Source organism: Nicotiana tomentosiformis, chromosome 5 (assembly GCF_000390325.3).
Source record: "Nicotiana tomentosiformis chromosome 5, ASM39032v3, whole genome shotgun sequence".
NCBI lineage: Eukaryota > Viridiplantae > Streptophyta > Magnoliopsida > Solanales > Solanaceae > Nicotiana > Nicotiana tomentosiformis.
The window spans coordinates 112,260,937-112,333,025 of NC_090816.1; the positions used below are offsets into that span (position 1 = coordinate 112,260,937).

Consider the following 72,089-nt stretch of genomic DNA (forward strand, 5'->3'; position numbering starts at 1 on the left):
ATAATATTCAAAATGATTGGTCGGGTCGTTACATAGTGCATTTCATTTCATCTTTCATTGCCTCACGTCATTTATCAACATATGGAGAGGAAATAGCTTGAGCATATGATAAAGGACCAGTCGGCTCTCCAGTATCACTAAGATTTTCAGTCACACATATGATAAAATCATTAGAGATGGCAAATCTTCTTTCTCTTAGTGACATACAAAGTGGTTCTTTGTGTTCATTTTGATCAGGGACCATGGGATTTCCGTCATTGTTCCCTTGATTCTCCCCCTCATGAATAAGTTGGTTTACCGCCTTTTCATGTACAACAGGTACATGGATAGTGATTTCCTTCTCTCTCACCATAATTTCTTTTTTACATGAACAATCGCAATAGCAAACATCATGCTCAAGAAATTTTGCATTAATGGACTCAACGATTTCAGTGTCACTCCCAGGACAGAATAACCTAAAACCTTTAGAGTGGTCAGGATAGCCTATAAAGAAACAACTGTAGTTTTAGGATCAGCTTTCTTTTATGTGGGTGAATAAATACGAACTTCAGCTGGACATCCCCAAATGTGAAAATGGTTCAAGCTAGGATTTCGAATTGTCCATAGTTCAAAGGGAGTTTTCAAGATAAATTTTATAGGAACTCTATTCAAGAAATAGGCAGATGTTTTAAAGGCTTCACCCCAAAGAGACTAAGACATGTTGGTCCTTGACATCATACTTATCACCATTTCCATGATAGTAAGATTTCGTCTCTCAGCCATACCATTTTGCTCAGGAGTACCTGGCATGGTGTATAGTGTTGGTATCCCACGTTCTTGCAAAAATAAAGCAAAAGGCCCCATATATTGACCAGACTCATCATATTTTCCATAGTACTCACTATCAAATTCAGACCTCACTATCTTAATTGACTTCCCAAACTGTTTTTCAACTTCAGTCTTGTAAATTTAAACTTATCAAGTGGTTCAGCCTTTTCTTTTAAAAGGTGTATATAACAATATCTTGAAAAGTCATCAATAAAGGTAATGAAATACTTATGATTGGCCAAATTAGATATATAAGGTCCACTAATATCAGCATAAATAATTTCTAAGAGTTCAGAGCTCCTAGTAGAACCCTTTATCTTATCCTTGTTCATTTTACCTTTAACACAATTCACACATGTTTCAAATTCTATTGGATTAAGAATAAGTAAAAGATTTTGCTTTACCAATCGTTCAATTCTTTCTTTAGAAATATGACAAAGAAGCCTATGCCATAACATGTAAGACGTTTTACTCATAAAAGATCTTTTGTAGGCTATATTTTCAACATGCATTGCAGAAATATTTTCATTCAACACATTCAAGTGATACATACGATCACTTAAAAAAATCAGCAACAATACATGAATCATAAGAAATCTTAATAATACTATTATTTTATTGAAATGAATAACTAGATTTGTCTAAAAGTGAAACTGAAACTAATTTCCGTCTTATAGATGGTACAAAAACAAATTTTTTCAAGCGAATACTAAAATTATTTTTAAAAGGTAAAAAGCAGTCCCTATAAAATCTACTTTTGCTTTGAGTCCATTGCCCACAACAACATCGACTTCCTCCTTTTTGGCTTATGTCTGCTTACTAAATCATGCAAGTCATTCGTCACATGAACAGTTGCACCACTATCCAACCACCAGGAATTTAAATGAATATGAACAAGACTAGTTTCAAAGCAGATAAAAGCTATAAGATTACCTGATTTAATTTTCAGAGGACAGTCAGCTTTCTCATGACCTACTTTTTTTATAATCCCAACACTTGATTTCTTTCTTAATTACAGCTTGAGGACCAATAGGATTATGAGATTGACCTTGGTTACCATCAGGATTATTAGCATGACCACTATGACCACCTGGATTATGAGACTAGCCGTGTTTCTTTTTATAAAATTTGGGTCCACCTTTTTTATATAAGAGGGATAGTCATTTGATCTAGACGAACTAACAAAGTTCAATACACCCTCAACTTTCTCCTTCTAGATCCTCTCTTTCTCTACCACACAAATAGTGATAAGCTCATCAACACTCCACTTATCCTTTTGTGCATTATAGGTTGTTTTAAACTGGTCAAACTGCTCAAGGAGAGACCTTAGGGATTGATGAACAAGAAAATCATCGGTAATGGATACACCTAAATTATTCAATTTGGTAGCAACATTAACCAATTTCATAATATGATCATGTCACGACCCCAATTTCCCTCTGTAGGATGTCGTGATGGTACCTAGTCTCTAATACTAGGTAAGCCTAATATCTAATATTAACTTGACAGAGATAATTAACAAAAATATTAAAGCAAGACAAATAAACTCGTATAATATCCCGAAATAGAATCTCATTAATATATTTCCCAAAACCGGTGGAACTAAGTCATAAGATCTACAGAGTAAGCTAAAATATCTACTACATCATTGTCTGAATGAAAAATACAACAGTAGTAAAAGTAAAGGAGGTGAATCTGAGGCCTGCGGACACCGAGCAGGCATACCTTGGAGTCTCCGTAAGCAGCTAACAGTCAATCACTAATGTTCGGCCCGAGCAGACGTACCTGAATATACACAAAAAGATGTGTAGAAGCATAGTATGAATACACCACAATGGTTCCCAGTAAGCATCAAGACTAACCTCAGTGGAGTAGTAACGAGAAACAGTCAAAACACCTACTAAACATAATAACCTATACAAGTATGAACGTGAAACTAATAGGGAATAATATCAATATAAAGTTAAACATGTAGAAACGACAAACAATACTTGCAATAGAAAACTAGAAGCAACAAATAGCAACAAGGAACAAACAAGTAATAACATCGTAGAGTAAGCTGAATACAGTTAACATCCGGTGTAACCAAGTAAGGAAAAACAAGTAACAACCTAATAAACAACCGCTTCCACACAAGATTTATACAAGAATGTTTTCGAGGTGCAACACCTCATATTCACAATTTATGGGTCACACGTCACGAACCCTAATCACTTGGCATCTTGTGCCCACATTAAAATCTACGACCACACGGATAACTCACATGCTATATGGATAACTCATGTGTCGATACCATTAGTACATTATATATGCACGGACAACTCACGTACTAAGAGAGTGACAATATCTCATATCCGCACGGATAACTCACGTGCCAATAGTACAACTCTCACATTGAAGGCAAGTATACAAGAATACATGTAAATGACAATAAACATCAGGGTTCATCTTCTTAAATCGATATGAGTGATTAATTACGTGTATGTTGGTGCAAATATTATATCACAACTCGAGTCAACAAGTAAGAGCAGAGACAGCAAATGACACATAGGAAACAACACAACAAAACGTAAAATGCATGACTCACACAAGGTAGGCACACCACTACACAAATATCCGCACGGACAACTCACGTGCCAATAGTACAACTCTCACATTGAAGGCAAGTATACAGGAATACATGTAGATGATCAATAAACATCAGGGTTCATCTTCTTAAACTGATATGAGTGATTAATTACATGTATGTTGGTGCAAATATTCTATTACAACTCAAGTCAACAAGTAAGAGCAGAGACAATGAATGACACATAGGAAACAACACAACAAAACGTAAAATGCATGACTCACACAAGATAGGCACACCACTATACAAATATCATCAATAAAAATGCCCTATGACACGACCCAAAATCCAAAAAGGTTGTGATGGCGTCGGACACCACTGTCAGGCAAGCCAACCATAATCAATTAACTTAATTACCCATTTAGTATTTTTGAAATAAAAATTTCTTTAATAAAATTATAAAGATAAAATTCATAGAGTAAATGATAAATATTTTTAGCAACTAAATTTCTAAACATTACAACCATTCCCAAACCCCGGTATCACAAGTGCATGAGCATTTACTAGGAATTAAAAATAAAATATGGCATCTATCTAGAATACAAATTAGACAGGAAAATATAATAACCCCGAATGAGACTCTGTTGGCTGCGGATCGTAATACATAATGTATCTCACATACGACCCCATAAATTATTAACCACACCTCTGCGCCTACAAGTCCACTAGACATACATGTACATGCACAATAAAATGTGCAGCAAGTGCAGTATGAGTACGAAAATAACGTGTACACAGTAAGTATCAAGTATAATCTCGAAGTGGTAGAGACGAGATAACCGACTTTGACACTCACTATGGGTCAATAATAATAATTGAAATAAAACTAGAATATCTAAACCAGCATGATTCACATGATTTACAATAATTTATTTAACCAGCAGAAATAATCAAATTCCTTCAATTCAAATAATTTCCAATTTATCAATTAATCTCATTTACAGGAATAATAATTAATTCCTTAACAAGTAAGAATAATAATTCATTAAATTCCAAGGATTCTCCAATTTATCAATTAGCTTCGCAAGCTGAAATAAACTATTAAGGTATCGTGTAATTATTATTATTAAGCACGATTTTTGCCGAGGACGTACGGCCCGATCCAGAGTGTCGTGTACACTGTCGAGGGACATGCAGCACGATCCATAGATGCATATATCTTGCCGAGGCATTCGGCCCGCTCCACAAGAAAGGAGGACATTTTCTTATGTACCTCCGGGAGGAGAGTATATTTATTATACGATAAATTCGGGAGGAAGAATAATTTCTTTTAATAATTAATTAATTTAAACAGAAAATCAAGCATATGAGATTCCCATCCTTAAATATCTTTATCTGACAATTCACAATATAATCATATATATCAATTAATATTTAAACAAAGAATACAATGTACACAAGTAATTCATGCTTTGAGTCCTAAACTACTCGGACTTTAGCATTAATAGTAGCTACGCACGCACTCTCGTCACCTCGTGCGTACGTATCCCCAGCAGTTAGCAACAATTATTCAATTAAATCCCTAGGGGGTAATTTTCCCCTCACGAGATTAGACAAGAGACTTACCTCATCTCAAAGTCCACTTTCTGATTACCACGTCACGTCGAATTCTTGATTCGACGCCGAAAGATCCGAAACTATCCAAATATTATACACAATAATTAATATATGCTAAATGATTCGAAATTTATCTATTAAATAAATTACCTTATCCAAAATGGTAAAATTCCTAAAATTCACCCCGGGACCACGTTCTCGGATTCTGTAAATTTTCGGATGAAAATATTACCCATAATCTCAAGAACTTAAATATATAATTTCTACCCAATTACATAACTATTTTCGTGGATAAAATATCATTTTTATAAAAATCTAGGTTTTTCATCTAAATCTTTGATTTATAAGATTTACTAGTTATAATCTACCTATAATCTATGTATTTAACTCAATGGGTGTGGAATTAACTTACCTTTCAATTGCTAGTTGAAACCCCCTTCTCAAAACTCTGAAATCGCCCAACAATGGATGAAAAATAAAAAGAAATGGACTAAGTTTTCGTCCGTTTTAAGGTTCTGCTCAGACAGGTTTTTCGCACCTGCGGAAGGAGTACCGCACATGCAGCTTTCGCACCTGCGGAAATTCCTTGCAGGTGCGCATTTTCCCTCTTTTCTTGGTTCCGCACCTGCGGAAGAAGAACTCGCACCTGCGCATCCCTCCGCTTCTGCGCACAAGACCTTCGCACTTGCGCATTCGCAGGTGCGCCAAATTACTTCGCATCTGCGATGGCTGGGCAAGCTCCTCTCTTTCGCACCTGCGGCTGTCCAAGCGCATGTGCGATTATGATAGTAGCTAGGAGCTTCAGTCCTTGCTCAATTTCCCAAAATTGGTCCGAGCCTAGTCCGATTAACACTCGGGACCCCCGGAGCCCCGCCTGAACATACCAACAGGTTTGAAATCATAAAATGGACTCGCTCTAACTCTCGAAATATGTAAAACAACATCAAATCTAAGAATCATACCCTAAACCAAATTGATTCAAACTTAAGAATTTCAAGTTCTTCAATTTACTTCCAATGCGCCGAAATATACTTAAACTACTTGGAATGACACGAAAATTTGCGTGCAAGTATTAAATCACTATACGAAACTATTCCCAAACTTGGAATTCCAAACGGACTTCAATTACTCAAAACCCTACTCCAAACCAAATTTAAAGAATTTTAAACCTTCAAATAGTTGATTTTTCACTATTAAGCACCAAAATGCTCCCGGGTTATCCAAAACCCTATTCGAATATACGCCTAAGTCCGAAATCATCATACGAACCTATTGGAACCGTCAAATCCCGATTCCGATGTCATTTTCTTAAAATGTTGAGTGAAGTCAAATTTGGCCTTTTAAAGCTAACTTAAGGAACCAAGTGTTCCGATTTCAACCCGAACAATTCCAACTCCCGAACCAACCATCCCCGCAAGTCATAAATCATTAAAAACACATACGGGAAATTTTATTTAGGGGAACGGGGTTCTAACAATCAAAACGACCGGTTGGGTCGTTACACCCTAGGCCATCACAAATGATCCCCGACATAGCCCCATTGTCTCGCCACGTGCGCAATAATAACGTAAATATCTGCCTTGTCTCGCCGCATGCACATAATGATATTCCCACATGGTCTCGCCACATGCACAAACCCACACACATATATATAGCCCGCCTTATCACATCGCATGTGCAAATATCTATAATAACAATAGCACGGACAACTCAAGTGCGAACACCCCGACAATCCTCTCAATAATATCACGTGTGCCAAAAACATAACAACACAATATAACAACTCGAAACACATGTGCCCATATGCCACAATATTTACTCAAAACAATTCCAATACCACAACCATACATAGCCCTCGACTCAAAATCACTGAGTAAAATAACAACAACAATAACACGGGAGTGCGGAAAGTAAATCAACACAAGAATTACGAACACAATGAACAGAAGAACGAGCTTACAATGAAAGACATAACAAGTAATAAAGGTTTCAAATAAGCATAACCCAACAATGAGAGAAATAATGTGTAACAACGATATTGAATAAGAGTAACTCAATAATATGAGAGATATTTGTAATAATGTTTTCAAATAAGAATAACTCAACAATAAAAGAGATAGTGTGTAAGAACGATATCAAATAAGAGTAACTCAACAATAGGATATATAACATGTAACATTGGTTTCAAATAAGAATAACTCAATAGTGAGAGAGGTAATGTGTAACAACGATATCAAATAAGATTAAATCAACAATTGGATATATAACATGTAACAATGATTCCAAATAAGAATAAGTCAACAATGGGAGAGATAACAATTACTTCAATTAAGGATAATCAATTACGGGAGAGATAACATGGTAATAAAATAGGCAACAACTTCAGTTAAGGCATACAAAAGTATATTTGGCATTAAAGGGTAGAACACGAATCCATCGACGTCAATAAGACATGTAAAGGCAAATTTAGAAATTAAGGATATAACATGATAAGACAATTTCATTTTAATATACATAAGAACCTAAGAGTCTAAATCTATCAATTTTCCACGTATAAGCCATGTACACACTCGTCACCTTGTGTACACGTCTTTCACATAGTTCAAATATTACAAACAAATCAATCTCTACAGGGTAATTCCCTCACACAATGTTAGGCAAGATACTTACCTCAAAAACCTTCAATCAATACTCAAAAATAGCTTTCTCTTTACAATTCACCTCCGCCCGGCACAAATCTAACCAAAATCGACTTAATAACGCTAAATAGTGCAAGAGAAATCAATTTCAATAAATAAAGCTATGATAGTTACATAATTCCTCAAAAGTCAATAAAAGTCAACTCGGGGCTCGCCCGATCAAAACTTGGGTCCAATGGTAGATTCCGACTACCCATGACCCACGAGTTCATATATATGATTAGTTTCAAAATTCGAGTCCAAATCGACTCTCAAAACTCAAATTCTTATTTTTCAAAAACTTGACAAAGTTTTCACAAATTTTCACTTTGATTCACATGATTTTGATGTTAAAACTGAGATATATTGATGGAATACGATTAGAAATAGATTAGAATCACTTGCCCAAAGTTTGTAGATGAAAATATCTCTTCAAAATCGCCCCTACTGAGTTTAGGGTTCCAAAATATGAAAATGAGACTAAAACTCCTGTCCCACAGCTTTTTGTCCAGTCGCAAGTGTTGCAAATGCGACCCAGGGGTCGCAAATGCAAACCCTGCAAATGCTACAAATCAATCACAAAAGCGAAGAACCTCACATCCTTGATGTCATAGCAAATGCAATGACTTGCTTGCAAATGCGAACTTGGACACCTCGCAAATGCGACCCTTAAGATCACAAATGCGAACAAGTTCACCCAGGCCCCCTATCGCAAATGCGAATTTCTAGTTTCGCAAATGTGAACCTGGCAGACTTAGCCTTGTATCGCAAATGCGACATATATCCAGCAAATGCGAGACCTGCAACACCTAATCACACCAGTAATTTCCAAACTCTTCCAAACATTCCAAAACGCGTTTAAGACTCACCCGAGCCCTCGGGGCTCCAAACCAAACATCAACACAAGTCTAAAAATATAACACGAATTCGCTCGCATGATCAAATCATCAAAACTAACATCCAAAATCATGGATCGGACCTCCAAAACACATGAAAATAGCCTGAAACTCAAAAGATTCTAAAAACACAATCGCGCGTCTGATTCCCATCAAATCAACTCGGAATTATGCCGAACTTTGTGGAAAAGTTCCAAATGACAAAACAGATATATTCCAAGTCCCGAAACCGAAATTCAAACACGATATCTATGATGTAAACCTACGGTCAAACTTGTAAAAATTCTAAGCCTTTAAATTGTCGACTTTCGACAAAACAACACAAATCAACCTACGGGCCTCCGAAATCGATTTCGAGCATACGCCCAAGTTCAAAATCAAAATACGAACCTAACGGATCCATCAAAACACCGTTCTGGGTCGTTTTCTCAAAAGTCAAGCCTCGGTCAACATTTTTAACTTAAGCATCTAAAGTAAGAATCACTCATTCGAATTCATTCCGAATCATCCGAAAATCATATCCGAGCATGCGTCCAAGTCATAATACACTATATGAAGTTACTTAAGACCTCGAACCACTAAACTGAACCTTAAAGCTCAAAACGATCGACCCGATCATTACATTCTCCCCCTCTTAAACATACATTCATCCTCGAACGTGCCAAGAGTCTTTCCCAACCCATCAAACCACCGTATAAACTCTCCATGCATATACACGGGGGGGTGATCCCATGTCGTCCCAAACCATATAAAAACCGACAACATCATATCAATCGAAGATTAATCCTTTTACTTAGGGGTGTTCATAAAAATCCGAAAAACCGAACCAAACCGACCAAAAAACCAATATATTTTAGGTTTGGTTTGGTTTTGGTTTTGAATTTTAAAAACCGATCAAATTGGTTTGGTTTTGGTTTTAATAAAAAAATAACCGAAAATAACTGAACCAAACTGACTATAGAAGTAGCTATTTAAATTTATTATTACACATATATATGTATATTTTTATAGAAAGTTTATAAAATTTTATGGTACATATTAGTCGTTTGTATTTTTAATCTAGTCCTTTGCTATCATAATAATCTAATTTATTGCCTTTATATTCTACTTTGATTGGTAGTTTTTTTTTTGCTATGTAAAATAATTTGTTTCATGTTAAAAATAATCGATTTTTAATTGAGTACTTAAAGTATTCATCACTATTTGATTCAATTATCATCAATATATCTTGGTAAATGATAGATTTCTCAAAGAGCAATTGGTTTGATAGTGTTACGTTGAAAATGTAGTCGCCGTAATATGTGTTTGGTAGTGTATGTCTCATATTTAAGAAAAAAACGATAAATAACCGAAACAACCGAAAAACCGACAAAAAATGACAAAAACTAAATCGATAAAAACCCGACTTAATTGGTTTGGTTTGGTTCAAATATTTTAAGAACCGACTTACTTTGTTTGGTTTCTTTTTAGGGAAAAACTGATCCAAACCGAACCATGAATACCCCTACTTCTACTCATGCCGATAAGTCTTAGAATCAAATTTCCACATCTACCAAGGGCCCTATTATCACACAAACACCCTGTAAAATCTTCAACTAGCTACAACAACTCATGCATACACTCACAAAGGTATAACCACACGACATAACACATAATCCATATGCCCATAGCAATAACTTTGACCACAATAGTTGCCTATTACCAAGTCTGGTACCGACAAATAGACTCATATCGACTAGAACCTTGTTCCAAACCTTCACAATGCTAAAAATAATGCAAGAAACATGCTAAGCTCATAACTACTCATCCGATCAACAAGCTACCTCAAACGCCACCCGGGCACATACATTGCAATCCAAATCCAACAAGCACAACTCGAATATGAAAAAAAGGAACACATGAGAGAACCGTCAAGCAAGCCCAGACATGCACAACTCCCACACTGATACCATACAACAGATCCAATCCACAAGGAAGAAGTAAGACACACGCAACAACCACAACAAATCTTACTTAAATATGACCTCACTGCGGCGCATAGCCCGGTACCAACACACATATTCACAAAGAACACCAGACCCCTATCCTCCACTCGGAATCACGAGTAAGGTAAACATCTCATCAACTAGACCATTTTACTAACTCGACCTCGTAGAACCAAAACCACAACACGTAACAACTTCCCATACCTGTAGAGCACCCAAACCACAAGTCAGGCCAAACCATCCCGAGATCACGTCAAATCCTACCGTATTTAACTAACAGAAAGTCTACCCATGTCTCATGACCTACAATAGCAACCAAACCAGAACGATAGACACGGGTTATCACAATAAAATTCTCAACTAGCGTGAACACATGAACAGAGTACAAGAATCATAAAACACAACCATATCTGCAGCAAGGTAGGATGAATCTTACCAATAAATGGGACCGGATCGAAGTAACACAAATGCATCTCTATACTCGACTGAAACTATACCTGTAAGGACATCATTTGTTGCATCGGTATCCGCCTAACTAGGAAGAGCGTAATAATGGGCCCGGCCTTCCCCTCTAAGGTGACCTCTACTGTCACGACCCAAAATCCCACCACAAGCGTCGTGATGGCACCTACTCTAAGACTAGGTCAGCCGATTTCAATTACATTTTTGTAGCCATTTTTTTTAAAACTAACAACGAAAATAATTACAATATACAACCTCCCAAGACTGGTAGTACTGAGTCACGAACTCTAACTGAATACATGGAATGATCACGAGGACCAAATATACAATATTGTTTGATTAAAATTAACAGTACAATGAAATGAAAAGACTCCAAGGGCCTGCGACGACCAAGCAGCTCTACCTTGAATCCTTACGATCCCGCTTTAACTCTTCTCAAGTCCGATGTCTCCAATACCTGGCTCTGCACAAAAATGTGCAGAAGTGTAGTATGAGTACACCACGGTCGGTACCCAGTAAGTATCAAGACTAACCTCAATGGAGTAGAGACGAGGTACAGTCAAGACACTCACTAGTCTAATAACTTGTGCAATATAATATATAAAATAATAAAAAATAAATAATAATAATAATAATAATAATAATAATAATAATAATAATAATAATAATAATAATAATAATAATAATAATAATAATAATAATAATAATAATAATAATAATAATAATAATAATAATAATAATAATAATAATAATAATAATAATAATAATAATAATAATAATAATAATAATAATAATAATAATAATAATAATAATAATAATAATAATAATAATAATAATAATAATAATAATAATAATAATAATAATAATAATAATAATAATAATAATAATAATAATAATAATAATAATAATAATAATAATAATAATAATAATAATAATAATAATAATAATAATAATAATAATAATAATAATAATAATAATAATAATAATAATAATAATAATAATAATAATAATAATAATAATAATAATAATAATAATAATAATAATAATAATAATAATAATAATAATAATAATAATAATAATAATAATAATAATAATAATAATAATAATAATAATAATAATAATAATAATAATAATAATAAGGGCAGGATAAAACAACCAGTGATATGCATAACATACAACAAGAATACCATTAATATCACTCAACAATTAATAAACACAATTACACCCAATTAAATCAAGTCCTTCAAATAAATGCATTTCACATATAATTCTTCCAGATAACTCTCTTTCAAATATATTTTTTTCATATAATACTTTCTAAGTAAAAATTCTTCCAAATAAAAATTCTGAATATAATTCTTTCAATTAAAAAATTACCATGTGACACCTCATTTCATAATCATAAAAATACGGGTCTCGGGCCTTTTTCATATTTTCACGGCACCTCGTGCCCATAATTAAATCATCATATTTTCCCGGTACCCTGTGCCCTCATTTTATATCACAATTGCAGGGACAATTCACGTGCCAATTATCATTATCATTTCTTCATAGCACCTCGTGCCCACATTTCATATCACAACTGCACGGACAATTCACGTGCCAAATATTCTCATTATTTACTCACGGCACCTCGTGCCCACATTTCATTTTATAAATCGCCTGACGATAACCACAGGCTCTCAATTTCAACATAAATCAGATTGTTATCAATTTACCAACAACAAGACAAATTGCACAAGGTATAAAAGTAAAACACAAGAAAATCACAACATCACATGAAAATTATCAACACCACAACCCCACATCATCACATATCATCCCTGACAATAGCCACGGTTATCTCTCCTATTGCCACCCTTATCACTCCTATAGCCACCCTTATCGCTCCGCCCAGACAATACTAATAGCCACCCTTATCGCTCTTATTGCCACTCTTATCGCTCATATAGCCACCCTTATCGCTCTGCCCAGACAATATTCCAACAAACACAACAGTGAAATGCCACCCTTATAACCACATAATATCAACGGTGAAATGTCACCCTTATCTCCCCAAAATAACAACTCACACAACACAACAATTTATACGGGAAATTATCACTACAACATAAAAAATCAATTCATATCACAATTTGCCCAATGGACACAACCAAATTCCAAAGCTACAACCAAGTCAATTAATTTCACAACAAATAGCCAAAAGCTCCACACAATGTGTACAACACCCAAAACCAATCAATAGAGATAGAAATTAGTCAACATAAAGCAAAGTCTTCATTAAATTCAAATTTTCAATAATTATATAAACACCTCTTCTTAAGCTCATTTAATTAATTATTTGCAGAGGGAAAATTCATAAAGAAATTAAATTCCAATAATTATCAAACCAACAAATTCACGGAATTACATAAATAATCAAGTAACAATCACATTAAATTGTGATATAACAACATATTCAACGACAACAAGGATTTAGGCACGACAATTAGATGATTAAATATATACCAACAATTACCCAATTTACCATACAATATGCTCAAGACTTTAACTCAATAAACTTTACACATATAAGCCGGGTACGTACTCGTCACTTTGCGTACACGGATTTTCACATTTCACAAATGGCACATAAGACTCGATGCCTAAGGGGTAATTCCCCCACTCGAGGTTAAGCAAGACACTTACCTTTTTGAAGTTAGGTCAGTATTCAAAAATAGCCTTCTTGCTTGAATTAACCTCCGGACAGCTCAAATCTATCCAAATTAATTGTATAACTTCATTCAAATTCATCGGAAACAATTTCGGATAATAATACGTCGACTTAAAATTTTATTCGAAAAAGTCAACAAAAGTCAATGCGGGACCCGCCTCTCGGAACCCGACATAATTTTTTATGAAATCCGAATACCCATTCCGATACGAGTTCAACCATACCGATTTTATCGAATTCCAATAACAAATCGACCTCCAAATCTTAAATTTAAACCAAGAGGGTTTTCTAAACTTTTTAACCAAATTCACTAATTTGGTGATAAAAATAACAATAGATTCATGTAATTTAACCAAAATCAAGTTAGGAATTCTAACCCCAATGTTTTCCTTGAAACACTCTCAGAAAATCGCCTCACCCGAGCTTCCTTGGTCCAAAAATGGAAGAATAACACGAATTTGGACTTTATTCTGTTGCCCAGGGATTTGTTCTTCGCGTTCGCGATGAACAAATTCTTCAAAAGTCATTTTCAAACTCTTCTCAGACAACCTTTAGTATAATGGTCATAACTTTTTGTATAAAACTCCAAATGATGAATGGTTTGACTTTCTGAAAACTAGACTCCAAGGAATATAACCTTCATTTGTTTCTCATCTCCCAATTTTTTATAGATTACGAGATATAAGCTTCCAAAGTCATCTATGTGCAACAGAGATTTCCAAACTCTTCCCGAATAGCCTATAGTGTATCCATCATAACCTTTTGTACTCAACTCCAAATGACAAACGGTTTACCTTTCTGAAAACTAGACAAAAAGGTCTACAATTTTCATATTTGGTTCATCTCCAAATTCCTTATACATTGCGAGATATGAGCCTCCAAAGTCAGAAAATGAATAGCAACATTTCCTTCTTCGTGAACGCGAGAGGCTCCTCGCGAACGCGAAGAACAACACCAGAACCAGCAACCAGTAACATCAAAACACCCAAACTTGGTTCTAAACCACCCCGAAACACACCCGAACCCCTCGGGACCCCGTCCAATCACACCATCCAGTCCCATAACATAACACGGACCTGCTCGAGGCCTCAATCACATCGAACAACATCAAAATGACGAATCACACCTCAAATCAAAATCTATGAACTTTGAACTTTCAAATTCTATATCTTGTGCCGAAACACATCAAATCAATCCGGAATGACTTCAAATTTTACACACAGGTCATAATTGACATAACAAAACTATTCAAATTTCCAGAATCAGATTCGGACCCCGATATCAAAAAGTCAACCCCCCGATCAAACTTTCCAAAAATTCAACTTTCGCCATTTCAAGCTTAAATTGGCTACTAACCTCAGATTCACAGTCCGGACACGCTCCTAAGTCCAACATCACCCAACGGAGCTAACGGAACCGACAGAACCCCATTCTGAAGTCGTCTTCACATAGTTTCAATTACAGTCAAAATCCTAACACTAGCTTCCGTTTTAGGGACTAAGTGTCCCAAATCACTCTGAATCATCCGGTAACTGAATTCAACCACACACGCAAGTCAATACACATAATACGAAGCTGCTCAGGGCCTTATGCCACTGAACGAGACTTAAATTCTTAGAACAACAAGTCGGGTGGTTACATCTACTCGCCTGACCTCTACCTTTAACTCTTGGTGTAGGTATAATAGCAATTGGAGTGGAACTCATAGCATGAGTACCTCGTTGTGACACATATCTCCGGAGTCTAGGACAATCTCTCACCATGTAACTGGTATCTCTACACTCAAAGAAACCTTTCCACTGACGTAGTTGTGGAAGCTATCCGGTACGGGTACTCTGGGACCCATGGATATCTGAAACACAGCATGACGCATGGAATGAAAATTGAACTGGTTGACCCACAAAACCTCCACCATGATGTACCCTGCTTCCAAAATAGGGATCAGTAGATCCTCCCGGTTTACAATGCCTTTTAGCCTCCTTGTCCACTCTCTCTTGACCCCCATACCATCTAATCTATGAGCGATCTCTATCACCTGTTAAAACGGAATATCCATCTTCAACTCCCGAGCCATGCTGAATCAGATACCATAATTGAGGCTCTCAATGAACCTGCAGACTCGCTCTCTAACTATAGAAACCAAAGCAGGTGCATGCATGGACAAATCACTGAATCTAACATCATACTCTAACACTGACATAGTACCCAAACACAACTGCTCGAACTCTCTCAAGAACATCTCCGAAAACTGAGTCCATGAAAGTGAAGATGCATCGGTTGGGATACCCTCCTCGTAAGCCCTCCACCACTGATACGTTGCTCCCGGCAAGTGATATGTAGTAAAAGCAACCTCGCTCATCTTCACAATACCCTTGGTACGGAGAACACGATGGCACTTCTCTAGAAAACCGTGTGCATCCTTTGAAGCTAAGCCATTAAAAGTAGGAGGACGATACTTCATGAATCTATCAAGTCTCACCTGCTCCTCTTAAGATGCCCCTGGACTGACCTCAGGCTGAACTGGAATAATAGTTTGTGTTGGCATGACACCCAGAACCTGACGAATGTGGACCCACTGCTCTGGAGTATGGGCGACGGTAGTCTGAGCTCCTCTCCCGGTCTATGAAGTAGCTGGTGCAACTGGAATCAATCCCGCCTAAGACAATGTACCAAACATGCTTAGGAACTGCACTAAAGTCTCTTGAAGTCTCGGGGTAGCAACAGGCGCCTCCGGTGCCCGTCCCCCAATCGGAGCTACTGGTGGTTCCTCAGCTACTACTCTGGTAGGTGCTCTATCGGTAGCACGTGCCCCTCCTTGGCCTCTGCCTCTTCCCCTAGCAACACCGGCTCTGGGGGTAGCATCATCAGTAACTGCAGCTCGTATTCTCACCATCTGTGAGAGAATAGAATGACAAAGGCTCAAACTACGAGATCAATAAACATGTACGATATGAATGAAAGAAGTAAAGTTTTCTAATAGCTATGTAGCCTCTCGAAGATAAGTAAAGACGTCTCTGTACCGATCCGCTTGACTCTCCTAAACTTTCTTATGACTCGTAGCACCTATGAACCTAGAGCTCTGATACCAACTTGTCACGACCTCAATTTTCCTCTGTGGAATGTCGTGATGGCACCTAATATCTAAGACTAGGTAAGCCTAACATTTAATATTAACTTGATAGAGATAATTAACAAAAATATTAAAGCAAGACAAATAAACTCGTATAGTCTCCGGAAATAGAATCTCAGAAATACACTTCCCAAAATCGGTGGAACCGAGTCATAAGCACTACAGAGTAAGCTAAAATGTCTACTACATCGTTGTCTAAATGAAAAATACAACATTAGTAAAATAAAAGGAATGTGACCCCAAGGCTTACGGACGCCGAGCAGTCATACCTTGAAGTCTCTGTAAGCAGCTAACAGTCAATCACTAACGTTTGGCCCGAACAGACGTACTTGGATCTACACAAAAAAGATGTGCAGAAACGTAGTGTGAGTATACCACAACGGTACCCAGTAAGTATCAAGACTAACCTCAGTGAAGTAGTAACGAGGAACAGTCAAGACACCTACTAGACATAATAATTGTAGTAGTATGAACGTCAAACTAACAGAGAACAATATCAACATAAAGCTAAGCATGGTAGAAACGATAAACAATACTTGCAATAGAAAACTAGAAGCAACAAATAGCTACAAGGAACAAACAGGTAATAAGGCCGTAGAGTAAGCTGAATACAGTTAACGTCCGGTGAAACCAAGTAAGGAAAAAAAGGTAACAACCTAATAAACAACCACTTTCACACAAGATTTATACAAGAACTTTCCCAATGTGCTACACCTCATAACCATAATTCGCGGGTCCCAAGTCACGAACCCCAATAACTTGATATCTTATGCCCATACTAAAATCCACGAGCGCACAGACAACTCTCGTGCTACATGGACAACTCGCGTCCATTAGTACATCATATCTGCATGGACAACTCACGTACTAAGAGAGTGACAATATCTCAGATCCGCATGGACAACTCAAGTGCTAGCAATAACAATACCTCATAACCGTACGGACAACTCACGTGCCAATAGTACAACTCTCACATTGAAGGCAAGTATATAAGAATATATGTAAATGATCAATAAACATCAGGGTTCATCTTCTTAAACCGATAATAATATTCCCACCTTATCTCGCCACATGCGCAAACCCCCACACATATATATTGCCCAATTTATCACACTGCATGTGTAAATATCAATAATAACAATAGCACGAACAACTCACGTGCGAATACCCCAACAATCCTCTCAATAATATCACGTGTGCCAAAAACATAACAGTACAATATAACAACTTGCACCACATGTGCCCATGTACCACAACATTTCCTCAAAATAATTCTAATACCACAACCACACATAGCCATCGGATCAACAACATTGAGAAAAACAACAACAACAACAATGACACGGGAGTGCGGCAAGTAAATCAACACAAGAATTACGAACACAATGAATAGAAGAACGAGTCCACAATGAAAGACATAACAAGTAATAAAGGTTTCAAATAAGGATAACCCAAAAATGAGAGAGATAATGTGTAACAACGATATTGAATAAGAGTAACTCAACAATAGGAGAGATACATGTAACAATGTTTTCAAATAAGAATAACTCAACAATAAGAGAGATAGTGTGTAACAACGATATCAAATAAGAGTAATTCAACAATAGGATAGATAGCATGTAATATTAGTTTCAAATAAGAATAACTCAATAATGAGAAAGGTAGTGTGTAACAACAATATCAAATAAGATTAAATAAATAATTGGAGAGATAACATGTAACAATAATTCCAAATAAGAATAAGTCAACATTGGGAGAGATAACAATAACTTAAATTAAGGATAATCAATTACGGGAGAGAAAACATGACAATAAAAAAGGCAACAACTTTAATTAAGGCATACAAGAGTATATTTGGCATTAAATGGTAGAACATGAATCGATTTACTTCAATAAGACATGTAAAGGCAAATTTAACAATGGAGGATATAACATGATAAACTAACTTCATTTTAATGTATACAAGAACCTAAGAGTCTAAATCGGTTAATTTTTCACGTATAATCCATGTACACACTAATCACTTTGTGTACACATCTTTCACGTAGTTCAAATAGTACAAACAAATCAATCCATGCGAGGTAGTTCCCCCACACAACGTTAGGCAAGATACTTACCGTAAAAGCTCTCAATCAATACTCAAAAATAGCTTTTCCTTTACAATTCACCTCCGCTCGGCACAAATCTAATCAAAATCGACTTAATAACATCAAATAATGCAAGAGAAATCAATTCCAATAAATAAAACTATAATCTTTACACAATTCCTCAAAAGTCAACAAAAGTGAATCCGGAGGCCGCCCGGTCAAAACTCGGGTCCAATGGTAGATTCCGACTACCCATGACTCCATAAGTTCATATATGTGATTAGTTTCAAAATCCGAGTCCAAATCGACTCTCAAAACTCAAATTCTTATTGTTCAAAAACTTGACAAAGATTTCACAAATTTTTACTTTGATTCACATGATTTTGATGTTAAAATCTAAGATATATTGATGAAATATGATTAAAAATAGATTATAATCACTTATCCAAAGTTTGTAGATGAAAATCCCACTTCTAAGCCTTAAATTGCCGACTTTCGGTAAAACAACACAAATCAACCTACAGACTTCCGAAATCGATTCCGAGCACACGCCAAAGTCCAAAATCATGATACGAACCTATTTAAGCCACCAAAACACCGTTCTGTGATCATTTTTTCAAAAGTCAAACCTCGGTCAACGTTTTCAATTTAAGCTTCTAAAGTGAGAATCACTCATACGAATTCATTCTGAATCATCCGAGAGCATGCACGCAAGTCATTATATACAATATGAAGCTACTCAAGACCTCAAACCACTGAACGAAACCTTAAAGCTCAAAACAACCGGCCGAGTTATTACAGATCACATACACTACCTATACGATCATACTTTATGGTATACAAGGAATCAATCAGGCTACCTATATGAGCTTTATCATATTCTAGGAATTTCTGTCCAATGGCACTCAAGAAATCCTTTGTATTTCTATTATCCTTAATTGCACCTTTTATGTGATCAAAAATTGATCTCTTCATGACCATAAGGCTCAATTTATTAGCCTTCATCCATTCCCCATACTTGCCTTTTTATCAGCAGTGCTAGTAGTTATAGGTTCATCAGGTTTATATTCAGTCAATGCAAAGTCTAGGTCCATCTGACCTAACATTATTTCAATATCTTGTTTTCACTTCTTGTAGTTGTTATTGCTACTAGTGAGAGTTTCAATGGAATTCAACTAAGTAGTCATGTTGTTAACGATGTTTAAGCAAACAACATAAAAGTTAGAAAAAAAATTGTGGGCATGAATATATAAATTAAAAGAGTCAAAGACATCCATTACACCCCTCCTTTGGGTGGGAGATGTAACTGTCTCCCCTTTTAAAAATTAAGGAGTCCAAGGCATTCATTGCATCCTCACCTTTAGGCAAGAGATACAAAACCTCCTTCCCCTATTATCCAAGAGTACAAGGCATACATTTTGTCCTTCCCTTAGGCAAAAGACACAAAACCTCCTCTTATAACAAATTGTCCTTGTCTTTTTTTATATATACATGAGAATCCAAGATATTAAGCTCCATCCTTTGGGTTGAAATATAATATATTATCTCATAAATTAATTTAGTCACTAGTATCATAAGGTAAATAAACTCCAGCAACTAATGTAATATTTCAATGACAATTTAGACACGGTATAATGAGAATATTTCAATGACTCACACAAATAGATTACTTTGGTGAAAACTATTTATTAATCATATCTCTGAATCCATGTATTATATTATTTCACATGTATAAAATTATTAAGAATTTTCAATGACTTCAACTAAATAGACTACTTTAGTAAAACTATTTATTAATCATAAATTCTTATTTAAGTAGTACCATATACATGTGAATAAGCCCATATACTATTAAATCGTTCAGTATTATATTTGAATTTAATTTCGTACTTTGTATACAAATAATACACCAAACACAGACTTCAATACAATTGTTATATCGGACATGAAACAAAACAATCTTTTGATAAGACAAAAAAATAAAATTGATTAGAAATTATATTCAACATATCCAAGTTGTAGCTTTCCATGTAAACTTGAAAAAGATCTAACTTTTTCGTAAAAGGAATTTTTATTATTCCAATATCACGTCCAATTCAATACAAATCACATGAAACAAAATTCAGTAAAGGAATCTTTCTATTCCTTTACAAAATAGGAATGGTTTAATTGACTAAGCCACTCAGGGCTTCTTATCGCTACCAACAACTTTTCGTTATCAACTTTTCTTCCTTTTTTTAATCTAATCACAAGGCCACATAAGAGATTAAACAATGTTTCAGTAAAAACAATGACGAACTACCATCCGAAACTTACAACAATTATTTTTCGTTTAAATTGAAGATTAATTCTTGATCTTAATTTCTAACTATGGTGGCTCTTATACCAATAGTAAGATAATTAAGTTGTAGCCATAGTAAAAATTAAGAGACAATTATACAATCAATCTAGAGTTAGAGTTTAAGAAAGCGTACCATTCAACTATATCGATTCAACGATGACAACAAACGACGATTAAGCCTGAGACCAACTTCCACAATCCACTAACTACCCGCTCTCACAGTCTGGCGAACTTGACTGATGGACGTCTACTATTACCACGTATTCCAAAGACAGACTACACTAGGGTTTTTAATAGCTAGGGAAAGGGGGGTTGGCCTCTATTTATAAAGAGTGTCTATCCATCACAAGCCAATTATATTTGGGCCTCACTTATCCACACACATAGTATTTAATATTATGCCTTTTATATATCCACCATTTGGGTCACGTCACTATCCTTTCAGGCTATAACCAATTAACGTTAGTCCAAATTTCAAGTATATGCAATCAACAAGTAATAAAGTGATAAGAAAATATTGTTCCCACGAGTACTTATGATTAACTACTGACTAAACTACACTAATTACAAATTAATTGTTTAAGTAATTTTCCTAAAGATGATTGTGTTTTGACATAACTAAAATCCGAAAAATAACAATTACGCAAAGAGACAATGATGCAAGTAGAGCACACGAATAACTTAGGAGCAAACTCAATTAGATGGGATATTTCGGGGTTATGGATTAGTACATATTCCGTTGTGTTTTTCGGTTGATTTAAATGCTTAATCTATCTGATGGGATATTTCGGGGTTATGGATTAGTACCTATTCCGTTGTGTTTTTCGGTTGATTTAAATGCTTAATCTATCTGATATGTTGATTAATAGACTTAATTTTGCTCACAGCGTTCTTTGGACACCTCGTTTGCATATTCAAGCAAATATAATATTTTATGTCTATATAATCAAATTAATTAACTAGAACGCATGAGTAACTCCCGCAAAAATAACCAAGTAATACAATTATCATATGCCTATCCTAATTGCGAATGTGCTCTCTCATGACCAGATTCAAAATCTTACTTTATTCAATCATATATGCAATTTATAGCTTCCGCCTTAGAGTTCAATTATAAATTCGTGTATAGTATTCTATTGTTAGTTATGCAATTAAGTAATTAAGAACAATATTGTATAAACAAATCATTATGATATAATCAAGTAATCTCATCAACCATTAAATATCAACAATCAAGAACTACTAATAACCCCAGAACAAGAGGGGTTTTAGCCACTCATAATTGTATGGACAATCACTAAAGTATTTTGAGTCATAAAACTACAAATACTAGAGAAATGGGTGAAGGATGTGATGATTTCGGGCTCCAATTGTATTTTGCAGTCCTTCTTGCCTCTAAAATATTTTCAACCCATCCAAAATGAGTTTAGAGGGTATTTATAGATAAAAATCGGCGTGTCCGAGTCCAAAATCAATAAGGAAACTAATTTTTATCGGGCATGGAGTGTCAATGTGAAGCGGCATTTAGGGCGTTGCCTTTTCCTCGCTAGGCATCTTTCCGCGCCTCGCGAAGCGCCATGGAGCACGATAGGGTTGGCGCCCTGGAGTGTGTATGGGGCGTCGTCCTTTCCGTGCTTGGTGTCGATTTTTCATTCGTGCTTTACTTTCACGTCTCAATGCCATTTTGTCCAATTTTCTTTCCACTTCACGTTCAAATGTTCTTACATATAAAACCAACTCAATTAAGCTCAAACACCACGCAATCTATCGTTAAATCCTCAAAATATAAGACAAGTAGTGTCATAAAATATTGAATTATAATCAAACATCAGCAAGCATGAAAATCTTTATTTTTCTTGGTTTACCACAAGATGTTCGCATAGGCGGATCCAAGATTCCCAAAAAAAAAGGGTGCACTATTACAAAAAGATGAATATAAAATTTATATGTTAAAATTAAAAAATTTCTTAAAAGTTTAGCGATTTTTAACACACACACACATATGTGTGTTTATCTTTTGTCAATTTTTTTTAATGTCTACGTAATGATATTTTCTATTTTTTCAGCATTCTTTTTTCTTGAAATTATTTGTCTTTCTTCTGGATGTCTCTCCCTGAGTAATAGATCTTGCCAGTTTTCTTCTTTCTTTAATTTCGGGAGTTAGATTTACACTTTTTGGAAAAGTGTCAGTCATGGATTTGATATGTCTTTACCGGCCACCCTTTGAACCAGACTAGTTGTATTTTATTTAGATATATTTTGCGATGACAAAGGGATTCAAGGATTTCAATGTGCTAAATTTGGGGATTTTTAATGAATAAACCAAATAGAAAAAAAAAAAAATACTTGATTTAAACACAAGAGGGGACACTAGATATGCTTACAAAGTATAAACTCAGAAATGAACCTCTAACTTCACTTTTAAAGGTGCATTCAATAATCATTGAACCATATGACTACTTGAGGTTGGGTGTACACATGTATATTTAAATATTTTTGAAGAAATATAACATTATTATACATGGTATAAAGAGAGCAGCATGGGTTCACATAGGGGTGTCAATGGATATTTAAAAACCGACTAAACCGACCGGACCGAACCGATTTGTAGGTTTTTTTTAATAAAACCGTAGATTTTTATATAAATCTATAACAATACCGATAATTAGGGTAAATTTTTTATTTTATGAAAATAAACCAAAAAATTACCGAACCGTACCGAATAAATTTACATGGGAAAATGTATTTATATATTAAGTTTAAAAATAATAAAGCATTAATATAAATTTTTCCTTGAGCATTGGAATTATGAATATGGTTACAAGGCAACAACTAATTAAATTCAAAATCCTAATTTTCAAACCTATTATACTACTCTTATTGAACTAAACTATTTTCAGCATATTCACTGTTAAGACACGCGGTATTCTAGTGATTATGAGTAGCAAATTACAATATATTGAATATATTTTCTTTTGTATGATTTAAATTTATATTTTGGAATATTTAATCTTCTATATAAAGACTTTATTCTTAAGTATCAACTTGCTTAATATCTTTTCATTTGTGTGGTTATTTATTTATTTTTTGTTGTATTTGCTTAGTTTCTTTTACGCTTAGATGGATCTATACTCTAGTCATCTTTCATGTTTTCTTAATTCATCACCCTTTAAAAAGGGCAGCTCGATGTACTAAACTCCCGCTATGCGCGGGGTCCGGGGAAGGGCCAGATCATAAGGGTCTATTGTATGCAGCCTTACCCTGCATTTCTGCAAGAAGCTGTTTCCACGGCTCGAATCCGTGACCTCCTCGTCACATGGAATCAACTTTACCAGTTACGCCAAGGCTCTCATTCGAATAGTAAAAATATCTAGAGAGTTTTGCTAAGTTATATAAAAGTACGTATATTATTGTATTCTGCTTCTACCAGTGACTTTTAAATGATATTTAAAAATACCGAAAATTTACCGAACCGTACCGATACCGAAGAGAAATCAACATGATGGTATGGTTTCTAAAAGTCTAAGTTTGGTTATACATAATATAATAACTGAAAAATTGGTGCGATACAAATTTTATAAAATAACCGGCCGAATCGAACCATTGACACCCCTAGGTTCATGCGGCCCTTGCTCCAACACATAGATACACCTCTGCATGTCCGTTATCATATTAATGGCCCATTAAATCCGAATTCACACCAAAACGTCTCATATTATGGGATAAAACATTCACTAATTTGCTAGCATGAAAATGTCTAATTGATAACTTAATTGAAATTCCACCTTATTAATGCAAGTTCAATTAGCATATTTTATGTATGACAACAAATAATTTTTGAAAAATTAGTTTACGTTATGAACATTCTTTTTAGTATTAAGCCCTTGAAAATTATTGTTGTTGAAAATATCCAAACACTTGCCAAAAACCATTGTCAGAAGTCAGAACATTATTCGTATATCATATATTTTATCTTATATTACAGTTACATGGTACTTTTTTTTTTTTTTACCAAACTAAACACGGCAAAATAGTTAAAATATAATTTACTCATAGTAAGAAATATTTTCTATGTGGAAATGAAATTAGAATAATTCATCCATAAACATATCCATTTGCCTTCTCTTATACGATTTCCCTTCCCTTTCCTTTCCCGCCCTAATACTGAAGACGCTTTCGAAAAAGAAGCATTTAATATTTCTAACTTCTCAAAATGTCTCAGCCGATCGCCGTGGACAATCTCTCCGACGACGATGACGCTGTCAACAGCGCCGATTATTTCTCCGTCAACCAAAACGACACCGTTGATCTATCGACGCCACTGGCAATTCCGTCCAAGAAGAAGCAAAAAATTGAGGAGTCGAGTACTAAATTGAAGCCCCCAGTCCTCATCATCGACGATGACGATGACCCGACACCATTTAAACCCTCAAAGTCCACTCCTTTATTTGTCGCTGATACCCCATTATCTGATTTTTCCAAACCCGAAGTCTCATTTGTTAAATGCTCATTTGGTTCCTCTTCAATTTTGAACCCTAAGTTTTCCGGTGAGTTCGATATTTCCTTTTCTTTTACTTTTTGACGGGTTTTCATTTGAATTTGAGTTGCTTGAATTATGAATTATTGGATATTTAAGCTGTTATTGAAGCAATTATCCTGAAATACCACAATTTTGGACACATTTGTTTGAAAATAAGCTTTTATTTGTTTTTGGTCTCTAAGTGATTATTTAGAAAACAACGTGAATATCTGCAATTTTGGATTTGGGAATTTTTCGCGTGATATTTAGTTTAATTTGTGTTCTTTTTGTGATATGTTCAATTTCAAAAAATATAAAGAAGTAAGAAAGCAAGGGGATTCAAAGTGTAGTATATATATATATATATATATATATATATATATATATATATATATATAGACACACACACACACACATACGTACAAGACAATTACCTATCTACACAGTCTAAATTTCATGGGAAAGGGTCTCAATTGACTCACCTTGGACAAGGTAGCACCGCCCCTGAATACGTTATGCACTTTTGCATATTGATTAATCATTAAGAAACCATTTTGAATTGTTTATAATTGTGAACTGTATTTCACTTGAAGTTTAATTGACCGTGAATCCCTTGTTAGACAAATTATTGGTTTTTGGGTCTTTTATGGTTATTCAGAAATTAACTTGAAATTCTACGATGCTGGACACTTGTCACTGAATTTAATTAATTCTTGTATATGGCTCTTTGGAGACTTAGGTTGTTATCTTGAAAAGTGTTCTGAATTTCTGCTAATGCTGTACTCTGTTAACCTCTCTCTACATTCACTGTAAGGGTAAGGTCTGCGTACTGTCTACCCTCCCAGACCCCACTCATGGGACTACACTGGGTTTTTTTTTTGTTGTTGTTGTACTCTGTTAACCTACATGCCATCTTCTACATTCCTTTGTTTATTTTGGGTGGTTTGGAATGATTGCTGAAGGCTTGGTTGTAGATTTTCTCCATCACTGAGATTTCTGTTGCAATTTGTGCCTTTAAGTCTTATTTCTCTGAAGTTTGGGAATTTATGCATTCAATAGTAGACTTCCTTTTTTCAAAAAAAAAGAAGGAAGAAGGGAAACAAGTGTTGATGAAAATAGTCTCTCCTGCAGGTCTTGATTTGACCCCATCCATGGTTGCTGAAACACCGGCATCAGAGCTTTCAAAGTATAGTGTCCCCATAGTCAGATGTACTAAAGCTATTACTGTTTCACAGAATTGCTCTTCGTCAACTTTAGACCACAAAAATGATGGCGGTAAGCTTTCAATTGGCCTAATTCAAAGTTATTATTGAATGCCGAGTATTGTCACATCAGATTTACCACTATGAAGGGATTTCTTTTCTTGGGTTTTAGATTAGTGTCAAGAGGCAAACGTCTGACACCAAATATTTTCTTCTATGAAGAAGATAATTAATTCCCATAGCACAAGTAAGAGATGGTTTAAATCCCAGCAATTTAAAAATTGAGAAATAGCAAAACTTACAAGCGACGGTCAGGAAAGTTTTTTGGGAGAGTTCATATATAGTTCTTTATGAGAGATTTGTGTGCAAGTCAACTGTGCAAAAACTCTAAAATGCATAGGAAATGAATTATACTTCATGATATTTGGAGAAGGTGTAAGACGTAACAGTTAATTTATGTTAGTATCCCAGTTAAATCATTTGGTCCTTCTGTCATTAGTTAACGTTATACATCAGTCATCCTCAGTTTATTCTTTATTTGATAACTGTTACTCCATTATTTTATAGTGATGGCTTTGTCATCATCGTTCAATCCAGAAGCTTGACCGTTAGGCGTTAGTTGATGTATCATGGGCATTATAGTTGCTTTTCCTTCAAGGCAGTATGAGCCTACAAGGGCGTTGAGGCTTAAGCTTTCATATTATTATATAAACGCGCATTTCTAGGCCCTTCTGGAACATTGCTTCTCCAACTTTACTAGTTAACTGTATAAAGAACATGAAATGGTGCAAATGCTCGGGCGAAGTAGTTGATCACCTTCTGATACATTGCAAGATGGCCTTGGGTCTCTGGAGGATGGCCCTGAACTGCTTTGGTACACAGTGGGTAATTCCAGGTACTCTCAGAAATGTGTTGCTCAGCGGGCTTTCAGAAGTAGGATCAAAAAACATAGGGCTTGGAAGGTTGCTCCGCTAGCTCTCATGTGGGTTATATGGAAGGAAAGAAATAGGAAAGCGTTTGAGGGGATTGAAAATGATCTTGTACATTTGAGGAATAGCTTTTTTTCTTTGATTGCTTTTTGGTGCATCCTTTAGATTCCAACTTGTATAGATGATTGAGTGCCTTTCATAGAGACTCATGCTTTGTTGCAGATCCTCTACTTTTTGGTATACCTCTTGTATACGGGAGTTTTTATCCCATTGATTAATAAAATTACTTACCTTATAAAAAAAAGAACATGAAATGCATTTACAGTATCTCTGGTCTGCCACCAGAATGTGACTTAAATTAAATGTGCCACATTCCAATCACAATCTGTCCTTAAAGAGTCAAAACTTCTTTTCCCCGTGTGTTTACCTGTTTCCTTTGGACACATATCATGTTAACTAATAGTAGCAGACTTCTGTAATTCTTCTTCATAAATGGACGAGTGGAAGTTCGGTTTGCTCTTTGTGCTGCATCACCCTGACTGCTCCTATGAATTGTGTTGCTATTCAGTTATTGTGCACAAAGGCAGATTCAGCGTGTGCCTTGAGTCGAGGTCAGGCATAATGGTTTGAGCTAGTCAGGTGTATACCTCATATGTATTTTCCTCCGGTGCAAGAACAGGATGATTAAGGGGATATTTTGGTCTTAATATATATTTAGTTTTTACTCAAATGGGCACATTGGCATATGGATTAAGTTTATATGAAACAATTACGAAAATGCCAACCTAGCTTTCATAAACTTGTAGAATTCTTCTCATTTGCTGGTCTAGTTGGGTATTCTATTCTCCGGGAGTAACACTTTAACAAAAGAAATGTCAATCCTCAGATGATTCTCTTACGCCTCAGGGTTTTGTCCACACCTTTCCTTGCACAGGTGGACTGCTATAACTCAGAAGGGCTTGCATCACTATTTTGGTAGATTTTGTTTGAAAAGATTTATTTTATAGATTTGCCTTTGTGAAAGGTTTTTTCTTATGCAGTTCTTTGACTTGAACGTGCGGCTCTTCTTAGATATAAGCTTTTCTTCAGGAATTGATGGACTAATTTGTTTGGAGTCTGATAATGAATCTGAGGATAGTGGTAAGCTTGTTTCCTGGAATGAGGAGGAGAAAGTTTGTTCCACTAAGGCAATTGTAAAGGAGACAGAATTGAGCTCCAGACCTTTTAAGTCCACAATTTCTCTTGGTAAGCTACTGTTGTCTAATCTACTGGCTAAGTGACAACAGATGTCTTTGCATCTTATCATCACTTCAATAAGAAAATAAAGAAGTAATTTTTCCATGCTGGAATTAACTTTCAGGTTATACAACTGAGACGAAAAACTGTCGAACAGTTAATGACAATTTTATGCTCACGGCAGAGGATGTTTCTCATCGATATTTGGTTGAAGCTGGTCCTTCTCTGGTGTGTTTCCCTGGTTAAAGTTTATTGTTTTTCTTTCAGTATTTGCTTTTTCTGCATAGCAATAATTTTTCATTCCCTTGTGCTTCTTAATATGAATAAAAACATCCCCCTTCTGCAGCTCCCCACATTTTGTCCATGTGTGCCCCTCAAAATGAAAGGCCAGCTTTCAATGGGAGATTGAATTATTGTTGGACCATTCCTTGGAACGTGCATCAATCAAAGAAGGTTGTAAGATTTTTGGGTGGATAGAACGAAAGAAGAAGAGAATAAAAAGAAAAGCACATGTTCGATTAACTTTAAGGGCTTCTGGTACTCTAACTACAAAATATATCACTGGAAATTAAGTTGATTGAACATTTGTTCAACTTTATAAGCTAATAAAGATACCCCATAATTTGCTTCAGGAATATGGGGGTGGAACCATATACTGTCTGTAAATTGAAACATGAATAAGGGAGCGATACATAGTTGTGGATATTCAAGTTCATCTCTATTTGCTTATTGCCAGAGCGTAAACTGCTTTTCTATGACAAGTGAGGCTTGCTCAGTTGGTAAAAGCACCTCCACCTACGACTGTTAGGTCTTGAGTTCGAGTTATGCTGGAGACGAAGTGTGGAAACACTATAGATCCTCCTAATTTGGGAGGGGTTTAAAAAAAAAATATTTTTCTTTTGTTTCTCAAGTTAAAGTTTGGGCTCGAGCTTAACTAAGAACAGATTTTACTGTTTTAACTCTAATGCGAGTTCCTCCCAATTCCAGTCAAATTTACTTTTTATTGTGCTATCAAAATGAACAATCTCATTTTGTCGGACTAAAATAAAGATTTAATTGAATAAAATGGGATTTCAAAGATGAAAAGAGGTTTTGGAAGGAAAGAGTAGTCGGTTGACAACATCAGCAACGAGAAGATTAGATTGAACTGGAGAGAGAAAGAGAGAGGGGGAGAGAGAGAGAGAGAGGAGGGAGGGAGGGAGAGAGAGAGAGAATAGGCAAAGTTTTCTTACATTGGACATGTCGAAGGGACGCAATACCTAAAGCCTTGAAGTACAATAATTTTGCCGCACCAGCAAAACGGCACTGACTGAGGGGAACAGAGTAACTGTGAGAAAGAGGTGAGAGGGAGAGGTTGAGGAAGAAAGTGAGGGAGAGGTTTAGGGCTGTTGAGCATGGAGGACCTGACGTGGAAAACAGAAACCCTAAGTGCTATTTTTTCCAGAGAATAAAATATGGAAGGAGTCCTTCATGAACGTTTTTTCGCCAAAAGTTCTGACAATCCGGGCTTGTGCTCTAGTTAAGCTTAACATAGGAGAGTTAGTTTTGTTCATGAACCACTCATTTCATTTAAATACAGCTACCTGTAAACTGCAAATATCCAAAATGTTCAAAAGTTACTTCTAAGGGTTTCTTTTCTTTTTTAAAAGTGATTAGAAGAACAGAAGAATTTCAATCTAATATTAGAGATCTATGCACCCTGAAGAGCAGATTCATATCCAGGACTATAGGGTTCATATTCTGCCAAATGGAGAACGCATCTTGAGATCATAATTCGATCCAGAGATATGCTTGAATAATTAGCTTGAAGGATGCGCTCAAAAGCACGGTTCTTAACATATGTTTGTATTTTTGTCTAGAAGTCCCTTTAAATTCTCGCAAGGCCTTGTCTCTACGTAAATTTTGACGGTCTAGTTTGCTTTCAGGACCATGGTCATCCTGACGACGAAAGTGATATTTTGGAGTTAAACGATGACATCTCAAGACCGAGAGGTAAAGGCAAAGGCAAGAAAAGTAACAGAAGCAGTGTAGATGAAGTAACAGGGAAAACGAGGATGTCAAAGGATGAACGCTTTCGCCTAAATGAAGAAAAGAAGCAGCAGAAAGAGGTAAGTCTTCCCAACAAAAACCTATTTATTTGGATGAGGTTAATTAGTTCTGGCATATAATCTAGTGTGCATTATATAGCGAGAGAAATTGCAAAAGGCGGCCCAGAAGGCTGAAGCTGCAGAGATAAAAAAGCGAGAAAAGGAAAAGGAAAAGTGGGAAAAGGGAAAGTTTGCCCTTAAGTCTATTGTAGCTCACATTGACACCAAAGTTGTGGAACTAGGATCGATCGGAGGTAGATTTTGTTTTTCTGTTTGTTTCTCCCTTTCTCCTTTGTCCATTATTATGCATTACAACTGTCTTACATGGTTATGTTGTCTAAGTCAGGTCATTTGCTATCAAGGCTTGCGGAAAAAGGTCTTTCCTTCCGAGTTTCATCAAATCCAATTGAAAAGTCTATTGTGTGGTCAATGAGTGTTCCGGAGGAAATATCGAAGGTAACTTATTCTTCAGAATCTTGGCAGATTTCAGCTAGCCTGTCATCTCGAACCACCTTGTTATGATTGCTTTTTAACGTGTCAAATATTTAACTTTTGTACACATTTAGCTTTAGTAGAATAATAGTTTCACAACTGACTGTTTGGTGCTCAAATATGTACATATTTATGTGATATCCATTTGAATGATGATTATCTTTGCAGAAGCAAATTTCTTTTTCCTTATCTGGTAATAAAATTTCATGTTTAAGGTTACACACTCCTGTAGAGACCAAACTCCATCAATTTAACTGAAATCTCATAATACCCAAGCTTTAATATTGCAATTTTACTCAAACCTGTTATATATATGCGCATGTATTTGTGTCCAACATTACAATTTAACTCAAACCCCTATAGAGATGTGTGTGCGTTTGTGTGACTATGTATCAAATAAGATGAAATACCTTGTTATTTTGAATTTTTGCGGTTGTGGCTCAAGTCCAAATGGGTGTTGATATCCTATTACAGCTTGTGGAATTAATGCGGCTGGAGGGGTTTCGTGGCACCAATTTGCTTGCCAGCCTACAGTTTTCTCCCAATTCTCCTTTTTCTTTCTTTTGGTCCTCCTTAAGAGTTGCTGCAGATTCTATCCCTCCCACAAATTTCCCTTTGTTGTTTAATGTTTCATCACATTCACATTTGTGTGTGTCGGCCCACTATCCTCATCCCCCCCCCCCCCCCCATTTTTTGAATCTAAACGAAGAAAGTAACACTTACATCCCAAGAATAACGTCAGATGTCCATTGGGGTTAGAAAGAGCTTAGTGCTGGTCTACTTGATCAAACAAGAAAAGAGCTTAGTGCTGGTCTCAGTGTTTTGATAGCTCGGCCAAAGTTTTTTTTTGAACTGTGCCAAAAGTTTGTTTGAGCTTTCCATCTGTTGTGTATGATGGCAATTGTATGCTTCTGCTGCTACAGTTTCCAAGTTTTTGCATTGGTTCTATCTAAGGATAGCTTCTATTTCTAGCCTTTGCAATTTTTTGATGTCATTAGACTCTTACTCTGCGCAGATTTCATCAGAAGTTATCAAAGTTCCATATATATTAATCATATGTGAGGCCGAGGAGTTTTGCGACCTTGTGAATAGCGAATCATTGATGAGTCATGTTTCCCGTGTTCAACGCCTTTATCCTCTTCATACAGTCTGTTATCTCACAAACAAGCTAATGGCATACATCAACAAAAGGTTGACAATACTTGTTTTTGTCCTTTATTCCAACTCTTTTTCAATTTTAAGCTTGTTAGTTTTCCTTGGTTAAGACTTGTGTTCTAAGAGGCAAACAATTTGCTAATAAAGAGAAGAGAAGAGACCAGACAGAGAGATAAAGCCCCGCACAAACATTGAAAAATCTGCTTTTCTTTTTGCCGAAAGATCTTTATATTTGTATCCTATAAGTGTCTGAACTAAAATAATACCTGAAATATAGCTGAACGTGCAATAAACTCCTACATGAAAACATCTTTGGAGATGTCTCATAGTTCACCTGATGCATGCAACCAATCATTTTGGATGACTTAGAGAAGGCATGCTTGCTAGATTAATGTTTCTTGAACATGCTCCATTTGATGCACATTGAGGCAGTGGTTAAAGGTACTACCAAATGTATTCCTGCAAAAGGTACCACAATCCATGGTTCGAATGATTTCGTCGCAGACCTAATATAAGCAAATAAATGTGTCCAATTTTAATTTTTAGAGAGGTGGTCACACAACTCAACATGGTATTGCAGCAGACAAAGGTCTTGGTTTCGAGTATCACCCATTATCATATAGAATTTTCATGTGCCTGGTTCAAGAAAAAGATTCAAGCTCGCATGTGAGGGTGATGTGCAGACCTAATGTAAGTAAATAAACGTGTCTTCTCTCCTCTCTAATAGCTGAAGCTTTTAGAGAGGCACACGCTATTCACCTAATTCAACGAGCATCTAAAGCTTTGATTCAGTTTGAAAGTGCTGAGATGAATGAGTAGTCATTTGAATTGTAGTGTAACCTTTTCATATGCTAATGCTTTCAGTGAAATTTGATCATCTTCCATCATGCATTTCAACTTATCATGCTCAAGAGCTACTATTTCTTGAGCCGAGGGTCTACCGGAAAAGTCTCTCTACCTTCTCAAAGTAGGGATAGGACTGCGTACACACTATACTCCCCGGACCCCACTTGCGGGGTTACACTGGGTTTGTTGTTGTATGCTTAAGAGCTACTATGAAGGAAGTTCATATCTATCATCTATAATCATCTGCGACAAACTGGGATACTTGTTTAATGACTGATAATTGTTACTGCTATTGGTGATAGGGAACAAGGTCAATACAAGGACCCTGCCAATCATATTGGTTGGAAACGGCCACCTATAGAGGAGGTTGTTGCAACACTTGTTCTTGTAATTATTGGAAATTTTTAATTGTCTGATTCATGTAAGCTTGAAATTCTGGTGGTATTCCTTGGGTGTTGAGTTCCTCCTTTTATATTTTGGGCAGGTTCTATCCAAGTTAACAATTAATTTCGTTAAGGTGCATTCAAGACATTGTGTTGATGAAGCTGAATTAGCTGAACATGTAGCTGGGCTGACTTACAGCTTAGCTTCTTGTCAGTTTAGGTATGTCAAAGTCATATCTCAGTGTACTCAAATTCTTGGACAATGCAATGGATCCAATATAGGCGAAATACATAAACGGCCCCTTTAAGTTGTCAGTTGTCACTAACAATCAGTTGAACACCTTCACTTTCCAATTGACCAACTAGACACCTCTACTTGCCAGAAGTGTATCTTCTGAACACCTTCATTCAACACATCACATGCGTGAAATGTAATCGCTGGTTACGTGGCAAATGGACCAATAAGATTTTAACATGTATAACTTAGAATTAAAAATTACAACCAATAATTAAAAGAAAGAAATTCATTAAGTTAAATAAATAAAAATAAAAAGCACCTTCCATCCAATCAAACTTTGTATAATTAGTACTAATATAACTTATGCAAACATCTATATATTGTTCCAGGGGAGGTAAAATGTGGAACAAAAAATAATATTATGTAAATACAAATGCCGTTAAAGTAGGCACCCTGCATGACTATTCCTGTATTATTCATCGTATTATAATCCCTGCATTATTATTCACTGAATAACAATTCTCTCATTACCCTTATCAAAAAAAAAAAAAAAAAATTCTCTCATTATTATTCATCGTATAACTCTCCCTTTATTGGAGCCTTGGAGCAACGATCAAGTTGTCTCCGTGTGATCGATATGTCACGGATCCGAGCCGTGGAATCAACTACTGATGCTTGCATCAAGTCAGGATGCCTACATCACACTCCTTTGGAGTGTAGCCCTTCCCCGGGCCCTGCGTGAACGCAGGATGCTTTGTGCACCGGGCTGCCCTATAACTATCCCTTGATGATAATCCTTGCATAGAAAATCCTTGAATCAAGTGATCCCTTAGCTCAATGCTTCATAATCTGGGAATTGGATTTCATGTTTCTTTTTTCTTTTTTTGTATTCGCTAGTTTTTATGGATTAATCTAGAACAGTGACCTGCATTAGAGTCATTATTTTCCCTAATCTTCGTACTTTGGGCTGAGACTGTTTTTATATTGAAAGAATTCAACTCGTGCTCAAAGAGTCTTAATAGTTATCACAAGGTAGAGTCAGGGTTTGGTGTTGCTCTCGACTCTTATCTTCACAATAGTAATATCCTATAGGATAACTAGTATCCTCCAAGCTTATTATGGTGTTTAATAGCTAGTTTATATGTCAAAGTGCTATGATCATTGTTTAATACTTAATAATTAATAATATTTAAGAAAATTAGTCTGAATGTTGGTGGAGAAATTTTGCTTGTATATATGGTTACCCTGATGTTGAAGATAGTATGTTAAATAATTGCATAAAAAATACAAGTTAACATTGACTTTCAAGGAGTGTCCCAAGTTCCAACACCTGTGCTTCCTTATGATTGGCTTTGTGTCATTGAAACTTCAATTTAGCTACAGAAGTTTAGCCCCAAATGCTTCTGTGATGTACATATTACACAAAGTGTTTGGGATAATTAAGTTAGTGCTAGTATGCAAAGTTTTTAGGCGACAATCAATACTTTCTAACAGATTAATGATTTGTCAAAGAAACTTGTATTCAAGTTAAAAGTTTTGGAGTATGTTATTGAGGAGTAAAGGGTGGCCGGTAACTGAAAGAGTTTTTCAAAGCAAAATACTTTTGAAGTTTATAATGGAAGGCTATCAAGTCCTGGTTCATCTCCTGGAGACTAGGGCTGTCTAAGGGAGGGTTCTGTGTACTCAAGGGGACTGCGTAAAGGGGCAGTACCGGTGTGTGTGTGTGTGTTTTGGGGGGGGGGGGGGGGGTTCCTTAAGGGGACTGAGGCTAAGGGGAATTAAGGGTACAGGGTAAGTGGATTTTTTGGGGGTACCATACCGCTACGGCGCTACCACTACCAGTCCTACGGGGAAAGGGGGTACTTAAGGGGGCTGTAAGGGTACTTAGGGGTATTTTTAAATTAAAATTTTAAAAAATTGCTGATGCTTGAGGCATAATATCTTCAGTATGCAAGATGCCTAAGGACTTTCCTTATTTGGTCAACCTGCCTATAATAAATAGAGAAGAAAAATATGTTAATGTTTCCTTCTACTGTTTTGTATGTCTACGATGTTCGGTACTAAGAAGTTCATGATCTTTTGTTTTACAGAAACAAATTAACAAGACTATCTGTCAATGCAAATGGTTCTCTTATTCCCAAGAGTTGCGTTGACAAGGACATGATAAAAAAAAGCCCCTGGTAAGTGCTTGTGCTGTTTTTGATTTTCTAAGTTTGGAATTTCCCAATGCCCATAAACACATGTGATGGTCAAACGCCGATAACGTACTCCTGAGGTTGTGATTACTGTTTTGGCACAAATTTTTCTCTTACCAAGAAACTTCTTTATATAATTTGATAAAGTAATAAATTTTATTAAAAGAGGGCAAAAAAACACCCACATACAAGAATTATATCAAAACGTAGAAAACCTTACAAAAAGATATGTTTTTCTTCAAAAGACACTCAATCTTCTATGCATATAGGAACATCATAGGTGCACCGAAAAGAAATAAGGAATAAGACTCTAATCTTCAAGTGTGCAAAATCCTTTTGTACTCCATCAAAAGCTCTCCTATTTGTCTCTCTCCAAAACGATCCACATAGATGCTAGAGAAGCCACATCTCATTGCCTGTTTCTTCTCTTCCGTCTTCTTTCATCATGCTTGGCATAACCCACCGGAGTTCGAACTTTCTCAGGGTTTCCCACCACAAATAGGACGCGATCCGACAATGTAAAGCGAGATGATTTGCATATTCTCTTGAGTTTTTGCACATGAAGCACTAACTGACACAATTAATCTTCCTCTTCCTCATCTTCTCTGCTGTCAAGATCACCGCCCTCACAGCTAGCCAAGTGAAAAAACACACCTTTCCCAGTGCCCTAGAGATCCATACAGAGATATGGGAGAAAACACACTTTTCCCTAGTCAGAAGCTCTTTGTGAAGCAATTGACCGAATTTTAAAATTCTGCAACCTCCCAATTTTGTAAGTTCCTCCTAAAACTCAAAATCCCAATACACCCGATTGATTGACATTTCCTTTTGGCATGGGGTTCTATACATGTTTGGAAATGTGATTTACAAAATGTTGTCCCCGCACCACTTATATTCCCAAAAACTTACCCTACTCCCATTATCTACCCTGAATGATATGTTTCCATTAAACTCTTCCCAACCCTTCAATATATTTCTCTATAGCCCACACGAATTAAGTGATACATATTTTGTTCTCCACCCATTTTCTAAAACACCATACTTCTCCGCAATCACCTCCTTTCAAAAAGCATTCTCCTCTATCCCGAATCTCCATAACCAGTTTCTCAGTAATGCCTTATTAAAACCGTTGGATCCTTAATCCCAATTCCACCCCAGCACTTTGGTGCGGTGACAGTCTCTCAATTTACCAAGTGAAACTTTCCCCATTTGAACCGTCTCATAGAAAATCTCTCTACATCTTTTCCAAACGTCCTTGTAACACTAACTGGAGCGTGTAACAAGGACCTGAATTATATGGGGATACTCGATTTTGCACTTTTGATCAATACTTCCTTCCTCCTCTGGATAAGTACCTTTTTTTCCAACCTGCTAGCCTCTTTTCCACCCTTTCAATCACCAGGTCCCAAACAGTTTGGTCCTTGTTAGATGCTCCTAGTGGTAAACCAAGAAAAGTTGTTGGAAGTGCCCCGGCCTTGCAATTGAACACTTGTGCTAGGCCCTCAATATTGCCCAGGGAAACCTTCTAATTCAATGTTTTCTTCATGTTGCTAAGCTCTTGCAGTCATCTTTTAGAGCTTATCAAAGCAAAGCAAGATCATACTTATATGCAGGGAACGTGTTCCAAGTTAGTTTTGTCAAATTCTGCAAATTTGTGTTATTTCTCTATCTTTGAGTTTCAAGTCACATTTTTTCTCTTTTTCTATGTACATATTCTATCACCAGTCCTGTATACTTAGAGAGATATTTATCCTTTACTGCTGACACTTTATCCCGTCTTCTCTGCTGCATTCGACTCCAAAGGGGACAGAGTTATGATCACAGTTTAGCTAGTTTTGCCTTGGCTAGTTTCTAGTGTACTTTGGTGCTTCTTTTTGGGTTGAAGTTTCAAACTTGTTAATTCTATGTTAGTGGGTAAAAGAAAACTACCATCCCGTAAACCATCATGGCTTACCCATTTCTACACGTGTTTACCACTTTACCCATTTTGGTGTCTTTGATGCTACATTGGTTTTGGGTGCTGCATTTATTATTTGATGAACTGTCCTCTCATGCAGGTTGAAAGCATTGGTGGCTATTCCAAAGGTTCAGCCTCGATTTGCCATTGCCATATGGAAGAAATATCCCACAATGAAATCTCTTTTGCATGTTTACATGGATCCAAGTAAATCGGTATGCGATAAAATTTCCTTCATTTCCCCTTGGGTATTATGTGATATATCCAGGCTTCAATGCTGATTAATTAAACTTTTACCTTAGATATTAGGTTTAGTTGTCTTTACGTTTGTGTTTAGTACCTAGTTCTTATTTCTTATACTTATGATATCAGGGATTTCAAGCAGGTTTTGTAGTCAATTATTTAGTTTGAAGGGGATAAACATCCCTCCCATTTTCACCAGCGTTGTTAACTTTAAATCAGATATCTGCTTTTGGAGATGTCGCAAATAATGACGACCTCTCTAGAGAGTGAAAACATGAAAACTGCATTTGATTATCATACATTCAGTTCATCTGGTAAATTGACTTTCTAAAGAGAGTGAAAACATCAAAACTGCATCTAATCATCATACATTCAGTTCATCTGGAGGGTATATGCTTAAGAAAGGTCAATTTACTAGTGGACAAATTACATTGTGGAGCTGGTATTGTTTGGTAAATGTAATTCATTCCTGAGCAATGAGGATACTGTTAAGGCGCCCTTCAAAAGATCCATTTAAACAAGAACTTGATAATATTGAACATTTAAATGTTGTGGAAACATGTTCGCTTGTTTTGTAATACTTATTTAGTCTCTTAAACAAATAATAGTGAAGGAGTGATCTGATTCGATACATATCATTCATTAAATATGTTGATCCTTTGGGAGTAACATGAGTTCCTGACATATTTTCTCTTGAGAATTTCAGGTACATGAGAAAGAATTTCTGCTGAAAGATTTGAAAGTCGAAAACATGTTGGGTGATGATAGAAAATTGGGAGAGATCTGTTCAAGGAGAGTATACAGAATATTGATGGCTCAATCTGGAAGCATCAAGACAGATGACATTGAAAAAGGAGCTGATTTCTTCAGCTAGCATTCTGCTGAATAATCTTTTTTCTTTGTTGAGGTTATCGATTGTGACACATATATTTTGCGTGCATCTTGACTAATTTGACTAATTCACTGTTTAACCTATCCAGCCAACAAAGCACAGGTTGCCAAAGTAATCATGCCCACCAAGATTGGAGCAAATGGGCTACTGGTTGGAGCAAATCTCATCTAAGAATTCCCTTTCTAAAAAGAGAATTAGTATATTCATTGTATATTTCAATTGGTTGCCGTAATAGTAGGTAAAGAGTTGGTGTTAACTGCATTGAAATGATAGCTTAGCTGTTCTCTTTAATTGTTCTATATTCTGAAAGGAGTTCCTAGCATTTACCAAAGATGTTTATTTTTGATTTAGTTGATTAAATTTAAACGCTGCTATTTGTTCAGTCGGCTAGAAGTTCGTTAAGATTATTTGGAGCAAATTGTTTTTTTCATACTTAGATATCCTTACTCCTTCCTTACCCCCAACTTGTTTGGTTTGTCTTTTGACTACAGTTTTGCAAGCACTGGTAAATAATTTTAGGATTGGAGTATGAATTATAGTTCTTACAATTTAGGTTTTAAAGTATGAAATTATATTTTAGAAGCAGTTGAAAGATGTATATATATTCGCATCAAGATTTAGATGCACCCTACTAAACGAATCATTCTTTCTGGAAGTATTCTATTAACAGATTGTCAAAATATTTACATCGAGATCGTCACCAACAATAGCACATGTGCGACAGAATATTAGACGCCTTGCTGGCAGGAGATGGCATATTTGCTAATCTTGGATCTAAAGGAAATTATGTACAGATGCAATTAGGTTAAATTGATTGTGCTTCTTGATTTTTATTTGCCCTTATTTGGGTTTAATTCGTAAAGTTCAATCTTTACATCTTCTTAACAATCGATAAATAGAAAAGAAAAAAACCCTAAAGGAAATGGATTTAGGTTGGATTGTAAAAGTTAGAATGTGCAGGCACAGCATCTCTGTATCTGAAATTCATTAGTCTGACTTATAGAATTTGTCTATTAAGCGGAAAATGCTGTCTAATAACGTTTTTTTAAAAATAAAAAATAAAATAATAATAATAATAATAAAAAATATATATATTCTCAAAACTTGAATATAAAATTTATACGGTGTAGATTACTCAATGTAAAATGAGCAGGGAACAAGGAAGGTCCAGAAGTAAATGCAGGAACACCAGTTTTTAGACATCTTAAAAGAGGAATGCCCACTTACTGTTAGTTTTGTCTCCTTCAAAACCCATTGGGCCCCATTTTCCATGTCAAAGTCTCGTCATACTGGGCCCACAATACCTATGACGTTAAAGTAAGTGGAGTTCAACCCAACTTGATAACGGGATACGTGTGCGTTTGATTGAATTCAGTAACTTTTTATTTAAATTTTATATTTATTTTAAAAAATCTATTAAATATATATAAATTATAAATTTAAAAAAATCCAGTAAATAAAAATTATATTCCCGGACTCATGACATTCCAACTACTCTAACCCCTCAACCCCTCCGTTGTTTAATAAAAAACAAAAGAAAAGGAAAACAAAAAGGAAACAATAGAAAGAGAAAAAGAATAAAAGAGGAAAACGAGGAATATTCTACCTTTTATCCAGTTTGTCTGGATTTTAATTTTCACGAGAAGCTTTTCTTTATTATAAATTTATAATGATTATTTTGACATTAGAGCAAACGGGACTATTAATCTTAGGGTAAATTAATCTTGTCTGTATTACCATTTTAGTTTACTAGATCTTCATTTTTTTTTTTTTGACTATTGGGTTTCTTTGTAATATGAAAATCCTTTTTTTTGTTTTGTTTATTGAACGTACCTACCCCTAAAAACTTCTTCTAAAACAAATGAAACCATTTTTTCTCATAAAAAATGTGCAAGATTTCTATCAATTCGCCATGTAATATGTAGTTAACAAGTTTTATAAGTTCTAATGTCGTGGCTACCTATAACTTGATTTTCACCCACTTTCTGCAGAATCAATTCCAACTTTAATTTACTCATTTTCCTTCTTGGTATATAATATTTCTAACTTTAAGTACGTTCAAAAGATAAACAACAAGCTCCTTCCGTTCAGAAAGTTGTGATAAATTTGAAATAAGAAAACAAGATTAGGAATAGAACACATTATTTAATAGAGAACTTTACATAACTGTCACAGTTTTAAAAGAAATATAACAAATTCTTAACAGGAAACCCAATATTACAGTTGTGGCAGGAAAATATTTATATTTGTAGCACATAGTTCCATTAAAATAGGAATAATAATTATTAATCCCTAAACATAAGCAATTTGAATGGAAAGTCAATAATTCTTTGTACAAAAATCATGTTTTTTTTTTTTTTTTATCTATTAGCTTTCCTTCTTTTTCTTCTGAATGTTGGAAAGGGAGAAGGGAGAAGGACAAAAAAAAAAGTTCTTTCATGTGATTAGTGAGTCAGTTGACTTATTAAATATTGAGCTTAATTTTTATAATATGTTAATAATGAAAAAAAAAGTGTTCTTTATCGAATAAACAATAAATGATGCTATTTTTTAAAATAATAATTAAAAAAAAATCAATAAAAAAAACCTATTTAATAAGCTTATGGGCACTACCCAAGATTGGCTCAACCACCAATTGATATGCTTTTCTTTGTCGTCTTTGTACCAAAATAAGCCTAAATTTCCCATCATCTCCCAAAACAACCAAATACCCACACATTCACCAAATCCAGCTAAGTATTATATACACATTTTATCCTATGATATATATTAAAAAAGAATCTCGAAGCTACCAGCCTACCACAATCTTGTAAATATTATCAATCCAAGTCACTTTCAGGGCCCATGCACATAACGCACTAACGTACACTAAAACATTATTATTTTCATATACATATATACACTTCTTCTTCTACTAACAAGTAACAACCCAACCCTATTGAGCTTTCTATTTTCTTGATAATGGAGAAGAGTAAATCATTCCCTTATCACTCTGCATCTTATACAGAAGCAAGATTTGATTTCGAGGATCGAACCAAGTCTTATAGTTTTAATGGACCGGGCCAAAATTCTGAGGGGAAGAGGAAGAAAAGGATAGCTAGTTATAACATGTATTCTATGGAAGGTAAGCTTAAAACATCTTTGAGGAACAGTTTCAAATGGATAAAGAGTAAATTTTCCGATAATTATTATGATTAGTGGTGTGATTAAGAGGAAAATTAAGCATCTTTTGTTACATGGCCTTGTACGCACTTGATTTCCCTATTTTCTTTTTTGCGGTTATGAATTAGGAAGAAGTGATTATTGTACATAATAATTATATGCTTCTTGTACTTTTTTTTTTTTGGGGGGTTAAGTTTGAATGAAGTTGTGTTTCATCCCATCAACTATATATCAAGATGAAATTGTTGCAGGCAGAGGCGGATTTAAGATCTTGGGTTCAGACTTTTGATTATATATTTAGTGCAATTGTGTTTAACCTTTTTTTGCAACAAATTAGTTATTAACATGTCAGAGCGCTATAGTGTTCATTAATTGGTAACTTAATAAAATGATGACTATTTTACTATTACAGATTTAATTATATTAATATATAATGTAAAATATTTTTACACTAATAATATAGATTACTTTATTAATTATTTGTTCAATAAAACAAACACCTCAAAAAGTTACTTCTATCACACGTTGGGTGGGTCTATTCTTTTTTCAATTGATGATGTTACCAATAATTTACCTCTTATTTTCCCCCTTTTCTTCCCCTTTGCTAAAAGTATGAGAAGTGGGACAACCTTTTTCCACGGGCTCGCTTGTTTGTTTACAAACAAACAAGAAAAGAAAATCTTATCATGTCGAGTACTACTTATCCTCATAGGCGCAGCTAGCAACGGGTTTGGTCAAACCCTTGGTCAAACCCGATAGTTTTTATTAAACTAATATAAATATTTAATTGCGAACCCCAATAAATAAGATTAGCTATGAGTTTAGTGATAAATTCAAAGTCCAAAAACTTTAAATTCTAGTTCCGCCGCGGCTTATCCTAGCCGTTATTAAACCAAATATCTAATGAATGATTCAATAAACAAAAAACCATTAATCATTGCCACCAGTCCCTTAGTTAATGTGTCTGTTAGTTATACCAAAACCTGTTTAAGCATATTAAAGGAAAAAAACATCACAATTCAATAATTTAGGAAAAAATCTTTGCATAATTGTACTCTTTATTTCATCAAGTAATTTTATAGTAATACACAGACAACTATAGAAGGAGAGCATGGGAGGGATGATAAAGTTGTCTGATTTATAGGTCACAGATTCAACTTGTTCATACCCTTGGGGTACGGCCCTTTCTTGGATCTTGCGTAAACGCGAGATGATTCGTGCACCAAACTGAACATAGACAATTATAACATCTTGCGTAAACGCGAGATGATTCGTGCACCAAACTGAACATAGACAATTATAACACGTCTAAACCAAATACACGATTAAACAGTACTTAATAAAACAACTTTTTTTTAATTAATTATGGTCTAAGCTGAATAGCTTAGAGATGTTATCATCAAGATCATGATGATTTCTGAAATCAATGGTGGAGATAGCCCTACGATTGAGGCTTAATCTGTTATCTTCATAATGCTTAGCAGCCTCAGTAATGGAAGCTAACAAAATGGGATAATTCTTGATGTTTTTGAGAGCATTAGGATGTGCCTCAGTTTTAGCAGTTTGGTTCATTTTGTTTCTAAATTTGAAAGCTGGAGTTGGTGAAGGAGGAGGGCTTTGAATGCTATATTTATTCCTTCTGCTGCTCAAGGAAAATGAACTGCTACTTGCACCACTATGACCTTGCATACTTGACTCTCCTTTTTCCTGCTCATCAATCAATTAAATATAATTTTGTAAAATCAGAATCGGAGTCACGATTTAAAGTTTATGAGTACTGAATATGCTATCAAACGTTATTGAGTTCTCAACATAACACATTTTAGTTATTGAGCTTGTAATAAATATTTAATAAATTTTCTAATACATTTATAGTAAAATACAGTTTGATCACTCATGCAATATATCAACTAAGGCTCAATTAGAAGTTAATTGGATGAGGCATGTAACTCAGAGGATTAGTACATGTGGCTACAAATCATGATTGTTTACCCTCAAAATCGGATACCAATTGAATTTGTAAGTGGTTTTAAGGATATGCGGATTAATTTGATACAAAACGATAAATTGAGTTAGAATGGACAAGTAAAGATACAATAATTTCAAACCACGCGAGGAGGATGATTCCATCCTTAGTGAAGCATTCACCCTTGATTCGGGCTCACAATAGACAATTTTGTATCAAATTGCCACTATTATCCTTAGCCCCACGGTGGGTACCAACTCACATATGGCCATTAACACAAATTTGCCCACTGATCATGCGAACAACGTCCGCGAGGGAGTCCGATTGGTAGCCCAAAATACTCGTGACGGTGAAGGGGATGAGATCAATTTACGGGTGATTTTCAAAATGCTGCAAGCTCAGCAGGCAGCGATAGCCCAACTATAGAACCAAAGCCGCACTCCTAGTAGAGTTGAGCCCGAACCGTCTCGGGAAAACACTCACAGAAATGAACTAGCCACAAATAGGCTAAATGAAGCTGAACCCGGGACCAACCCTGAGATAATAAAGATGCTCGAGGAATTGACAGAACGGGTAGAAATAGAAGAAAAGAAGATCGAAGCCAACGACAAGAAGGTGGAGACCTACAACTTCAGGGTCGATCAGATCCCCGGAGCACCTCCGATATTGAAAGGCCTGGACTCTAAAGAGTTTGTTCAAAAACTTTTTTCTCCGAGCGCGGATCCGAAGCCGATCCCGAAGAAGTTCCGCATGCCTAAAATTCCTAAGTACAACAGAACAACTCATCCAAATGAACATGTGACCTCGTACACGTGCGCCATCAAGGAGAACGACTTGGAAGATGATGAGATCGAATCTGTCCTGCTGAAAAAGTTCGAAGAGACCTTGTCAAAAGGAGTTATGATATGGTATCACAACTTACCCCCCAATTCTATTGACTCATTTGCTATGCTTGCAGATACTTTTGTAAAAGCGCACGCCGAAGCCATCAAGGTCGAGAACAGGAAGTCGAACCTTTTCAAGGTAAAACAAAGAGATAACGAAATGCTTAGGGAGTTCGTGTCAAGGTTTCAAATGGAACAGATGGACCTGCCACCGGTGGCAGATGATTGGATCGTTCAGGCCTTCACCCAAGGACTCAATACTCGAAGCTCATTGGCTTCGCAGAAGTTCAAGCCAAATCTGGTAGAATATCCGGCTGTAACTTGGGCCGATGTGCATAACCCATACCAATCAAAAATTAGGGGCGAAGATGATCAGCTTGGGCCCCCTTCCGGGTGTGTTTATGCTATCCGAGCTAGTGACAGGTCCAAAAGAGAGATTGATCATGAACCAAGGTCAAGTAGAGATCGGTATCAACCGTACAACGGTGATCGTAGGGGTAGCGGGTCTGGATGAAACCCTGTGAGAAATGAAAGGAGAAGCGATCAAGGTCAAAATAACCGGGGGCTCATGAGCTAAAACGGTTTCGACAGGCCTATTAGGTCTAAGGAAGCGCTGAGGTTATCGGAGTACAACTTCAACGTTGATGTTGCTGCTATCGTGTTTGTCATCGGACGCATCAAAGACACCAAGTGGCCTCGACCTATATAGTACGATCCAGCCCAAAGGGATCCCAACTTAATATGTAAATATCATGGCACCCACGGCTACATAACAGAGGATTGCCGACAATTGAGAGATGAAGTAGCCCGGTTATTCAACAACGGACATCTCCGGGAGTTCCTGAGCGACCGAGCCAAAAACAATTTCAGGAATAGAGATTCTAGTCAGCAGATCGAGCAGGAGGAGCCTCAGCATGTCATTAACATGATCATCGGTGGGGTCGACTTTCCCCAGGGGCCGATGTTAAAGCGCACCAAAGTGTCCATCACGAGGGAAAAACGGACTCGAGATTACGTACCAGAAAGAGCCTTGTCTTTCAATGACGAGGACGTTGAAGGCATCGTATTACCCCACAACGATGCACTGGTAATATCTGTACTCATAAATAAATCTCGAGTTAAGCATGTGTTAATTGATCCATGTAGCTCGGCTAATATCATTAGATCGAGGGTCGTGGAACAACTAGGTCTACACGACCAAATCGTGCCTACAGTCAGGGTTCTGAACGGATTCAACATGGCATACGAAACCACTAAAAGGGAGATAATATTACCGTGAACACCGCCAGAACCATTCAAGAAATAAAGTTCTGCGTGATCGAAGGAGACATGAGGTACAATTCTCTATTCGGGAGACCATGGATTCATAACATGAGGGCAGTGCCCTCGACGCTACACCAGGTGCTGAAATTCCTGATGCCATGAGGGATTAAAACAGTTTACACAGAACAACCGGCCGCAAAGGAGATGTTCGCGGTCGACGAGGTGATCCCGGTATTCGCACTTTCGACATCGAAAGGTCTAGGTCTGGTGGCCAGAGACGAAATCAAATAGAAATTACCGATACCTGCCTCGATCGAACCGGAGAAGCAGGGGAGGGATGAGGGCGATGACTACAGAGTTCCCTGATCTTTTATAGTCCCCGATGATTCTGACGCCACCAAATCAACAGTCGAAGAACTGGAGCAAGTCATATTGATCGAACACCTGCCTGATCGTAAGGTACACCTAGGCACGAGGCTAAGTCCTGAGCTCAGGAAAAAACTCATTCAATTCCTTATAGAAGACATAAATTGTTTCGCTTAGTCCCACCTCGATATGACAGGGATTCCGCCGGAGATAACTAATCACAAGCTAAGCCTGGATCCGAAGTTCCATCCGGTCAAGCAGAAAAGGAGGCCTCAGTCCGAAGTCAAGCATGCATTCATCAAGGGTGAGGTATCTAAACTCCTTAAAATAGGGTCCATCCGGGAGGTTAAGTACCCAGATTGGTTAGCAAACATAATAGTAATCCCTAAAAAAGGGAATAAATTAAGAATGTGTAGACTATAAAGACTTAAATAAGGCATGCCCAAGGAATCTTTCCCTCTGCCAAACATCGACCGCATGATCGATGCCATGACCGGCTACGAGATCCTCAGTTTTCTCGACGCCTACTCCGGGAACAATTAAATTCGGATGGACCCGGGCGACCAAGAAAAAACGTCCTTCATCACTAAATACAGTACCTACCGCTATAACGTAATACCATTCGGACTAAAAAATGCCGATACCACTTACCAACACCTAGTAAATCGGATGTTCGAAGAGCAAATAGGAAAATCAATGGAGGTTTACATTGACGATATGTTGGTTACGTCCCTACGAGCAGAGGACCATTTGAAACATTTGTAGGAAACCTTCGATATATTGAATAAATACAATATGAGGCTGAACCTAGAGAAACACACATTCCAAAGCAATATATTGTTATTTTCACTGTTATTGTAAGCTTTTTCTCTCGTTCGTCAAAATTGTCCATTGTGAGCCCGGATCGAGGGTGAATGCTTCACCAATGCTGGAATCATCCTCGCATGGTTTGAATTTATTGTATTTTTACTTGTCCATTCTAACTCAATTTATCGTTTTGTATCAAATTAATTCGCATATCCTTAAAATCACTTACAAATTTAATTGCTATCCAATTTTGAGGGTAAACAATGATATCGGAGTTGGAATCCCTCGTCAGCGCATAACTAGACCGGCCCAAAAGAGAAATGCCCTTTATTCGATTTGTTCCGATAACAAATGATTAATCATCTGCTTCTGTGAATATCCAGGACATTGACAAATAATGTTCGTCTACGTGAATGTGCAATTTCTTTTTAAAATCTTACAATATCATATGAAGAGTTTATCCAAATTTTTGGAGAACGGTGCTTCCGTTTTTTTTTTTTTTTGGTTAGAAAAATAACTAAACTTGCACTTAATTTTTTTATATATAGACTCTTACAAATATTGCTAGACAAAAGTACCTTCAGTCAAGGTTAATTGGTCTAACCAATAAAATTGCCGACCTCTCTTATGTGTATTTGGTGGCATGCATGTGGAACCATTTATGGCATTTGTGTCCTATTTTTGAAGAAAAGCTTAATGTTTTCTAAGATAAATAATATGAAGTTATAGAGAAGAAAATTGAGAGAGTGATAAAAATTGAAAACGGCTATAACTTTTCAATTGAGAGAGTGATAAATATTGTTCTTTGGAGCTAGAAATATATTCTTCAAACTACAAAAAAATTGAAAACTAGGTCTTGAGTTGCATTTTTGTGCCCCTCATTTTGTTAATTTAAGAGCCATATTCCTATCATACGTAGTTCTTTTTTCCATTTATATATAATTTAATAAAAAACTAAAAAGAAAAGGAGAAAGAATTTACCTCTGTAGAAAGTTCAGAAATATTAGAGAGTATTTTCCGGTAGCCCTCCTTATTTTTCTGAACCCGTTTGCCTTTTAAAGATTTCTTCCTGTGGTGCAATTCCCTCCACATTAAAATTGAAAGAATAGAGGGAAAATGATTAGAGAAAATAAAATAAAGCATCTTAATTAATGATTATAGCAAAAAAAAAAATGAAGAGCTAATCTATAAATCCATCTTTACGCCAAGTAGAAATATGGACTTTTTAATGAAATTACATCATTTACTCATTTGGCTTAGTATGAATAAATTATATAGATAAATAAATAAATGATGATCTCTGTTCTAATTTAATTATCAAAAGCCCTTTTTTTTGAAAGCTAAATCTAACATAAATTAATTTAATATTTACAAATATAGATCTGTTGTACGTTGTAATTTATTTATCAAATGAAATAGAAGAAAAAGAAATAATGTAATGATGGCTTCTTGTACTCCTGATATAATTATCCTCTTATATATTGCACGGGATTATGGCATTAAGACTATGATTACACAATGAATTTTGTGACATATTTGTATATTTTGTGACATCTATGTGTAAGAACTTAACTTGTCTTGGTCCCTAAAAACTTCACTTTTATGATTACTTTTGGCTAGGAGGAGTGACAGAACCAATATTTTTATTACGAGGTCTCAAAAAATAAAAAATTAAACACATGAAAAAGAAAAAAAAAATTCAATATATAATATATAAGTATAAAATATATTTTTTTACCTAGCAACACAAAATAATTTTTCGACGAAAAGGTGTCAAACTTGATTTTGACACTGCCTAAGAGGATGTTTAAGTTACATCTTAGAACAATGATAGTCATTTTAATGATCACATATGTAATTATGACATTATAGGGGTGTGAGAGAGAATTCTAGTGAGCAATTATTTAATTTAAGAAAGCAAAAGAAAAAACTTAAGCACTATGATTAACGACTTAAACTTTGGAGTTTGAGTTTCAAATGTTGGAAAAGAAAAAAGAAAAAAAAAAGAAAGATGTTTTGAGGACCAAAATCAAAATTATATTGATTACTATACGACCCTTGGCGGAAAGGAAATATATTTAATAAATTTTAATCATGCTTAGTCCACCCCTCGCTTATATCATGGAAAAAGCAAAAGCAATGAAATAAACAAAAGAATATGACCCCTATGTTTGCTCTTTATAAATTATATAAATAAATCAAAAAAGAAAGGAGCATATTTTAATACCCACTCCACATAACAACAACAAAAAGTAAAATCGTGCTTTCTGATTTTTCTTCTTCTTTGAAGTATTCACGATCAATTCCAAGTTCTAAAAACTTTCAATTAGAACTTAAATACTAGCTCTTAAAAAACATTCATTTCAAATTGAAATTTGCGTGTATGCAATATGATTTTTTCTTGGGGGAGGACTGCTATTTAGAGATTATTCAGTACTTATTTTTATCCTGAAAATTTAAATTAAAAATCTTAGTTTCAGAATAATTCAGGATATTGGTGTCCCGAAAAATTAAATTGAAAAACTGAAATTCAGAATATATTAGTTAATTCCTAAATAGTAACCCTTTAGAATAGTTAACTAGTGTCATTTCTACGTTTTTCTTCCACATAAATTATAATTTAACAAAAAGCTCTATATTTCAAATTGATTTTCTTTTTTTCCTTTTTTTCTTTCTTTCTTTCTAGAAACCTTAGTTAAATGGAAGAAGTGAAAACATACCTTGTGATATCAATAGATTGGGCCGGCCCATCCTCTTCTACTTTGATAACTGGTAGTTCAGAGAGCCCACATGCTAATGGACTTGTTATAAAGAACTAAGACAATGTTTAGGAAAATTTTAGTGCTCAATAATATACATATACTGTACCAGTAAAGACTAACCGAATCCCTTTTTGTATTTACCACCCTTATACTTTAAAAATTTATTTGGAAAAATAATATTATATAACCGATCTCAAAATAATAATCGAAAAACTATAATTTTTGTGTGTGCGCGCGCGTGTATACACACACACACACACACATTTCTGCATGTTACTATATACAAAAAATATATAAATTTTATGCACTTTTACGATTATCGGATATAAATAGTTTTTGCCGGGGGTAAAAGTGATCTTTGTCCAACTTATTTTGCTACTTCCAAGAAGGTTACTAATGCTCTATATTACCAATTCAAACTCACACTCAATTTCATGTCTTGTAATCGGATTACTGATTCTTAGACATTTTTGTTAGAAATCCATGTTTTTTTAGGCATGACAATGACATAATGAAATTTTGTAACTTACTTCATTTTGGAGAGCAGTAGCAGCAGTGCCCCGGAATTGAGGTTCCACAGCCAAAAGTGTGTATAAAAGGGGGAAAGCAGAATCAGGTAAATTTGGAAATACATCTCCAAAACAAGGCTTGTAATTTTGTGGTGGCCTAAATGTTGTTGGTGGCTTCACTTTCTTCCAATATTCCTCTGCTGGTGATCCACACAACTTAAATATCTTGTGAAGTTGCTCTATCTGAAAAAGAAAAAAAAGAAAGTTACAGCATTATTATAGTTTTTAAATACCATGAATTTTCAACTTTACTTCTATTAATTTGACTTTGCTTGTATGAGCTTGCTAATATTATCGGTCCTAAGAAGAAGAATTACAGTACGCTAACAATTAACATAATACTGATTAATTTATAGTGAATCACCGCAAATGATTCATATAATAGACCTTAACTTATTAACTTATCAGATAAGTAGGTCAATAATGTTTAGTTGATCTTTTCGAATGATCAGTCATACTAGGATTGAGACACGACCCCAACTCTCACAAGGGCAACAATGGAGAATTTTGAACAATAGGCGAAAGCCCGATTCAACAATAACACATTTTATTGTTGGTGTTATTATTGTTATTTTATATTTAATTTCCTATAAGATATAACATTTTAATAATAAAAAAATTTAAAAATGTTTGTTTACCTCATTCCTACCAGGCATAATAGGCCTCCCAACAAACATCTCAGCCAAAAGGCAACCAGCACTCCAAAGATCAATCCCAACTCCATAATCAGTGGAACCCAAAAGTAGTTCTGGGGCTCTGTACCAAAGTGTCACAACTCTACTTGTTAGGGGCCTTTTTGTCTTTATCTGGTAAAAATTTGCAAGGCCAAAATCAGCAATTTTGAGCATCCCATTTTTGTCTATTAGCAAATTTGACCCCTTAATATCCCTATGCAATATCCCTCTCTCATGGCAATGTTGAAGTCCTGAGAGCAACTGCTCCATGTAACGTTTTACCTACAAAGTGTGTTTAAAATATATTTTATTAGGTTTAATTACTAGAAGATATATTACAAGAAAGAAATTTTTATGCAAATAGCCGACCGATATACATATAGATTATACGTTGACTATATAACATTTATACATAAATTATATATTATATTATACCTCCGATGGTTATTTTCAATTTAAACGGTTGGGTGGTACGGCTATTTTGATTAGTTCCACTATAAAAAATGTCTGCATCAATTATCCATGATTTTTTGTCTGTTTTTTACTCAATTCAATCGTTGATCAATTACCCTAAAATCCTAAAATATGACCTCCACATTTGAACTTTCTTAGCTTCATAAATTGCAAAAGATACACTCATGTTTAAAGAGAAGAATAATGGGAAGGAAGTCGCAATTGACCCTTAGATTTTCAAAATAATTTGTCACTGCTAAACGTTCAAAAGTGTAGTCTCGGTTTCTTTAATTTGCGAATCTAGTGTCAAATTTAAATAACTTCAAATTGACCTCAGGATAAGTTATATTTAGAAAAATAACATATAATAGTGAAGTTTAATTCTCATAAGGTTGATGCTTTGATGAGTACGCGTTTACATATTCCAGTCTATAACGATAATAAGCACTAGCCTCAATCCCAAACTATAGATATTTTCAGTTTGTATTGTTTTCTATCTTCTGTCTGAATTCCGAGATATTCTAAATCTTTTTAATATAACTTTTTCCCCATGTAATTTTAGGTAGATCGCTTTTCATTAGTAAAATTTTTTTTCTTTCCAAAACATTAACAGAAAAACAATAAATAGTTAGGAAGTCATTAATACCACATAATGCCACTAATTAAATTGTGCAATATTCTCTAAACATTACAAAAAGGAGGAAAATAGTTAAGCATTTACCTGAGGCTCAGTGAGTTTTCCTTGAGTGCGATTGATAAGTTTAGTTAAATCAGATTCCATGAAATCAAAAACCAAATAAAGACTATATTGCATTCTTGAAGTGGCTAAGCCCTCAAGCTTGATGATATTTGGATGATCAAGTTTCTTCAATATTATGATTTCTCTTGCCATAAACTTTACACTCTCTCGTTCTGATGTATCAAATCTAACCTTCTTTAACGCTACTATTTTCCCACTGTTCCTATCTTTTGCTTTATACACATTGCTATATGTCCCTTGCCCTACCTGCAAAAATAATTAAGATGCATTGATTTTTGATTTCAAATCATGTTTAATGTCTCATGCACAAAGGCAAGATCTTGAAAAACAATTAAATTTCCAATGGATATTAGATTTTGTACTCATAATGTCGAAGAATATATAATAGGTTCATTAGCTATTGAGAATTTTAAAGGTTGAACACGTAAGTTAGAATCCTGAATCGGTTTCGGTTTCGGGAGGAGGTGGGAAACTTACCTTAGCAAGCTTATCATAAGAATCAGCAGTCTTTGGAACTAAACCAACCAAAACCTCTTTAGGAATGTTATCAACAAGCCATTTTGGCCATCCATCCACCAATTCATCTCCTTCCATTTTCCTTGTGCCTCTATTTGATAATTCATTTCCTATTCTGACTCCAACTCCATTTCCATTTCCATTTCCAATTCCAATTCCATCCCTTCCTTTGATCATCATCTCCTTTTGATCTCTACCAATAATTCTAGTTTCTACTTCAACTACATGATTCCTCCCATTCCCTTCTTGCTCCCTAATTCGACTCATATCCCTTGTATTATATTGTTGTCGTCGTCGTCGTCGTCTTTCTGCATGTTGTTTTCCAACTTCATCTCCTTTAACATAACCATTATCAATTTTCATTCTCTCAAACCTCTCCGGAGAGAAACCATAACCCCTACCTTGAACACACCCCATGATGGATTGGATATGGTCCCTTCACGTCGCGAATCTCCTAAAAAGTTTTTTGTGTTGAATCTAAGCGGTGGTAATGACTAAGAGAACAATGCAAATAACTAGAAGAAGATGATGATATGACTAACAAATGAATCATTTTGATAATAAAAAAAAAGAAAAAGAGAGAAAGGAAATGGTAAACATGTTAAGGAAGTTGTAATTCTCTTTGTCCCTAGGCCGGCAAATATTAATGGAATAATGTAATAGTTGTAAAAAGAGTCATTTTCTAGGACTTCTTTGCTTTCGCCGTCATGTGTAGAATAATATGGAAAAAAAGATCATGTCTCAAGTCCATGGCTAATGACCAGGTTCCTTCTGTTATCTCAAGGAAATTTACTCTTGTTTTTGGAGATACATTTTTTTTAAAATTTAGTAATAAATTAAAAGGTTTTGGCTGGTGGAACCTAGTCAAATTGTATTTTATGCAAGTATATCCAAAAAGAAGCATAATGGACAAAATTGGAGCAATCAAAGGGATACAGGTAGAAACTTAGTCAAATAATATAAAATCTACTTTAGAAGTATGTTCCCAAACGGTTCAAAGTTGAAATAATCAAAGGTGATTACGGATCCAATTCTTGGAGTAACTGAAGTAGTGTAAAAAGCTTGAGGCTATCGTAATTTGTAAATAATAAACAAAAAACAAAAAACAAAAAAAGGTAAAGAAATTAAGAAAGGAGAAATTACAATATTTTGACTATTTGTAAGTCAAAATATTGACAAGATGCAACTGAACGAATCAAATTAGTCAATCAGTATTAATCTAAATTAGACATTAAATCAATCACTACCTTTAATTTTATAGGTAATGGTCCGATATAATTTCATTTGCCAATCTTTTATAATGGTACACTCGCGACATTAGACACTGCCTAACAAGAGCTTCTCACGTATTCCTATTAACTTCATCGTTTCAAAACAAGACTTATATAATATATCTATATAATAAAAAGAGAGGAAAAGACACCATATTAAGCCAAGTGACACTATAATAAAAAGTCACTTGATAATTTTTGGACAAAAAAAAATTACTTATAAGATTAAGCCAAGTGTCAAGAAAATTATTTATGCAATATCTTCTTTCAAGTTGATTCTTATCCACGTTCTCCTATACAAATAATTATTTATGCGATTTCTTCTTTCAAGTATCCACATTAAGCCAAGCGACAGCCTAATAATAAGTCATTTGTCATTGCTCAAGACAATTGACAATATTAGGATAAGATAAGTAAATAATGTAATAAAATTAGTTAGTTTAAAATTAGAATGGTTAGTTTTGCTAATATAATTGTGAAATGCGGTATTTCTAATTATATTAGACTTTGATTCTTTTTTATTTTATGATTTTTGTTGCGAAGTTATGTGAAAGTTGGATGTAATTTTGTAACTATCAACATGAAAATCTATAAAATTATCCAAACGGTAAAATGCCTAAAAATAATTAATTTAACATTTAAATTTCAAGAGAGAAGTAATTAACTTTATTCCTAGAAAACACCTAACCCCAAAACCCACTCTTTAAAAAAAAAAAAAAAACTGCTGCCCTTACCTCCATCACCAACATCTTCTTAATTTTAAAAATCTATTATTTTTAAAATTTCTATTTGATTCAACTATACCAGTAGATTTCAATATTCTCATAAATAGTGACGAGTGTTGTCACACCCCTTTTCTACCCGCAAAATGATAATGTATGTTATGGATGGTGGGTTAAAGCGTTTCTCCAATTAAAGTGACAAACTTGAGTAGGGATTATTTTATTTACAGAGTTGTCACTTGGAATTGAGTTTTTGGGTGTTCCAAGTCACCTTTTATTTGAATCCCTAGTCAAAGGAATGTTTGGCTCTATTATTATTGGTCTGCAAAAAACAAAGTCTGGATAAGGATTTCTGTTGACTGGGGAGAAGGTGTAAGGCATTCCCGAGTCCCGTGGTTCTAGCACAGTCGCTTTATTGACTTAAACTTGGCTTAAATTAATTTTGAATAAACTATAATTTATAGGTTTTTATATTTTATCTATCCGCTTTTAATTATTAAAATATGGAATTATCTTTGAAACGAATCACTTGTGTGAATCCGTTTTGTTTATTGTGCTAAAATCATGTCTCGTGTATGTGTACACAATTAATAACATTTTATTATACTAAGATTGTTTTGCCCAAAGTTGCGCTAACGCATACTTCAATTTTAATATTTGAAAATCATAACTATATCACGCGAACGTGTACACAATCACGATAATTTGATTAATTAATATGCGCCTAAAGCATACTAGCGGTGTTCATGAATTAATTCTTTCTAAGTTTGAGATTAACGTGATGCCAAATTTATGGATAAGATATTATTGGGGATTAAATAGGCTAACTAACATGATCTATTACTTGGCCCAAATTTCTTATGTTTCAAGACCCACATTATAGCCCATGACATTCTTATATCAATTAAGCAATTAATATTCATAAGATTCAAGTCAACAAAACATTAAATAGTATACCATATAAAGCGATGAAAACTTACTAACACAAACATTCAAGCAACACAAATTGAGAAGGTTTGATGAAAGCTAATAAAGCATGGTAATTCGAGCGAAACAGTAGAAGAAAGAAAAGAATGAAACTTTAAAATCTTTCATTATTAAGAAAATCCAAGTGAGTTAATAGAGCCATGTTCTATCCCAAACGTATTAAATTAAATACTTCCGATTTAGTCTAAGCAAATACAACAAGTTAATCACCATTAGAGCAAATTAAAGCATCTTCATGATAAAATAAATAAATAATAAATCAAAAAATCAAAATCATTCATTTAAACATTGACAAGAGCATTATATGGACATAAAAGAAAGTGAAAACAAAGAAAAGAACCTTTATTGACGAAGTGCAAGAAAACAGAATCTTCCGCCAGAAAATTGAACCAACCTAGAAGCTTCGCCGGATCTTCGACGGAGTTTGGCTGCTCGGTTGGTTTTGCCGAAAAATATGGCAAAATAGAAGGAAACGAGCGAGAAAGAAGGATCCTATGGAGGAGGCGGCTATGGAGTTGTCAGAATCGTAAGGGTCGCTGGGTCACTTATTTTTTTTTTTTGGGAGGGGGGGGGGGGAGGGGAGGGTAATCGGCTGCTGAAGGTGAAGGAGATGGGGTAGGCCGTTCTTTTCCCTTCTCTTTTGGGTGTGTTTTCAATTGAGTTTTGGTATAGTGTTTGAAGCTTCAGTGACAGATTTTCATGGTAGAACACAACTGATTTTTTGTAGTAAAATGGTTCTGTCTTGAAGCCAAGTGAGGGAGTTCAAGTTTTGTCAAAAATCATAAAGAAGAAGAAAGCTTGCTGTCTTTTTTGTCTAATATTTTTCCCGTCCCTCCCTCTTTTTTTTTTTTTTTGGTGTCTCTCTTGCTAGAATTAATAGAGGGAAGAAGATGGTCTTTTTTGGTCATCTTTTTCCCCCTCCACGTGAAGAAAGAAAATGGGGATATGTGAGGGGTTATGTGTGGGGACAAGCATGGGGACAAAGCATGTGGGACAAGCACGGGGGACAAGCATGGGGGACAAGCATGGGGGACAAAGGAAAGTTGAGTGGGGACACGACTGGGAAGATGGGAGCGGGAAATATTCAAACACGGTAAAAAATTAGGTGCTCACAACATGCCCCTCTTTGCTTGAAAACATTAAAAAATTTCAGGCAAAGATAAAGTAAGTCGTGTGACTAAGTTTTGACCATATCGTTATTCAAAAGAGAAAAAAAAAAAATAAAAGAAAAAGGTGCAACCGAGTCCTGGTTTTGGACAGCCTACATATCCTGGGTTATAAGGGAATCATGTCGCGTGTAGTTCAAGAAGAATGATGGGGTGATGAGTTCGAAAGTCGAGCTAGGTTCCGTCGAGGCTCCGGTCCATAGCCCTGTTATTACATCAAAATCTAAAGGAACTAAATAAGCCTATCAGCTATAAGTTACAAGATTCCTATTTATAAGTCTTCTGAACCTTGATCTTGAGTCTTGACTGGTTGTTCATGCAGAATCTGATCTGAACCTTGATGCTTGCTAGCTGTAGGTGCTAGTTCATTCTTCTACGGCTTCTTCTGAGCAAAACAAGAAATGGGAAACTCGTAACTTCAGTCATGTTTTGAGCAATCCATACCATTTCCATTTGCTTCTGCATTTGGATTCACTTTTCTTTTCTTTATTTTGGATTCAGACTTCTACTTTTGTTCATCTCGAACTTTGTGCCTCGAGGTAAAACCTGCTCAGACATCACAATAAACAAACGAATAAAATTTTTCTCCCCCAGTTTTCACTAGGAAAAATTTCGTGAGTTATTGTAACAAAATTCTAAACTACTTCTTTATTGAAAGCAAAATAAAAAAATAAAAAAAAACAGAAATAGTATACCCTGAAAAGGTCATGATGATTTTTTTTATTTTTTTATTTTATTGTCCCAAAAGAATGTCTCAACTAAAGATTTGTGTACCTTATGTTGGGAAAATGTGGTTAGAGAATGGGATACCCTATATTGGTAATGATATCAGGGAGTGGTGTATCCTGCATTTAAAATCAAATCAACTAGGGAGTGGTGTACCCTATGTTGGAGAACACAACTAGGGTTTGGTATACCCTATACTAGTAAGGAAATATAATCAGGGGATTGGTGTACCCTGTATTACTGAGAAGAAAATGTAAACATAGGTTGACACCCTGTATTACTGAAAAGGAAATGTAACTAGGGGTTGGCGCCTTGTATTACTGAAAAAGAAATGTAACTAGGGGTTGGCGCCTTGTATTGCTGAAAAAAAAAATGTAACAAGAGGTTGGCACCTTGTATTACTGAAAAAGAAATGTAACTAGAGGTTGGCGCCTTATATTACTGAAAAGGAAACGTAACCAGGGGTTGGCGCCCTGTATTACTGAGAAAGAAATGTAACAAGGGGTTGGTGCCCTGTATTACTGAAAAAAAAATGTAACCAGGGGCTGGCGCCCTGTATTACTGAAAAGGAAAATGTAACAAGGGGTTGGCGCCCTGTATTACTGAAAAGGAAATGTAACCAGGGGTTTGCGCCCTGTGTTACTGAAAAGGAAATATAACCAGGGGTTGACGCCCTGTATTACTAAAAAAATGTTGAATCCCCGGGGCGAAAATGGTCTACCTGGGTTAAACTATGAAAAGCAAACCCGGGCGAAGAGTACTTCTACTCGGAATATGAGCTGTATCCCCCTAGGCGAAAAGTTTCTACCCAGGTTAAACTACGTAAAACAACATGAGCGAAGAGTACTTCTACCCGAAACTATGAGTTGGATCCCCCTAGGCGAAAAAGGTTCTACCTGGGTTAAGCTACGTAAAACAGCCTGGGCGAAGAGTACTTCTACCCGGAACTATGAGCTGGATCCCCCTAGGTGAAAATGTTCTACCTGGGTCAAGCTACGAAAGACAGCCTGAGCAAAAAGTACTTCTACCCGAAAATATTAGCTGGATCCCCCCAGGCAAAAAGATCTACCTGGGTTAAGCTACGTAAAACAACCTGAGCGAAAAGTACTTCTACCCGGAACTATGAGCTGGATCCCCCTAGGTGAAAATGTTCTACCTGGGTTAAGCTACGTAAAATAGCCTGGGCGAAGAGTACTTCTACCCGGAACTATGAGCTGGATCCCCCTTGGCGAAAAGGTTCTACCTGGGTTAAGCTATGATTAAAAACCTGAGCGAAGAGTACTTCTACCCGCAAATATGAGCTGGATCCCCCTAGGCGAAATGGTTCTACCTGGGCTAAGCTATGTAAAATAACCTGAGCGAAGAGTACTTCTACCCGGAACTATGAGCTGGATCCCCCTTGGCGAAAAGATCTACCTGGGTTAAGCTATGATTAAAAACCTGAGCGAAGAGTACTTCTACCCGCAAATATGAGCTGGATCCCCCTAGGCGAAATGGTTCTACCTTGGTTAAGCTATGTATAAAAACCTGAGCGAAGAGTACTTCTACCCAGAACTATGAGCTGCATCCCCCAAGGCAAAAAAGGTTCTACCCGGGTTAAGCTATGAAAAACAGCATGGGCGAAGAGTAATTCTACCCGAAACTTTGAGTTGGATCCCCCAAGGCGAAAAGATCTACCTGGGTTAAGCTATGTAAAATAACCTGAGCGAAAAATACTTCTACCCGGAACTATGAGCTGGATCCTCCTAAGCGAAAAGGTTCTACATGGGTTAAGCTACGAAAATAGGAGGTATGGACAGTAGTGATGCATGCTGAAGATTTTAAGGAGCTTACATTTGGTGACATTCGTCCTTTGAGAACTGCCATTCTGCACTACTTTGTTCCTGCTTCAAACAAAGAAAATTTGTGAGTTTTTAAAGTGGTGGTCGGTTTGTGGCCTTGATGCACTGATTCTATCAGAGTGGTACCGAGATGCTCGGATACTTTGTATCGTTTTCTGGAGACTTTGTCTTTATGACGTCTCCCCTGGCTGTTTCATACCCGGATGTCCATGGTACCGTTAACCCTTGTATCTAAGCAAAGCAATTTTTCTTTAAAATCAAACTTAGTTGTCTTGCACTCAGAACTAATTTGTGTCTGTAGTGCTTATCAACTTTTCCCATGAAGCAAGTCTTGCTTAGGCGACCTTTTCAGTTTCTTTGAGACACTTTGTCTGCCTTATCAAAAGAGATCACAGATGGATTCCTGCCTTCGTCAATGCCGTATATGCTCCAAATTGTGCTCGGTATTACGGGAAAACTGTAGACAGTTTTGCAGCCATTTTTGCTTTGCTTTTGATGCAAGATTGGACTGAAAGGGAATCTAAGAAAAATTATGAAAAATAATAGAAGAGCAATTGGACGTGAAAAAGGAATTATGTCTAAATAAAAGGTGTCCCTTTCGGGGCAAGAAATAAGGAGACTTATCTGGAGATATGTGCCGACTTCAATGAATCATGACATGCATTTTGGACTGGACGCCTGATCTGTCTAAGCTGTCTAATTCTCAAAATACATCGCAAATGTTCACCTTGAAACTGTCTTGGTTGTGCTCATGCTGAAGCATCGAAGACCCTCATTCGGCTAGTAGCGCCCTTTGCGGGTTTTCGCTAACTGACCTCTCTCATTTCTCTAATCACTGTTGCCTTATGGTGCCCATCTGGTTTTCACCAATAAGACTCTTGCATCTCTCTGCTCACTGTCGCCTTACAGTGCTCATACGTGTTTTCACCGATAAGACTCTCTCATTTCTTTTTTTCCTTTTTTTATTTTTATTTTTTATTTTTATTGTTATTATTATTATTATTTTGCGGAAGGTTGGCCAATGCCCCTGGCATGGGAAATTCAAGTATTCTCAAAGATCGATCAGAAATTCTTAACAGAAAAAGGCGAAAAGAACCTTGAAGTGAATTACAACTTTTGGAACTGTTTCTACGGGAAAACCGTAAGATAAAAACAAACTTCTTCCCAATTTTGGAGTATTGGGAATATGGATTTTTGTTGCGATGGGACCGAACCCAAGATAAGGCTAACTACGTATCCTTTCGGAATCAGGTCGGACGTAGTTCAATGACTCAAAAAAAATAATTTATTGTTTGACTTCTTCTTCTTCTTTTTTTTATTTTTTTTTGAGTACACAGTTTCCAAAAAATGGAAAACAAGGAAGAAAAATACAGCTTAAAAGGGATAACAAAAGGGTGAAACTTGCTTGGAATAGCGAGCAATGGTAGCCTTCGTCATCTCGATCTAAGAAAATCATGCATGAAAGTTCCACAGTGGGTATATATCAAACATAATATCTTTTGACTGCATTTGCATTAATAGTCATGTCTGGTACCCGTCCTTCTTCATCTACCAAGTGCTAGGCCCCTTTTGGTAACACTTTCTTGATGATGTAGGGTCCTTTCCAGTTTGGGGCGAACTTTCCTTTAGCTTCTACTTGGTGTGGAAGAACGCGTTTCAGAACGAGTTGGCCTACCTCAAAATGCCTTGGACGCACTTTCTTGTTGTAAGTGCGTGCCATTCTTTGTTGGTATAACTGGCCAAAGCACACTGCTGCTAGCCATTTTTCATCAATCAACATTAGTTGTTCTAATCGAGTCTTTACCCATTCTGTATCTTCAATCTCCGACTCCACAATGATCCGAAGAGAGGGAATTTCGACTTCAGCCGGTATTACAGTGTCCGTCCCATATACCAACAAATAAGGAGTTGCACCAACAGATGTGCGAGCAGTCGTGCGGTATCCCAAAAGAGCAAAAGGCAACTTTTCATGCCGTTGTCTCGAACCTTGCATCATTTTCCTAAGAATCTTCTTGATGTTCTTGTTCGTTGCCTCAACGGCTCCATTTGCTTTTGGCCGGTAAGGGGTAGAATGGCGATGCATAATTTTAAATCGCTCGCATACCTCCTTCATCAAATGACTATTGAGATTGGCTGTATTGTCAGTGATAATGGTATTTGGGATACCAAAGCGGCAGATGATGTTGGAATGAACAAAGTCTACCACTGCTTTCTTGGTGACTGCTTTGAAAGTGACGGCCTCCACCCACTTGGTGAAGTAATCAATTGCAACCAAAATGAATCTATGCCCATTTGAAGCCTTTGGCTCAATTGGCCCAATAACATCCATTCCCCAAGCAACGAAAGGCCAAGGAGAGGACATAAGATGCAACTCCAAAGGTGGCGAGTGAATTAGGTCACCATGAATCTGGCATTGGTGACACTTGCGAACAAAACTGAAGCAATCTCGCTCCATTGTAAGCCAATAATACCCTGCCCACATAATCTTCTTCGCCAAAACATATCCATTCATGTGCGATCCGCATTCCCCCGAATGTACTTCACTCATGATCCGCTCAGCTTCTGTGGCATCTACGCATCTCAACAAGTTCAAATCTGGGGTCCTTTTGTACAAAATTTCCCCATTCAGGAAGAAACCGCTGGCGAGCCTCCTTATAGTTCTTTTTTTTATCTCCCTTGGAGTGCTCTGGGTATTCTCTCATTTTCAGGAATTGTTTTATGTCATGATACCATGGTTTACCATCTGGTTCTGTCTCAATTGTATTGCAGTAACCGTGTTGATTCCGAACTTGGATTTCTAGTGGATCGATATGGGTGTTTCCCAGATAAGGGAGCATCGAGGCTAAAGTAGCCAAAGCATCGGCTAGCTAGTTGTGAAACCTGGGAATATACTTGAACTCGATGGATTTGAATCTTTTGCTCAAATCTTGTACACATTGTCTGTATGGAATAAGCTTGATGTCTCGAGTCTCCCATTCACCTTGGGCTTGCCGGATAAGCAAGTCAGAATCTCCCATAACCAATAGTTCATGCACATCTAGATCGAGGGCCATTTTCAAACCCATGATACAGGCTTCGTATTCTGCCGTATTATTGGTATATAAGAACCGAAGCCGGGTTGTTGTAGGGTAATACTGTCCAATATGTGAGATGAGGATTGCCCCGATCCCAACTCCGTTGATATTGACAGCTCCATCAAAATACATTTTCCATAGAGGGTTGTCGTCTGGAACTACTTCTTCTATTGAGTTGACCTCTTCGATTGGGAAGTATGTGGTAAGTGGCTTGTACTCATCATCAACTGGATTCTCTTCCAAATGATCGGCCAAAGACTGTGCTTTCATCGCGGTGTGAGTGACATAGACGATGTCGAACTCTGTGAGCAGGATTTGCCATTTTGCGAGCCTGCCGATGGGCATTGGCTTTTGCAAAATATACTTCAGAGGATCCATTCTGGATATGAGGTAAGTAGTATAGGCCAAAAGATAATGTCTCAACTTCTGAGCGACCCAAGTCAAAGCACAACATGTCCTTTCTAAAAGGGTGTACTTAACCTCATAATTGGTGAACTTCTTGCTCAAATAATATATTGCTTGTTCCTTTTTGCTTGTCGCATCATGTTGCCCCAGAACGCATCCAAAGGAATTATCCATCACCGATAGATATAAAAACAAAGGCCTACCAGGTTCAGGTGGGACCAGTACAGGGGGTTTTGATAGATAATCTTTGATCATGTCAAAAGCATTTTGGCAATCGTCTGTCCACTTGATTGCAGCATCCTTTTTCAGCAACTTAAAGATGGGCTCGCACGTAGTTGTGAGCTGAGCAATGAACCTACTGATGTAGTTCAACCTTCCAAGAAAACTCATGACCTCCTTTTTGTTCTTCGGGGCTGGCAGATCTCGAATGGACTTTATCTTAGATGGATCCAATTCGATGCCTCTCCGACTGACTATAAAATTGAGGAGTTTTCCAGATGGAACCCCAAACGCACATTTGGTTGTATTGAGCTTAAGGTCATACCTTCGAAGCCGTTCGAAGAACTTTTTCAAATCATTCACGTGGTCAGCCTGTGTCTTTGATTTTATGATGACATCATCGACATATACTTCAATCTCTTTGTGCATCATGTCGTGAAAAATGGTGGTCATGGCCCTCATGTAAGTTGCCCCTGCATTCTTTAAACCGAATGGCATGACCCTGTAACAATAGGTACCCATGCTTTGCACAATTATCTACAAGAATATGGATGTTCGGCAAAGGAAAATTATCCTTCGGACTTGCTTTGTTCAGGTCTCTGTAGTCAACACAGACTCTAGTTTTTCCATCTTTCTTTGGCACGGGCATAACATTTGCCACCCAGGTGGTGTATCGTATGGCTCTGACAACATTGGCGCTCAATTGATTCATTATTTCCTCTTTGATTTTATCACTCATGTCCGTTTTAAATTTTTGCTGCTTCTGTTGGACTGGTGGAAAATCAGGATATGTAGGAAGCTTATGAACCACTAAATCGACGCTTAAACCAGGCATATCATCATAAGACCAGGAAAACACATCTCTATACTCAAATAAAAGTTGAATCAAGGCATCTCTGGTTTTTTGTTTAGTGTGAATGCTTATCTTTGTTTCTCTGACTTCTTCATGACCTCCGATATTAATTGGCTCAGTTTCATTGAGGTTGGGCCTAGGCTTGTTTTCAAATTGTTCAAACTCTCTTTTTATTTCATCAAAAACCTTATCTTCATCATATTCGACCTCTTGATGCATTATTTCGAAATTAGACAGCTTTTTGAGATCTGGGGGTGAATTCTGCATGCATGTCATGTTATTAAAATCGGCATTAACAAAACTGAAATGGAAATAAAATAGCAGGAATTAGGAAAAGAAAAAGATACAAAATACGAAACTGAACTGCATTTCATTGAATTTGAAAGGATAGAAGGGTTAACATCAAAATAAAACAATCATACTAAGATATTTGGATTACAACCCTGAAAGTAACCCAAAGTACAAAATAAAGAAGCTGCGAAAAGTCAACTACCAAGACTCCTTCCTTATGGGGAGAGGAGTTGCTTCCCGGTTATTGATCATGGTTTCTGGGCCAATTAGTTGCATATCGGCACGACTAGTGCCTTCACCAGCCTGGATCATATTCACTTCAGAAAATATCTGGCTGAGGCCATGGCAAATTTCATCAATGTTGGCATGCGCCGAGGAATTTTGACCATGTTTGAATCGTGGCTCGACAAAAGTGTAGAAAATGTGAGGGATAGGTTGCTGCAAGAACCAACCGTGATTTTTGCGGTGCTTGGCTTTGTCTTCGTCTGCTTGTGTTGGCTTGAATCCTAAACCAAAAGTACCTCTGTTACTGAACGGAGAAATGGGTTCTGAAATTCCTTGCAATGATGCCCCCAAACCTTTTCCTGGCTCATAACCTTGTCTCATCATAAGTGCAGCCACCATTACAGATGTGGCGGAGAGACGCGGATGTAGAATGGGTTTTTCTTCCTCAACATGGTCCACAACAACCACTTTGAAAGCCTGATAGACAATAGACTCACATCCTTCCTTGGCCTCAATACATGGGATTAATGGGTCTTTATAAATGGATGACTCGTCTTCTCCGTGAACAATAATTTCTTGCATGTCGTGCTCGAATTTGAGCATCTGATGCAAGGTGGATGGCACAGCTCGGGCCGTATGGATCCATGGCCTTCCAAGAAGAAAGTTATAAGAAGTTTCCATGTCTAGTACCTGGAAGACAATTTCAAAATCAACAGGCCCAATCGTCATGGTGAGGTTGATCTCCCCAATGGTATCTCTCGCTGAGCCATCAAAATCCCGGATGCGAACATTGCTAGGTCGGATCCTGTCTGTATTGGTCTTCATACTTTGCAAGGTAGAGATGGGGCATACATCTACACTCGAGCCTCCATCAACCATGACTCGCTTCACATAATGCCCCTCACATTTGACAATCAAGTGCAAAGCCCTATTATTACCGGATCCCTCCTCAGGAAGTTCATCATCAGTAAAGGAAATTTTGTTCACCTCAAAAAATCTATTGGCCATCTTCTCTAACTGATTCACGGTGGTATTCTCTGAGACATGTGCCTCATTTAGGATTTTGATTAGTACACGGGCATGCTCTCCTGAGTGTATGAGCAGAGATAACAGATAGATTTGGGCAAGAGTCTTTCTCAGCTAGTCAATGATTGAGTAATCCTGAACTTTCATCTTTTTCAAAAACTCCTCCGCTTCTTCTTCAGTGACCGGTTTTTTTATTGGCATTTGACCTTCTCTGATTTGCTTAGCCTTTCTCAACTCTTCTGGAGAGTAACACCTCCCTGATCGAGTCAAACCTCCAGTTTCCCCCGCTTCTTCTATGATTTCCTTGCCTTTGTAGGTTACTACAATTTTTGTTGTAGTTCTAAGGGATGGTTTTCGTATTTGTTACACGGGGTTGTGTGGCAGGCTTGATTATGATCGGTTCTATTATACCCGTCGTATCGCCCTGATTCTGCTTTGTGATGGTGTGACCTCCAAGGACGTATGACTTTGGGTTTGGAACATTGGAGCGAACTTCCAACCTCGAGATTTTTGGAACAGATAAAGTTGCCCTCTTTGAGCTTTGGGCGCCTTTCACAATCAACAGTGCATCTAGGCTTGGACTTACTTCCAGTTTGGTTCCCTCTTGAATCGTTACCACTGTCATTTCTGCTCGACCAACCAGCTTGTATTCATGATCTCGGCCAATCATTCCCATAAAATGAACATCATTGTGTACTGGCAATGGGTTATTGGTCACATTAGGAGGTTCCTCGCCATTCGTGACTACAATCAATTTTTCAATAATGAGTCTTTCTATGGCTCTTTTCAGGGTCCAACAGTCATCAGTGCTATGCCCCGGAGCACCTGAATGATATTCATATCTAGCATTTTTGTTTGAAATCCGTGTGAATCGGGATGCATATGGTGGGGAGCGATGGGTCCAATCACGCCCATCTGCTTTAACTTCTGGAATAAACTAGAGTATGATTCAGCCAATTGAGTAAATTTTTCCACCGGCCTCTGCTCTCGACCATAATCCTGCCTAGGACGAGCATTGTAGGGTGCCCAAAAATTTTGCTGCTGAGGTCAGGGGAATCTTGGAGCTGGTGCCCGTACCTATTGATTGGGAGGATGAGAATATGATTGAGCATTAAACACTGTATATTATGGCGGTCCCACAGAGTACTAAGGAATTGGCGGGGGATAGTAATGTTGAGGGTAGCTGGATTGCCCCTGCTGAACTTGCACATAAGGGTGCGATGCCCCTCTTTGAACTTCCCTGGATCCCGAAGTCATCATGGACCCTTCATCTCTCTTCTTTCTATTTTCCAAACTTCCTGACCCATTTTGGATAGCTTGGGTGGTGGCTTTGAGAGCGGCTTGACTTATAATTTTGCCAGTCTTGAGGCAATTTTCGACCATTTCTCCTATTTTGATCGCTTTCGCAAAAGGTCTACCCATTGCGGACATCATGTTCTGAAAGTAATCAGGCTCTTGGGCCTCCAGAAAAATAGTGATCAACTCGTGGTTATCCATGGGTGGCTTAACTCTAGTTGCTTGCTCCCTCCACTTGATTGCATACTCCCTAAAGCTTTTAGTCGACTTTTTCTTCATATTGGATAGGGAATTGTGATCCGGCACAATATCTATGTTGTATTGAAATTGTTTGACCAAGGCTTGGGCCGTGTCATCCCAGACATGCCAGTAAGAGATATCCTGGTCAATGAACCATTCGGAGGCTACCCCCACAAGACTTTCCCCAAAATAAGCCATCAATAATTCTTCTTTTCCACCCGCACCCCTTAGCTGGTTGCAGTACCTTTTCAAATGGGCGATAGGGTCGCCATGTACATCATACTTCTCGAATTTTGGGGTCTTGAACCCTGGTGGCAAATGGATGTGAGGGAACATGCATAGGTCACTGAATGAAACACTTTTGTGACCCCCTAGTCCCTGTATGTTCTTTATGTTCTGTTCAAGGATTTTCATTTTCCTGGCCATCTCATCCAGCTCAACCGTCTTGGCAAGCTTTTCATTTTCCACTGGTGACTCATACTGAGGAGTCTGATAATATGGAGCCGAGACCCCGAAAGCCATATTTGGAGAGTAGTATTGGCCATCATAAGCATGAGATGGTGGCTCGTTGATTGGCCTCATCACATGAGGTGGAGGCGGGATTGTGTATGCCAGTGCGCCAGACACGACTAGAGGAGTGTTCCTGACCGGTGCGACTGGAGGTCACACATTAGAGGTACCCTGAGCAACGTGGAGGCTGTAGTTTGGCACATACCCTGGTGGTAGGATGTGGTCGCTCGTTGTATGGAGCGGTGGTTGAGTAGCCAGGGATACGGTGGAAGTTCCCTCTGAGGGACCACAAGGTGGAGGCTGACCAGACACCTAAGCTTGATATACATCAGACAATTGCTATCTCAATTTTCTTATTTCCTCCGACTCTTGTTCAACTGATTGACCCTGGGGGTCGTCAGTGATCAGCTCAATCTCATCATCGTTGGCCATTACTACTACTCCCTTAGATCTAGTGAAGTAATGGTGTGTTGCCAGTTTTACCACAAACCAACCAACTTAAGCTTACTACGTAAGAGACAGCAAACGTGTCAGGGTTAAGCATTTTATAGATATGAATCACACATAATGTGCCATGCTCCTATCATTGTTACTATTTCTAGCATGCTTTTGGAGGCTTCATGTTTCATTCCGGCTTATGAGGTTGCTTCTTATTGACGCTCTTATTTTCTTCTCATTTTTTTTACTCACGCCTTATTTTGATTCTCATCTTAGAACCATTGAAAAATATTTTGATCGAACCTTTTGTGGGTTGCCTACGTATCATGTCGCTGCATGAATCAGATCATTACTTAGCTCAGGGGGAAATAATAATAATTTTGATTTTTTTTTCCAAATTGACTCTAAAGACATAAATATGACTGAAAATGCGACAAATATAAAATTAAAAATACGACAAATGCAAAATGAAACTAAAAACTAATTGACTACACTAAAACTTTAATCTTCAATGGCATTCTTTCTTAAACTGATATCATCAATGGTCTGCATCCCTTGGCCTCCACTCTCCCCCCAACATCTCGTACAAATTCTGAAACACTCCCGGCAATTGTGGAACGAGGGCACGTGCCTGTTGACCAACTTTCTCATTGTTTAGATGACGATGATCGTCATGAATATATGCCGCTTTCTCTGCCAATTGAAGTACTTGCTCTCTAGCTTGCCCCATATTCACGTGACAATTCTGCAACCATATCTGGGTAGTGTTGAGGGCGTTACCCATCTCAGTCTCGCGTCCCTCGTATTCTTCAATACGACGGTTTAGCACAGCTCTCTCAATCATCCACTGACGTCGCTCTACCTCAAAATCTGCATGTTGATGACCTCCCTTATGCCCTTATTTCTTTTAATTGTGCAAGAAATTGACCCTTTGAGCGTATCCAATGGGCCCTTTCTCTTTCAAACTGCTCTCTCTGCTGATCAAACTCCAATTGTTGTTGGTGCGCATCCTCTTCAATGATACTCAAGTCTTCTTGCAGCTTATGCATTTCAACATTGTTATTTGCCTCAACTCTTCTAACTAAACCAATAGTGCTTGCCAATTCTTCTTCTAAGCGGGACGCCTCATTTTAGCATGCTTTAGATCTTTATCCATGCCCCATAAGGCCGATTGATAATCTTTCTCAATATTTAAACGAATCTGAGCGACTCCGGCTTGCAGTTGGGTTTGTTGTTTAGATATGGTCATCCGAGAATGCTCTAATTCCTCTTTTAACCTTTCTATAGCTCTTTGATCATTTCTCCTCCTGTTGGATCCTTCAGGCCTATCTCTAAGCGACGAAGGGTCATGAAACCAGGTAATATATTCAGGGATCACCTCTCCATGATCTCGGTCTTCTACCATATCATTCAACTCCGAGACTTTACTTGCATACCAAATTTTCATAATTTCTTCTTCGTCATGAGGTTGATCTTTACCAAAATCATAACAGAACTTGCTCATATCTCATATTGGTGGCACCTCCTGTAGTCGTGCAAATTGGCGCATTACCCGAAGTGGAGCATAAGACTGAACGCTATCCAATCCTATGAGTACCAATAAGAATGGTATGCAGACTCACAAATGACCTCTTTAGAGGAGAACCAATCATAGTTCCAAGTAATCTGTTTGGCAGACAGAGTAAGAAGTAGTTCTTTCCAGGCGCCAATCCCCTCTGGTAAGTCACATTCATCAATTCTTTTCTGGTGATCATAAGTATGATTGGGCCATAGATCACTAAAATTAGTGATTGTAGGATGACGATAGAAATGCTCCAAAAACCATATCTGTAACAAAATGTTGTAACCATCAAAGTTTCGCACGCCCATTTTGCATCTAGTTAAAGCACGGAAAATGCAAGAAAGAATCATAGGGACCAAAGTATAATCACCCCCTTCTGAGGTCAGAGCCTCAACTACACCTGCCAAGCGGATGTCAATGCGTCCCTCTCTTTCCGAGAAAACTACACGCCCCAAAAAAGTGACCATAAATGCAAACCTTCTATGTACCTTCCATGTTTCCTTATCTTCCTTTGATTTCAATTTTCCCACATTCCTTTCGAAATTGCATTCTAGGCCATACAACTGAAACAAAAAGCCCAACTTAACCCATTTGCCTCCCAGACCTTCATATTGTCCGTAATTTATGTTCAAAAGCTTCAGAAACCTACCCTCGTTCACATTTTTGGTACTATAGGCTTTTGGCGGCGAAGATTGCGGCCCCACCCCTGGAAATGGGTGATTTCCTCCAAGGTCGGAGTTATTTCACAGTCGGTAAAATGGAACACATTATTTTCAGGATCCTAGTGCGGAATCAAAACTTCAATCACATCCCTCCTAGGCTTTATCGTAGTCATGTGAACCAAATGTCCCAAGTATTTCTTTATCTGGTTTCGCTCATATTCCTTAAAGTCTCTCCACCAATCCCACAACAACTGTGGTATCTGATTGACAATGAGAAAATCTGGTATCCCTTCTGATCTGGGCCTCTTTTCAGACTTACCTCTTTCCCCACTCATGGTATACCTGTCTACCCAGATACGGGGTTAGGCTTTGATCAAACATATTATTGACACACAAAAATTCTGATTTCTCGGGTTTTGACTCTATAAAAGAATATAAATAAATAAATAAATAAAAGCTAAACTGTGGGACTATAAAAAAAATATTTTTGGATTTAGTATTTTGTTTTTGATTTTCTAAGGAAAGAATTGTAAATAGGGAATGAGGTGGATGTGCGGGCACACTAGGATGGATAAGATTAGGAATGAGGACATTCGGGAGAGGGTGGGCGTGGCTCCTTTGGATGACAAGATGCGGGAAGCGAGACTTAGATGGTTCGGGCAAGTAGGAGCCTTCATGCTCCGGTTAGGAGGTGTGAGCGGTTGGCTCTGGCAGGTACGAAAAGAGGTAGAAGGCGGC

General features: G+C 36.7%; 2 protein-coding genes across 5 annotated transcripts; one reads left to right on the top strand and one right to left on the bottom strand.

Annotated features, from left to right (window-relative positions):
• Positions 1-25,350: 25,350 nt before the first annotated feature.
• Positions 25,351-40,038, top strand: LOC104096621 (crossover junction endonuclease EME1B-like). 4 transcript variants are annotated; one of them, XM_009603016.4, is made up of 13 exons: positions 25,351-25,829; positions 26,933-27,076; positions 29,022-29,177; positions 29,293-29,396; positions 31,094-31,276; positions 31,356-31,509; positions 31,602-31,711; positions 32,763-32,938; positions 34,051-34,114; positions 34,233-34,351; positions 36,460-36,549; positions 38,622-38,736; positions 39,471-40,038. In XM_009603016.4, the coding sequence occupies exons 1-13, from the start codon at positions 25,496-25,498 to the stop codon at positions 39,636-39,638; spliced, it is 1,917 nt and encodes a 638-aa protein (XP_009601311.1). In that variant the 5' UTR covers positions 25,351-25,495; the 3' UTR covers positions 39,639-40,038. The 4 variants fall into 4 exon arrangements, with proteins under 4 accessions (XP_009601311.1, XP_009601312.1, XP_009601313.1 ...); XM_009603017.4 differs by lacking the exon at positions 36,460-36,549; XM_009603018.4 differs by lacking the exons at positions 34,051-34,114; positions 34,233-34,351.
• A 3,806-nt stretch (positions 40,039-43,844) lies between these two features.
• Positions 43,845-54,421, bottom strand: LOC104096622 (probable serine/threonine-protein kinase At1g54610). Its single transcript, XM_033656242.2, has 7 exons — positions 53,800-54,421; positions 53,284-53,568; positions 52,074-52,391; positions 51,397-51,618; positions 50,825-50,919; positions 49,086-49,173; positions 43,845-44,525 (listed from the first exon to the last, which is right to left on the bottom strand). The coding sequence occupies exons 1-7, from the start codon at positions 54,253-54,255 to the stop codon at positions 44,178-44,180; spliced, it is 1,812 nt and encodes a 603-aa protein (XP_033512133.1). The 5' UTR covers positions 54,256-54,421; the 3' UTR covers positions 43,845-44,177.
• Between the last annotated feature and the right edge of the window lie 17,668 nt (positions 54,422-72,089).

Coding starts and splice junctions, on each gene's coding strand:
- LOC104096621 (XM_009603016.4), top strand. CDS start 25,496: ATGTCTCAGCCGATCGCCGTGGACAATCTCTCCGACGACGATGACGCT. Junction 34,352..36,459: donor TTAGCTTCTTGTCAGTTTAG/GTATGTCAAAGT, acceptor TTTGTTTTACAG/AAACAAATTAACAAGACTAT. Junction 38,737..39,470: donor ACATGGATCCAAGTAAATCG/GTATGCGATAAA, acceptor TGAGAATTTCAG/GTACATGAGAAAGAATTTCT.
- LOC104096622 (XM_033656242.2), bottom strand. CDS start 54,255: ATGGGGTGTGTTCAAGGTAGGGGTTATGGTTTCTCTCCGGAGAGGTTT. Junction 53,569..53,799: donor CTTATGATAAGCTTGCTAAG/GTAAGTTTCCCA, acceptor TTATTTTTGCAG/GTAGGGCAAGGGACATATAG. Junction 50,920..51,396: donor CTACTGCTCTCCAAAATGAA/GTAAGTTACAAA, acceptor ACATTGTCTTAG/TTCTTTATAACAAGTCCATT.